This window comes from Cardiocondyla obscurior, linkage group LG19 (assembly GCF_019399895.1).
Source record: "Cardiocondyla obscurior isolate alpha-2009 linkage group LG19, Cobs3.1, whole genome shotgun sequence".
In the NCBI taxonomy this organism is placed as follows: Eukaryota; Metazoa; Arthropoda; class Insecta; order Hymenoptera; family Formicidae; genus Cardiocondyla; species Cardiocondyla obscurior.
Window position 1 is genome coordinate 774960 of NC_091882.1, and position 64430 is coordinate 839389.

A 64430-nucleotide genomic window follows, 5' to 3' on the forward strand; every position below is an offset into this window, starting at 1 on the left:
CATTACTCATGTAGAAGACGGACAGAAACGAAATTAATAAACCGCTATATGACGTGTTTCACGACACGAATACGAATCGCAATATGTGCTCTCGTATCATTTTTTGACGAATTTTTATTATTTTATAATACGTATAATATTCCGTACTAATAACTTCTTATATATTTTTTTTAATAACAACTTTTTTAATAAAAAATTTTTTTTTTTAATTATTAACTAATTAATTCAAAGCCTCGCGGATAAAAAAAATGTCGAGAAAATATTTTTGAAATCATTATCGTAGACGTCGCGCGCGTTTTGAAACCGCCGAACTCGACATAGTGATGATTTTTTGATGAATCTCGTCGTTAGATGCTTTCGTGGTAATTAGTAGCACCTTTCACCTTATTCCGTCTCCTCGGTTCGCGCTCCGCACCTTGCGTTGCCCGAGCGCGATAATTAAGTTCGGTCCTCTTAGCACGCGCTCGCTTCTAGCCTAAAGGTATCCATGTCCCGGCGTGGCTCCGGTCTTCCCAACTTCGAAATCCATCGCGCGCGATTAATTTCCGCGGTCCTCTGGGCGAATTTCAGGCCCCGCGATCGCCTTCGCCGCCTCGTCCGTCCGTACTCTTAATTAATAACCGAGGCAGCTGCCTTGACACGCTGACGTCATTACCGATCTCTTTTTTTCTCTCTTTTTTTTTTTTTTCTTTTTCGCTCTCTCGCTCTCTTTCTCTTACGGCGCGGGGTTTTTTTTCTGCTCCCTCGCCCCGACCTTCCCTGAGATATCGTCGATATACATCATCAGCACCACCAACTTGGAAACTCTTAATGAAGCCGTGCACCGGCCGTGGCCATGCCGAGTCCGCGTTCGGGGTCCGAGACGCGGAGATCGGGATGATCGTTGTCGTTGAGACGAATGCAGCTCGCACCGTGAAATTCGCAAAACAAATGCCGCTCGTTGATGCCTCTGCTGGGCTGCTATCGGCCGCGGTAACCACGTTTCTCTTTAGGGTAAAGGAACTCGCTGGAGCGTGGCTCTCTCGAATGCGAGTCTGTGGATGTGCAGTAATGGCGATAATGATGATGGTGATAGAGGCTTTATGGGTCTTCAGAAAAACTGACGGCGAAGTGCACGTGAAAACGTATGGAGCGTGGTTAAGCGGACTTGATGTTGGATGCCCGGCTTGTTGCCAAGTTAAAGCGATTGCCCGGTATCTGGCGAGGCTGCAATCGCAAGCTGTCATTGCAAAATGTCATTAATGATTAAAGGAAATATTTGCGTATATTCTGACGTTAACGCCTGGCCGCGCATTTCCAATAAAGAATCGCGACTTGTACGGTAAAGCGACGGAGCCGCGGGACTTGTGATAATGACACGTATAACGCGTTAATTTAAAAATCGAGAAGATAAACGTTGTGGCGTAATCAGAGGCCAAATATCTCATCAGAGCGCACCGCAAGAGGCGTCCGCAGACCGGCGTCAGGGATATCCACCTCTCGAGTGGTGCGTTTTGTCGGTATCGCCGGGCCGCTATACGTGTAAGCTTAGGCACGCCGGGGCTCGATAACGGATGGCCGGTCGTTACGGTAAATGTCTCACTCGGGGCTCCGAACGACCGACGGAGACCACTGGGATAATGATATTATTACGGCCATCTTGATTCTCCTGGGCCACACTATCATCATACGTCACCCGTTGCGCGCGCGGTCGCGCTGAATCCACGCCGTATTACGGGCATATATTTCCTGGCGTGTCCTGGCGCGGGCAGTTGCTTTTTGCCGCGCGGTTACAAAGTATGATGATCCCGGCGCGGACGTGCCTGTTGATGAAATCGTCAGGACGCCCGGCACCTGATCGCGGCCGCGGCCCGACTTTAATATCGACGAGGGGCCCGGTGCCAGAACCAAATGCTCGATTTCTTCGCGCGAGATGAAGCAATTTGCGCGCGGCGCGGTCGCCGCAACGGTCCCCGCACCGCCGTTTGTGCCGCCGCCGCGGTCGGCCGTGTCCGATCGTTTGGGACGAGCGTAATTGATTAGCTACTTAATTCGGAGATGAATTCCTACGGTCGTCGTGCGGGCGCTACGTTCCGTTTGATTACCAGGGAAACCGAGGGTTCGCTGGTCTAATGATCCGTGAACGGCAATCTTCGTCGGTTGCGTGCATTCGCGGAAAGCTCGCAAATTTTAAGAGAAACCGCGAGAAGATGACACCGAGGCGAAAGCCGGAGGCTGCGGCCGCGGTATCCTAAAGGATCACGAGCGATAATTTACTTGCGCGAGAAAACCGACGCGACGAGTGTGAACGTACGTGGACACGGGAGCGATATAATTTCTGATCGCCGACGGATACGGGACGTACGTGTCTAAGGAAATGACCGCGTAAGAGGCTATTTTAATCTCATCGCGTATGTAGACGCGCTCTCGTTCACGCGATCGGGCAATTTAACACTCCGAAAAAACGCGAGGGAGCTTCCCGAGAGAAACGACCAGAGAAAGAGAGAGGCGAGAGATAGGATCCCCTATCCTCGTGTAGTTTCAAATCCACGGATCAGAAGGCACGTGCCTTCCGCGCGCGTAATTATCCGCACGAAGTGCATGCGTCAAGGACTCTCCTATAACGCTCTTCACGTTCGCATGCGAATGTGGGTCAGCCTGTTTATCAATCATTCCTTAATATAGCATCGCATCCCCCTCCTTTTGTCCGCCTCCTCTATGCATAGAAACTCCACGCGAAGATGCATTGACGACTGTATAAGCGTCTATTGTCGGTATTATTACATTTCTATATGGATACCTCGGCAACGCTAATAATACTTCGCATCGCCTACCTGTCTTGCGCTGCTGTTGTAAAAGACGTTACGTGCAGAGAGGCATAATTATTGAACAATGCGTAATTTAGCGGTATAAATATTTCACGTTCCCTCAAATAAGAATCTTTAGTAATACGATTAAAAAAAAAAAAAAAAAAAGAAAAGAAAAATCTATTTTATTCTATTATCGTTAATTAGAATTTTTGAGAAACGGGATTAATTATGAGGATAATAAATCAGTCGGTCGTGATTGAATCAAGCGAGATTTAAGATGTTTTCAGTCGGATTTAACGAACAGTTATAAATAGCGGCGGCAGGCAAGGCCGATCTCTGGATCTTAGCCTCTGGGCTAACAATATCTTCGGAATATATTTAACCAATTGGCGCACTCTGATGACGGATGCGATTGATTCACCGCGCGGTAATTGATATCAGCGTTCGCGGGTTAGTAATGACGCGTGACGTAAGTCCCTTTCATCGCGTTGCACGTTTAACGGGGATGCAGTCGGCGGACGCTTTTAGCGCGTCAGGACAAAAGCCGAAGAGGCGACGAATTAACAAGCGGAGGTTGCCGCGGCTCGGCCGCGTTGTCCATCGTAGAATCGGAATTCAAGAAGAGCGCAACGCGCCGGACAGAGACGGAACGAAAGACGGAAAGCGGACGGAGAGAGCCCCTCGAAGGAGAGAGAGAGGAGGCAGACGTAGCCGGCCGTCAGCCTCAGCATCCTGTCTGATGAATTACTCTTCGCCGATCAGTAGTTCTCATTCGTTCGCTCTTTCGACACCGCGAAAGTTTTTTTTTTTATTCCACGACACGGTCAGCATTTTGTCCCCGTTGAGAATCTCTGCCCGCCGTTGATGAGGATTACCGGAGCTCTCCGATATTGTACTTCTCGTAGCGATTTCTCTCCCAGATTGTAGGTACTATATCCCGTACACATTCTGCGTGTTGTTCCTTTTGCGAACAGCCGCTTAGACGTATCGATAATCAGCGTGGCGTGATACAAGAACTGATATCAATAAGAGGATTAAGCTTGAAAAATAAAGACGATATTATTATTTTATTTTCTCCGCCGCGTATTAACGAATTGAAACTACAATTATATATATATATATATAATTAATTTATTATTAGTAGCATTATCATTCTTTTTCTTTAAGCGATAATGTAAGTTTTAATTATTTTAAATTTTTCTGTGAAATTATTTTAATCGATATCAGACACCGTACAGCGCACGCGACAACATAATTAAAGGCTAATCGGTCGGGCGGCCTCGCGCGACTTTGATGTTATGACTCCCACATTCCTCCGTAGAACGAACAGACAACACACAAGTACTTGTAGCTCCGTACCCCCCGTGGCCGAGATAAGATAATAAAGATTCTGCATCTGTTTTTTTTTTTTTAATAGGGAGGATTATTTAACTGGCTCGACAAACGGGCGCGATTCAATAATTGCGAGATTGCGTCGCTTTCGTGCCGCTTTGTCGGCCTGTCCGTCGCAGACATTTCGATAGATCATAATAGATCGGGACACGTTCAGAGAGCCACTGCGATCTCCCGATCAGGATCACCGGAGATGTCAGTCATCCTTTTGTTCCCCGATACCGCGTCTTTCCTATATCCTGTTTCAGGGCTCGCCGTGCAAACTCCCCGGGCACGCCGCCATCATCGTCGTCGACGAATGACGGCGTATAATGGGTCGGTGCAGCGTCGACCGACTCGGGTAGTGCGCGCATCGGGGGAGGAACTTGCCGATTAACTCATCTACCGCGGGCATTGTTGCCCTCAATGAGAGGACACCGGTCGCGTTTATTGTGGGTATCGCGTTATTATACTAACCTAGTCGCCTTTGTGCGACGATATAAGTTTTCCGGCGGCCGGCTCCCACGTTGGCCGATTTCCGAGACCGAATTCGTCAGCGCCCGTCTCGCAGAAGCCGCAGTAATTTCACTGCCGCAGAATCACTTGAATTAATGGAGTTAATTGTGTAAATAATTCGCGCGCTAAAATACTCATTAATCATACATCGGTCTCGCAATTCACGGGCGAGCTTGGATTAATAACATATCGGACTTCTTGGTACACTGCATCGCGTTCGCTCGAAATTATTTTATCGCTATAATCGTTGCCGTGGCTGCCGCCCCGACAACAGGTGATTGCGAAGGAACACGCGGGAATTTAATAAATATTACGTTACGTTAGAGAAAATTCGTATACCTTTCATTGTACATTAGAAAGTAATCTATGCCTTCTCTCTTGTATAAATTGCAGGTAGCCGGCGCGATAATCTGCGACGTATAGGCATCGAGGTGTCATCAGAGAGATTTTAATCGTGTGCTATTAATGTCGCGTTAAGAACGAGGGAGACGAGAGGGATCAGCGCGGAACTGGCAGAAGACGACACCTCCCGAGGAACACGGACGTTTCATCGTGCGTGGTGAGTACCTTACCAAAATTATTTTACCTTAAATTAAAATAAATAACTGAATTCAGCCGTGACGATTACGGTGCGACGCTTTGCCGAGTAAAAAGTTTAACGCTTCGGCCGAAGGTATATCTTGACGAAAATACGACAACGATTTTGTCATCTTCGAAATTATCTCGGAAAATCCGATACGTATCTTTAATATCACGAAGGGCCGGTCTTTACGCGCGTCTTCCTTCCGAATCTCGGAGAGCGATGATTCTACTTGAAGAATCTTGGCGCATTCGATCCCGCGAGCGTGCAAACATCCTCCTCTATCCCGACGGTGCACGGGAACGAGATGGAAGTCGGAGTGTATATACTCCGGTGCCGGATAAGTATCAAGTATACAGGTCGGGGCAGATATAGTCGGCCAGTATCGACCGGGTAGCCAAGTTCAACAGCCAATCCTGGGCTGCGCATTAAAACCACGCCCTTTATTTCGCGGTTGCATTAGCCACATCTCGCGCGGGCTGTATTTAAGTCAAGATGAAATACTTAGTTTCTTCCACCTTCGCTCGCGCCCGGGAGGAGAAGAATCGCGAGACGATGCCGTCGCCCCGCGGGCGCCGTGGAGTTGAAAAGCGCCGAGTGGCGGCTTTCACATTATTTGCCCTCGGTGTCATTGAATTAACGCGCCTCTCGCATTATTTCCGCGACGCGATTGCGAAAAAAGCAATCGGCATTCCGAGCCGTTGTCGTACCCGTAGATTTGATCATTTTTTATTGTATCGTTACTTTTGAAATTTATTATTAAAAAAAAAAATTTTTTACTTTATGACACTCGTCGAAGTATATTTCGAAGTTTCGTCGTTATTCAAAATTTGAAGAAGGACAGCGCGAAATTAGTAGGGTTGATTAATGTATAGACGAGCTGGTTATTCATGGGAATTCGATGAGAACGAACGCCGCAGCAGTAATACACAAACATTAAAGCGGCTCGCTGACGATTAATTGAATTCATTTGATCGTAACGAGGAGAAGTAATTATCCCTGACACGCCCGTATACTAGTATTACAAATTATTCGAGAAAGTATCGTTAAAAGCAGCCGCAATCGTAGCAGCAGTCTATTCTTTAATGCCGGTTTAACGAATCGCTCTTGTTAGAACTAATATTACGTAATGCAATATTCGTCAATTAATTAAGGGAGAGTGTGGAACATGTATTCGCATTGTCGTATTAATTTTTAACATGACGGAGATTTTTTTTTTATCTCGAAATGTATCGTGGTATCTCGCGCGACGTGAAATTGCCGAATTTACAACCATCAGCGAATCCGAATTTACATAAGTAAGGAATTCGGTTTGCCGTCAGTAGGCGGGTAGGAAAGGATAGCTTCAGTCTCAGGACTCCGTAAAGGATATCGGGTAGTGGGTGGAAGGTGTGCGTCGGTGTAACGGGTCGAAACGAAGGAACAGAAAGCTCTCGTTAATGAGCTTCCTCACCCTCAAAGCTTTGAAAGCCGGTTACACTCGTCTCACTCGCCCCGGCGGAGCGAGAGAGCCGTTCAATTCAAAGCTTCCAGGAAATTATACGTCTGTTACCGTTCTATCGCGAGGAAAGGCTCAAACCCGGGGCCTAATAGCGGCAATATCGTATTTTAATCTCGGCTCAAGGAAGTGCATTTGTCATTCCCTCGTCGCACAAAGGCTACTCGTTTCAGAAACTGCAATCACCCGGTGAAATTATTCGTTGAATTCAGCTACACGCCGCGTGGCCGCCTCTCGTGTAGATTAAAATTTGTCGGATCAAAAATAAGCATAATTCCTCCGGTACGATATCTGGAAACCCGCTTCAACGTCTTGACGTCAAGATTATTCTTACTCTCATACGTTTAATATACCTAAACGACACGCGGCAGTTTTCGCAAGAATTAGCAATTTTTTTTTGCGTTTTTTTTACGAAACATTCTGTTTTATGATACAAATTTTAAACCGTTAAATTTTATTAATGCAAAAATTATATACATATATTTAAAAAATAATTTTTTTTTTTTTATAATATAATGGCTACAAATTACTATTTTATTATCGCTCAAGATTTATTCTTTCGTGATTTCGATTCTCATCGCTTCCTAGCGTGAACGCTCTCGCATAAATACCTAAGCCCGTCGCTGATATGCAAAGGGCTCGTTGTAACTGGCTTTCGCGACACGAGCTCCTTCAAAGTTCCCCGACACTTCGACGACTTCTTACCCCGTCGTTCGTATCATGACGTGCGGAGTGCTTCGGCTTTCCATCGTCCCGTTGGAAACGCGAACATTACGAGAGCCATCTGACCGAGGCGGCACTCCGCGCAAAGTATTTTCCATCGGCGTGACGGAGTTTGGACTTTGTCGCAATGCCGTCACGGCAATTTCTCCGGGGATGGTTACTTACAGTGTTGGCTTAAACAACATACTTAACCGGGCTACTTAGTACTCACGGGGGCGCAGACGTACCCCTTGCAATAATAACATTTCGCCCCCTTTAATCCACGGCCTGCTGTTAGTCCTTGGCTAAGTATCTGTCCTCTTCGTTCCCGGCGTTCCCGTTCCATCGGGCGCGACCCCTTCTTCCCCTCGTTCCCCTGTGACCCCCGGGCGAAATCAAAACACGGAAAAGCCGATACAGTTTTGCGTAATACCCTCGTCAGGAACTTCCTCGCGGTATTTTCTATCCGCGTCGTTAAGAGCAGCCTTCGCGATGGGGTGCAGGCGCGAGAGGAGCTGTTTTGTATACAAATTGCACTAACAATGAACGATAAGCTTAAGCGATTTTTATTCACTTCTATTTGCATCGGCAAGAAAGCCTCTTTAAGAAATAAATTATGTGACGTCGACGGAATGAAAGTAATAAGATACATCTCGCGATTATTGAAAGATAACATTTTTTGAGATTAATTAAATTATATTATTTATCGTTATTTTTTTATGTGCGTTTTTAATATATTTGTGACGATTGTTCACTTTGCTTCGCGAATATTATGATAAACCGCTGCCTCCCATTTTGATCGTTGATCAAATCGCAGGACGATTAGCTAAATTGCACCGCGAAGTGCAGTTTCATTGCAGCCCGGCGTGAATGTCGGGATCGTCGTAGATTCTGACATTTCGCCGGATCCCGTCGAACGTCATGATGGACGCATGGGTATGGATGGGGGGATAAGATAATGCCCGGTAAGCGAGGTGTGGGCCCTTATATAAGTTCTATGGAGTTGGTAGATATCCCGCCGGGCACAACATAAACCCCATAGTGCTAAGCGGCTTAGTACCTCGTAAGGGCACTGACGCCTGACATATCCATATACCCTGCTCCGAATTCTCGTGATTCAGGGAAGGTTTCCTCCGTGGCTGCTTTTGTCCTTGAGTCTCCGAGAACCTCTGCAAATCCCGTTCAGAATGTTTCGCGCTGATAAAACCTTGGGAACAATCGTTCTAATTCCAAAATCTCGATTAATCTATACTTTTAAACTTTTTACCCGTGAAATTTTTTTATCTACAATTAGTCTCGGTGTGTTAATGAGAGAACAGACGGGAAGAATTTGGAAATAAGTCTGATTTTATTTTTCGTATTATGGAAGATGAAATTAATTACATTTGAATTAAAATTTATTAATTTTATCGCTGGGATGTTTAATTAATTTGATTACAGAATTCTCAGCGTTATTATTATTTATAAAATATGTAATTATTGTATTGATTTACAAGCAAAAAAAATTACGGCTCTTAGCTTCCCTAATATTTTGTTTTTCCCATGAAGTTAGTACCGTCCCGTGCAGAGGTAGGCAAGGGTGGCGCGTGACACACCCCCATTGAAGTCCCATGTATGGGATATACTTAAATTAAACGGACGCCAGTGTCGCATTATGGCGCAGAATAGCAACTTATATCTAACCTCTCATTAACCCCGTGTGAACCTGGATCGGGACCCCACGTGAAAACCGAGACGTCGATTTTCAAACTGAAAATCTGCAAAGGGGTGTTTCATTATGGGTTACGGCGAGACGCGAGTGACATTTTAAGCGGGCTCATATTCGCGGACGTTGGGAACGCTCGCATTTTTCGTCATTGACATTACAAAATTACGTTCTTCACGTTAATTAAACGTGCAAAGTAATTCCGTGATGCAATATTTAAAATCAATAATTTGTAAAGATACCTATATTGAAAATTTTTTTTATCGAGAAGATCGATTGGTTACGAAATCACACGATATCAGATAAAAAATACTAGCCTGTCGCTAACTACTATTGAGCCGAACCGCTCGTAAAAAATGCTGAAAACAGATCCCCTTAATCAAATAAAGCCCTTACCGGATGACGATCGATGTTACAAATATTTGTTGATTTTTCGGCACTGGTCCAGGCGGGAGTATACAAATCAGAGCGCGATTCATCGGCGCGCGGACGCGCGCTACTCCGCGTCATCGTCGTGCCATTATTCCGCGACGCGATGATTCACACAATGCTTATCTTTTTTTTTTTTTTTTTTTTTTTTTTCGTGCCCGTTTCACGCTTTTCCTTCTCCGGGTCCTTAAGCAGCTAAGAGCCCGTGATCCGCGATCGCCGTGGCCGGAAGAAGAGATCGAGAGCAGGGGTCTCGAAAACTTCTTTACCGCAACAATGGCGCACGCCGATTTTAAAAAGATCGAACGAAGATTTACCGTCACTTTCACACCTCCCCGCAGGCCGACCTAAGACCCACGACAAATACCTGATGGGCGTAATCTTGGTCGGGGCCCTCCCGCTACGGTGGGACCCTTACGTCGGGCCCCATTATGATATTCGCGGTATTGTCGAGGTGTCGAATCTGTCTACAAATAACCACTAGAGAAATGGTTACTCAGTCGCTACTCTCTTTCGCTCCCTTGGTTCTGCTCCTCGTCTCGCTCCCTTCGTCGTAGAAACACGTTGCAGCTTCTCGCTCGCTCTCGTCTTCTCACCCCTCGCCATCATTCTCATTCCGCGTCTCTACCATTCAGAGTGGACTACATTATTTCGTTGTAAGGCCTCGACCACGCCGCATTATCCTAAACATCTAAATCCGGACAGCTGGAGCTCATTCAGCGTCTCTCAACTTAACTCTCGTTTTAACTCGACGGACGACGCGTATAAATATTTCTAAATTTCTATATCAGGTCATATTCTTTTTCGACGGCACGTTGAGATCGAGGATTATCATTGACACCGCTGTGGGTTTAAAATAAAAAGATATAGATAATCCACAATCCGGTTACACAACTATTTAATAGTATTAATATTGAATAAACGTGCTAAATCGATAACTTTTTTTATTTCGCGCAGTTTGAATTGTTTTTTAGCTGATTAAAAATTTGCTTTATTTTTCTGAATTTGATACGTCATATAAAACATTTTTCTAATAATAATTAAAAAAAAAAAAAGAAACAAAAATTAAAAATAATCAAATAATAGAAAATATTTTATAACTTCATGTACTTGCGTTAAATTATTTTTATCTCGCGAGCTTCATCTTAATACTGATTATGAGAACCACTTCTTAATGAATGCGCCAGAGGTGTCAGAGCAGCAACTGTCAAAACACGACCGGCAAGACGACCGTGCCATCGAGTGCACGACGGAGATAAACGACTGTAGGGCGGGAGCAGAGGAAGACAGAGGAGACCTTTTCACGCCATATTGGATATACCTTCAAAACAGTGCATGCCACCGAGGCCTATCGATAATCGCGACACCCATCCCTTTATTCCGTCGTACGAAATTCCCGTAGGCGCGTGTACCCGCGTTGCGGACAAAACAGACAGTTGTTCCGGAGTGGCGTATTTCAGTTCCTCTCCCCCTGCCGTGCCCTCTTCGTCGAGTTATTGTCAACGTAATCCTCTGGTCAAGTAAACCAACGTTTTTCTGCGAACGAGCGAGAATCTCCGCGACTTTATTAAACGTCTATTATTCCAATTTTTTTTCTTTTTTTTTTTCTTTTTTCTTTTTTTTTCCTGCAAACATACAAATAGCGAGGTCGATCAGTACCTCATTATAATGCAGATTTTTTAATCGATTTAAAAGTTTTCAAATCGCAGGTAAATTGCTCTTCAAATTACACAATCTTGGCTGATTCGTGTTGACATCTTAAAATCTTTCCGTGTAATCTTCGCAAAGAGCGGGGAAAGGGGAGTTGGCGTTATTAAGGAAACAACGTTGTCGCGGTTTCCATGATTTCTTTTAAAAGTCACTGGCTGAAAGCCGCCGCGATGAGCCTGAGAGCCACGTAAAAGTCCGCGTGTCGCACCATTCCCCGCGTCCCGACGACTCCATCTTCGTGTCTGGAAATCTACCCAGCTGCCGAGAACCGACGAAGGGGAGATACGGGGTGGGAAGAAAGCGAGAGAGAGAGAGAGGAAGTAGTCGCATGTGAAGGCATCGGGCAGGGTGGAGTCGACGTTGAGAGAGAACTTAGGCGTGCGCCCTGGGCATGTCGGCTTTTCGGGAGAGTCTTGGTCGATGTTCCCTGGTTCCTGGTTAACCCGCGGGATCGGTTACAAGGCAGCCCGGCCAGCCGATTGGTTCATTTTGTCAGCGACACCCGCCCACGCTGCGTTATCGCGCAACTACTCTATCCGTCTGCCTCTCTCATCGGCGGCTCGCATCCCGTTCGGTCCACGCTTCTCTCGCCCGCGTCTCCTCATCTACCTGTGCCGTCGCTTTTATCTGCCCATTCCGTCTTTCTGTCTTTCACCATCGATAATCCGTTCTTTCCCCGTCGCGTTCTAACACGCGTTTCGTGCCCGGTTCGAGCCTACCGGCTCGCTTTTGACCTTCGACGAATAGAAAAAAGAAAAATAAAAAAAATAAAATAAAATAAAATAAAAGCTCGTCTGGACACGATTCTAAGATTGTTAACGGCCAATGACTCCGCAACTTTTCGACGATCTGGCGTGGAAGCCGTGCGACGTGCGAACCTGTGGGAAGGACGGAGCGATTTCAACAGCGCGTTCCTTCGCGCGCGGCATCGTTTTAATCGCGAAGCGACACGCGAACGTAATGAGAAATTGCTAATGAGAGGTTTTATAAATAAAATAATAATTACCACTTCGGGCAACGCGCGGTTTTTTTTTTTTTTTTTTCTTCAGCGTCGCGTAACGGCGCGAGAGAGTGGATGCCGCTTGCGATAGCGGCTTCGTTATCATAGAATCGTGTGTCCGACATTGTCGAATCGCGCGGCATAAATGTTAAGCCATTTTAATGCGCCGATGCGTTTAACACGTTCCCTGGATTACGTGCGAAATTTGCCACTCCGTTTAACAGTCAGGACCGGATAGGATGTATAATGGATGCGAGGATGCGAACAAAATACTCATGATGGTCCGTTGTAATGTCATAATAATCTGTTAATATATTTTCGCGCGAACGTATGTACAGGCGCAAATAATAATAATAATCATAATAATATTAATAATAATGCTTCATTTCTTCTTCATATATTTATATATGTATAATTTCGCATCGATAGTCTTTACGTAAGTCTTTATCTATAATATATGTATATATTTATATGTATACTGTATGTATAGCGTACGTACTGTAATATGTTCATATTTATAAGACGGATTATACAAGAATTTCGCTAATCGAGTCTATCTACAAAGAGGAGGGCAAAAGCGTGAGGTTCCTATCGTCTCGCGCTTAATAGGATCGATTGGCCATACCCGGCCACGAAATTCTCTCCTACACGCTTTTCATTCTCAGGAGTGACGCGGGGCTTTCCCGAAGAGCCAGGCGATTAATGAAATATACAATGTCGCTAGTTTCTACTTAACCTAATTGGGAGGAAATTGGCGTGGGAGATGTAATTGGCTCGTACGGTTATCGCACTCTTTCTTCCCCGTGAAATAAGTCGCGTTTCTCTTACGTTCAGACCCGAGCGGTGTTCCAAGTTCCATCTTTCAGCGAGTATGAAGCTCCCTTGCTCTTCACGTACGAAAGACTACACTGGTACAGTACAATTAAACACGTGTACAGTCATACTAATAACATGAATAATCGGACGTATAAGCAATTATGCTAACTGTAACTGAATGTAACCGTGGTCGCAAAATAATATTACAAATTCAGAAAATAAGAAAAGATTTAAAAAAAAGACTAAGAAATATTTTAGTTTTTTTTTTTCTTTTTTTTTTATATCAAATAATTAAAGAAAAAATGAATGAAATAAAAATCGTGATTTGGTTAAAATAATTTGAAAATAAAATGCTATGGAAATAGACTTCGCTTTGGTGACCTCAGGAGTACGATTTAACGTGATTGTGCGTTTGATTTAAATAGTAAAAGAGAGATACAAAACGAAGTAGAATTGCTCTTGGGTGCTAGAGAATATTTTGTTGCAACTACATTTTCCGATTTCTCAAAAGCTGATATCTTAACGCAATGATCTTCATCTGTGGCTAAGTATTGAAAATTTGTGTTTTTTTTCTTTTTTTTTTCTTTTTTTTTTCTCTTGCGCATCGATTATCGAGTCTCACAATAAAACAACTGTTGTAGCGAGTCCAACGTCGAGTTCTCTCGCATTCTTATTTTGTCGGGTCGTAAGCTGGTTTCTATTTCGATACGATAAAATACAGGATTTTCAGATAAATATTTAAAAGAGAAACACAGAGAGAATAAAGAATCTTTTTTTTTTTTAAGTTCTTTTATAATTATAAAAAAATTTATATTTTTGTTATCGAGCTTTTAAGCATACAATTACTTTTTCAAATAATTGATTAAATTAATTTTTGCATTTAAAAGTAGCTGAAAATTAAATGTAATTAAAAATAGTTACTTTTATGAAAATTCTGTATAATTCGCTGCATGATTAATCAATCTCAGAGACTATTCATGATAGAGAGTATCAACTAGAAAGCGACGCTATTTACAAACTATAGGACTCACTGCATCTGGTTCTTGAATTTTGATGAACGGACGAGTCGGGAACGTCCAACGAAAGTTATATACATGTCCTGACCGTTCGCTTTTTTTTTATATTTAATATTTAATATTTTTTAATTCGAGATTGCACTTATTTAGCGGATTTGCACTCACTTTTTAAGCGTTTATTCCCGCGTTTTATAAGAGCGTCTTATCACACATCACTAAATAAATTCTTTCCAAGATGATTCAGTGTAGTGACTTCTCGTGTCTCCAAATCGAATTTTCAATAATGCATTTATATACCGATATTGTTAATTCATCTTCACATATTGTTTCTAAGTTTTTCAAATCTGTTCGATGGTGATGTTACTGCCGTGAAAATAAGCTGTCTTGCATCTGTGAATAATCTTCGTCAATCTTAATATATTTTATAGTCGATTTAATAAAATTCACTCGGAATCAGATCTGCGATACCGCGCACATTTGTAATCTTTTAGACACAACTGATTTTTCCCTCGTCGGACTTGCCGATCCGTGAGAATCAAATTCCGGTTCACTCCATCAAAATCCTCCGTCTTTCACAACACCTCGAAGCGTTCGTTCGCGATGCCATCGTATCTGCAGCCCTTTTTTAGACGGTCCTCTGCGCCGACAGTTTCTTCTAGCACGTCGTCCTTGTCGTATCACGCGGGCGAGAAGGGCCTGTGAATTTGCGGTCTTGGATTCGCTGGCGGTGGAGTCGCGACCCTTATCAGCCCTTGACCTTGGGACTGACTCTGAGGTGTCGGTGGCCGAGGGGGCGGACTGCCTCGGGATGAAGGGGTGTGCGGGCTAGGCACAGCGACCCTTAGCGGACCGGTGACCGATAGGTTGGCCGCCATCAACGGCGGACTGTGAGCCTCCGATAAACTGTCCGAAAGGCGAGATAGCCCACCGTCGGATAATCGCGACGTTTCAGATATCCTAGATATTCCTTCGGATAGCTGATGCTGGGGATGCGGGTGATGTAGCAGGCCGTCGTGCGGATGTAGTCTCGGTGCTGGTAAGCCCAGCGAGTCCGGCAGTCTGTAATAGAGTAAAGAGAGAACTGCATTTTCTCTGGAGAAAATACAGTTTAGCGGAACCGCGATCTATTATGCGACATCTTATAATGATTTATAATAAAATATCAATTTGCATGTAATTTATAAATTCTCGGGCTAAATTATTAAAAATCGAAGAAAGAGCAAGGTGAGAAATTTTTCAAGAGAAATTTAAGGAAAGACAAAGTTAACTGTTGAAACTTACCTCGTCGCTGGGTCGCCCCTTGGCCCTACAGCTTGGAAAGGGCTCGATTCCGCGAACCTGAAAATCCCTCCACCCGGCATATTCGGATGGTTAGGTTGTGGACTGTGCGGTCCGAATCGGAAGCTCGTCGGTGGAAATTTGAAAGCCGTCGTGTGGCCGAATCGAAAGTGTGGCTGCGTAGGATCGAAGCGGAAATTCAAAGAGGGCGGCGGTAAAGGTCCGAGAGATCCAAGGGGCACCGGGGACGGCTGGTGGTTCGGCGGCGGCGAGGAACTTGGCGATGGTGGTGATGTCCCTCCGAGGGAAATATCTGATTCCTCGCTGCTGCTGCCGCCGGGCCCTGGGCTCAAAGTACGCCGAGCGTTTCCGTTTCCTTGGCCTGACTGTTGCTGCATTCTGCTGCAAATAACGCATAATTCGCGGTTACCAAACGATATTTGTCGACGCATTAAAAACAAAATCGAAGATCGAAAAACAGTTGTCCGAATTTCACATGTCAGAATCTTCTTCTTTATATTAAATAAAAAAATCGGGGTGACGCCTGAATTAACTGTTCATCAATTTTATTATAGCCGTTTATTTAAGAAACTGGCCATAATGTAAAGCGAGGTTCTTTTAATTCTTTGGTCAGTTCAAAATATTAAAATTAAATCGTACGAGAATAATAGGTAGGTAGCCGGGGCGCGGGGAGATGGGGGGTGGAGCGAGCGCGAGCCTACGTGCCGCGCGCTAGGTATATTCCCCCACTACTCCCACTCTCGCTTTGTCCTTCTCCAGCGGTCGCGCGAGCACACACGTATTACGCACGGCACAGCAAGCACATGTCTCCGTACCGAAAGAGATTCGCACTTCCGTTTAACGAGAACTATATTCTCCTCCCCATTCTCTGTGTGAGGAGAACACTTGTGACTACGTTTTCTTTCCTTAAAGTAAGCTACCTTACTTATACTCAACTCTCTGAGATGATCTTTCTATTGTACGTACTCGTGTAATTTTTATTAATTATTCGGGTTTTTTGTTTGCAGGTAAGCAGTGCGAGGACGAGGTTCAAACGATCTGAGAGGAAGCTGGTTAACTCTGACGGGAGGTCTAATAATCTGAGAGGAGGAGGAGGCCTCGGAAAGGCATCGTGTAACAACGGAGCAGCCTCAGAGGTAAGAATTACTTTTTTGGAACACAGAACTAATAGCCTGCCGACTAAATATTTGTAGCATGTCTGCAATTAAATTATACATGTTTTTTTCTTGTTACAGATCGTCGCAGCTGCATCCACCGTCGTCAAAAAAATAGTCGTCACCGCCGATATTATATTATACGAACCGTAGCCGGTTCGTCGGTCGTGCCGGGAGTTCGTTCAGTATTCGGTCGTAATTTTTTGACACGGTTTTATTCCATACGCGAGTGCCGAACAGAAACGCGCGAAAGTGATAAGTAATTTTCGCGAGTAAAATCACGGTCGGGGTGTTCGCGAGTTACTTGTGCGCGGAAGGATGACTCGACACACAAACTGAGAGGAGGAGCAGGCCCGGGACGGGCATCCTGCATCGGCGGAGCAACTTATAGGTAAATATAAATTTATTCTTTTTAGAAAATTTTAATAAAAAATAAAGCCCTATCTTTACATTAATTTAAATACTTAATTTAAATTAAGTTAAATATTAACATGTCATTAATGTATTTTATTTTCTGTTACAGTCACCGGCAGAATTCGTCAACTCCGCTGAATCATGCAGATTGGGTAAGTCGCATGACTTTTTATTCGTAGTTTTCTTAGGTTTCTTGAACCGGCAATACATCGTCGATCATTGATTACTTAATTGTAATCATTATATAAAAATGATTATATTTAATTAATGGCCCCAATTGTAATGACGCGCCCAATCTTTCGAAAAATAGCGCGCGCGTAGCGTTTTTTAGTTCTAGTTTAAATAAAAATTACGAATTACGAACGGAAGTAATCATTAAACGCGAGAAGTCTAGGTCGGTTAACTTTCCGGCGGGAAAAAAGGCGCGTGTGGTCGCGATGGGAATTTTAATTCGTTCCTGCTTTAGGTGGCATAGGTTGCGGACGCGATGCACATATGCGGCACTGAAAACACTTTGTTTCCAGTCATCGCCGCGCGGAGAGCGCGGTTGTAATTAATGAGCGCGCTCATCCTTCCCAGGTGAAGGCGGTCGAGGATTCACGGGAGAGTAACGACGATCTCTCGACGACGGGCTCTCGGCATAAAGGGGATCCACCTCATTACTCGGCAGATCACGTATAGATACGGGAAAATACGGTGAACTTCACACGCGCGCGAAATGACGAATGATCGTGCGCGTCGGGGTAGTCTAGGTATTCGCTGCACCGTCGGGAAAGGTATTATCCGATCTTACACCTAAAAAATCCGGGCGACGTGTTTTCCGAGTGGCAATTAAATATCGTAGCGAGATCAAGCGCGATCATAATCTTGGGAATCCGCTTTTGTCAAATTGCTGATCGTTGGTTCGATCGCGGGAACGCCGAGGTCGCGCCGGAAGTGGCGGAAAACGGAGATCGGCTCGATAAATGTCACCGAGAGAGCCCGTTATTTCGGAAACGAGCGATCGTGTTTATCGCCTATTGACTCGCGATTGTAAGCTGGGGGAGAGGAAAAGGTGGAGGCGGAGAGGGTGGAAAACCACCTCCGCTTGGAAATACAAAGATGAAGAGCGTGCGCGAGAATCGTTCGCCATTCTGCTAAAGACAATGAGGCGTCGCGGTCGTCTTAAAAGCCTCTCGGCCGCAGATCGATCCTGTAGCAGGGCTGCCGAGATCCTCTCGTATTTTCTTTGCTAATCGAGTCTCGAGTCGGACCCGTACTGTTACCACGGTAACGCCTCCTCGAGAGGCGGAAACGTCGGATTGTTCGTCTCTTTCTCTCTTTCTTTCCCTGTCTCTCTGTCGCTCGCGATCCGAGAAAAAACTCGATTGCAAAGAACAGTAACCTCGAGACGAATCACTTGTCCCCGAGATGCAGATCGATCTTACTCGCAATATCTGCAATTTTTAATTCCACCGCGAAAGATAATAAGGTTATCGGCGCTATTCCTGTTATTTCACGAAGCCAAGTGTTTTAGTAAAATATTTGATTAAAACCGCTGCTTGTGTGTCTTTTAAAATAAATTCCACAATTACTACCATTTGGCATAGAAGAAGCAGTAATAAAAAAAAAAAGAAATTAATTAATCTATTTTTTATGAGACTTATCACACTTTAAGTACGCTTTTGCCCGCGGTTATTTAATTAATGCCACGAAAATACGTCTTGCATTTCACGTGAATATTCATGCAACGCTCCTTTTTCATTGTGCCTAATGGTGTACTCGGATAGATTAATGTGACACGTCGACGCAGAGGCGAATCCTTCCGACGATGGTGTTGAAATAATCTCCGATCATACGTAGCGGGTACCGCGGCTGGAGAGCTAAAAAGTACGCGATGTGTTAATCAGATGAAATAGCGTCATGTTCTTGCCAGCGCAATCGGGACTCGATCGTGGTTGAATTATACTCGTGAATAATGAAATAACCGACCGTGAATACACGCGCCGTTCGATTTTGATTTTGCACGAGAGCACGGTCATGGTACAAAAGACAAGAGCGGCTATTAACACGTGATTCAAGATCCGCTATCGCAAGCGGGAATCGAGTTCCGTTTTATTACTTGTGCTCTCAATTCTCTGCTCACTTATCTCCCGTTTGTTATCCGATATATCTATTCCGCTCATATATTCAACGAGTTTCCTCGAATGTCCGTCAGTTTATAATTTTCATTAGTATTAATTTTTTTTATTTCCCAAACGCTTGAGATTATTTGTTCGCTGGCCGCCTCGTCTGCGCGTATCAGCGCGAGTGCAATTTCCACACTTTTGCAAGTTTCCCTCTTTTTTCCCCGTCTTCCATTCTTTCACCCACGTCGTTCGCCGCTCTCTTCGCCCTCATACGCGAGACATCCGACGCATTTTAATTATGCCTCTGGACCGCTGGCCTTTATCTTCGCCCTTTCACGAGATACCCGTACGAGGCGGCGCAACTTATTATGCGCCGGGGCCTTCCGTTCCGTCACGTCCCACACGGCATTCTCCGGTGATCGTCCCCATTGAGATCATCTTAATGTCGTAGCATTAAAACGCGAGGACTCGGATGTCAATTTTTCGGCGCGCATAAAAGAGGCATTAAAGCTCTGCGGTTTAAATTTCGTGCACCGCCGCGGGAGCTACGCTGTATTAATTGCGTTTCGATAGAAATTTAACGAGTTCTTTACTTCAGTCTTCTCTTACATCACGTTGGAATAATTATCGTAAAATTAATACATTTTTCAGACAACTAATCCATATATTTTGATAGGAAAAAACTATGTAAATTAAATTACTGAGCTTCAAATAATTTGATACTCCAAATGAAGCACGATACTCCCGCGAACGATAAATTTCCGTTACAGCTCGGAGATATTTTTCCGTTATAACACGAAATACCATTCTTGACATTTAGCTGGTATTTGAATCCCGCTCTTTAATTATAATAGCCGAAGCGATTAAATATTTTATTCAATCGTCGCTTAATCCGATCACCCGTGCGCCTTCAATCCATTAAATCAGCATGCCCGTAATTTTTGTTCCACGAAGGTATTATTTATGAATTTACACGTCTTCGTAATATCTTTTAAATATTTCTATCGACGCTAATAAGGGATTAAGCGCGGATCCATCGGGGAGCCAGTTGTAGAATAATTTACGATCGAATTATGCCAGTCTCCTCTCTTCGCGGTGACCAACATTAAATTTTCCACCCATCAATGCCCGGAAAAAGATTAATGAAGCGTCGTTATAATTACCATCTCTACTGGCAAACAGACTTTTTGTGTCCCGTCTTACCGTCGATAATCTCGTTTAACGAAATCATATGAGACCTAAGACAAGTCTAACGAGAATAACGGAAATGCTTATTTATATCCGCAGACTTGGAGCTAAAGATAAATGTTTCATGCGTTTTTCTCATGCACTTTTTTTTTTTTAACTTCTCAAAAGAAAGGATCCTCATAACGGTTAAACTCGCAGGCAAATTTTCGCTTATACACTTGTCGAAATAAAGCGCGAACTCAATTCGCTTCTCGGTTCTTCCGCGTACGCACTAAAAACGATTTCGTATGCGCTTCGTTATGCGTTCGCGCGTTGCACGCGTGCAACGAGCAGAGCGCGAATTCGCGTGGCGAATCGCAGCGCCGAAAGAGCCGCGCGCTGGGCAAAGGCCAACAGGTGACGTTGTACTTTCGGCGCGAGACGCAGCGGTGATTAAAAAAGAAATTCATCAGCGCGCCGGGGGAAAGTATCAGGTGCAGCGACGAAAGGGGGGACGATGCACCGCCGCCGTTAAAGTATTTATGCCGCATGACGAGTCACTTTTCGAATCCCGCCGTATATTATAAAGTATTATGCACGGGGACGATGACCAGGGCTCAAACCGTGACGGAAGCTACTGTAATTACGCGCAAGATGGTCGCGCGTAGCCGGTGTTGGTAGTATCCATTGATCTCCAATCGGGGACCACGCGGTGAAAGGTACGTGGTTTTTGTTCCGCGCCTCGGGGAGACAAGCGACCGACTTGGTTCGAATTATTCGAAATTACGCTGAGAAATCGCGTATAATGCAAATTTAACCCTGGCATTGTTTGAATTATTTTTAGATGAATTGAGAACTACCATAAAAAAACACTAACATTTTTAGAGATTTTATTCCGACTAGACATTAAAAAAGAAAAAAAAAAAAAAACTAATCAGCTGAATTCTCCGCGAACGAACGACTTTGTGTAATTTTATTTCTCTTTCCATTTTTTTTTATACGGCGTAAAAAAAAGCGATCGATTTCAAGTCCGATATCGCGAGCGGTTCTACCTTGAGAGTTACGCGAGTTTGACGAGGGATATCATTTTAACAAAATCTACCCCGATGTCAGGGGACACCGTGGATTTTGATGCGTGGTACGAGACCACTTCCCTCCCCCTTCTCTTCTTTCTCCGCCCGTTCGGACCCCTTGTTCGGACCAACCCCGTGCCGATGCTAAATACCCGGTGCGTACAATAGGGTACATATCGTTCGAGAATCTGAGCCATGCGAAGTCCTCCACAAAAGGTAACTGGATACCGGTAAGAGGAAGAGACGGCATGTGAACAGAGGCCCCGCGATTTTAAGGGAAGTTGCTGCATACCTCCCCGTTGTTGCTCTTTCTCTCTCTCTTCTTCGTTGTACCCCGCGTCGCCGTTTCACCCTCGTTTCTCAACTTCTTTTTTTCAACGCTAGCTCATTTTTAATAGCCGCTAATAGAGACGTTAAAACGATACGGGCCCTCTTGCTCGACTCGGAACCCGATGCTCAATTCTTTTCTCGCTCTCGCCCGTTTCGCTTCCCCCTTGCTTGTGTGTCTCGGGATCGCGTTCTGCCGCGTTTCATTTAGAATTACGAAGCGAGTGAACAGCGTAGCGTGGATACAGCTAGGTAGAGGAAAAATTTTAATTTTTTTGCGCCCTCGCAAATCGCACGATCGGGAAAAGAAATCAATTATCGTCAGGCGGGATTTAATGCTACGCGGCAAACAAGAGCGTCATTATCGTGCGCCGGCGGTGGGAAGGCGGAGCGGTCGCGTCCGCAGGTTTGTTCGCAACTTTATCCCGACCTCTCTCACCTTGGAGGTTACATTAGGCGGATAACATACTCGAGACAAAGGAAGGGCCTGCTCGCGCATTACGCCGGAGACGTTCGAGTGGCAGCGCGATGAGCGAGGCGGCACCGCGGACAGGTAGCCCATGATTTGCAACATTTTTATCCGGGCCAACATCGGGAGACGGTCTCACCGCGGCATGGCGGCCGAGCGTGGAAGAGGAAGAGGAGGTGCATGCGGTTTGCATTTTCTAGCCAGGTTGACAGGTCGGATCCCTTCTGTGTCGCCCTGTGTCTCTCGGGCGCTCTCAGCGACCGGACAAATGTTTGCCCGCGAACAAAGAGTATCCACTGACGTGGCGACCTCACTTGTTCCGCCGTCGCGTAGCCAGCCCCCGGCACAGGGGCCACGGTATATATTTGTCAAGATTTTTAAGTGCGCAATGCACCGACCGAAAACCGATACCCGCGGGTCTTCTCCCGGCCCGCAACCGCGGTTGTATTCCCTTGTCGGGCGAATTTCCCGTTTATTTGGAGACGGGAAACCGCGCTTTCTTCGTTTATGCTCGTTCTTCGAAACGCAAGATTCCAATCTCGCTAGATTGTTACATTGCTCGGTCGTTTGCCGCTTTAATTTATTTTATTTTTTTATTTTTTATTTTTTACGATCATCGCTTGTATTTAATTAACCATGTGACACATTTGCATTCCAAATTACACATCTCGCTATTTACGTTACCTTGACTTACTTACATCGATCTTAATTATCCAGAACAAGTCAGGCAATATAATTTACGATACGCTATGGTTTGATGTATAATTAATTATCGCAACGTAATTCCTGGCAGTTATAACTTACGTCATCGATTTGCACGTATATTGAATTGAATTAGCTTTCAATTACGTACCTTTTACGCAAATGTGCGCGCGTGAATGGCGATGATAGCATAATTTATCACATTAGTTTTATAAATAATTAACTATCCATATATTTATAGTGGCGTTGATCGATTTTGGAGTCCCGGCGTAAGTGTTTGAGATTTAATTTTGATCGTGGCTAAATAGGAAGCTATAGAATTATTCGATTAAAAAATAAAAAAAAATATATAAAAAACCCGCAAGTTTATTCGCGAGTTTTATTTCGGAATTTTCCACATAATGCAAATTTAAATTGTATCGAGACTTTAGTCCGTCGTTATATGAAGTCTCACGATGGTAGCCGTGTCGCATTAGCGAAATAGACGTCGTTCGTCTTTTTCTCACTCGAGGAACGCGCTCGTTGACTAGAGAGACGACGACAAACATTTTCCTACAGAAGCGTAGACATGTCGAGTGTTTGCCAAAGCATTCGTACGAGGTACCCGGTTCTCCGTCCATTCTTCGTGGGAAAAATCTCCGAAAATTAAATTCTTACCCGGGTATTCACCACGAGAGCCGCGCACTAATCCCTTTGTCTCAAATCCCGGTGCGTGTGCATCTATTTTCGGCGGACGGGGACACCAGTCCCGGGTTCTTTTTTGGAAAAAATTCATAATGGGAGATACATATTCGTGTCGAGACGACGGTAAATGAGAGGGAAATTCGGAGACGTGAGCATCCGCCGAAACGCCGCATCCGAACGGCCGCAAATTGACAAGTTAATGACTCGAAAAATATCTGATCGACTATCTCGAGCGCGGTTAAACCTGAATGGGCGGTGTTTTGCGGACTTTACACGATTGCAGATCTTGTTCTTGTTCGCTTCCGTGAGTCTTACATAATGCGACGGTGCATCGAGCAATTATTCTCTTAAATATTTCACAGTTGATTAAAGAGAACGTAGTCGAAGACATTTAATGGAGCAAAAGAAAAAGAACATTGACAGAGATTTCTACGAAACGAGATACTTGTTTCTGTCAAAAAATGTATCGTTGCTCATTGAACTTAATAATGATCGAAATATAATTTTTGTTGGACCTTTAAAGGGACCTTTCTCATTTTAAAGTAACACGCTCTTAACGATATGTGAGAAAACATACGGTCCACGTTTCACGAGCGATATTGTGCGCTCTCGGTGTTGGGGCAATACGTTACATTTCGCCTGAGTTTGCCATTCGAATTAGAGTGCGTCGCGCGTGAGTATTCTCGGGGACACGACGCGCAGGAATTTGGCGTTTCATTTAATTTAATGACCCGTTCCGGCGGAGACGGAGGTCGGTACGTACATCAGAAATCGCTCGGTAAATAATTAATATGTAATCAGACTCCGTTTGTATGCGAGAGCGGGTAGGGACGCGAATGCCTCCTCGTCTCATGAGGTAGGCAGCAGGGGCGCCACGTCGAGGCAACGCTAGAACGAAGGGTGTTTGCCGGCAAACACCGTGAAGGGCCTCTTAACGTATCCTAAACGTGTGCGTAGAGTACTTTTTGTCAGGCGAGGTGACGCGGTGGATGGAGCCAGAAAGAGAAAGAGAGGGCGGGTGGTGGAGAAAGTAAGAATTCACGATGCTCATCTACTTGCTTTTCACGGCAGATTGACGCGGAAATGGAAGGTTCTTGAAGAAGTGTCGGGAGAAACAATGAGGACGAATACATTTCCCGTCTGAAATATTCTTTTCGCCGGGTACTCTTGTCCTCTCCTCTCGACTCCGAGAAGCATTTACCGCGCGACGACTGTTAAAATTTGTTAAATGGAATATCCGTTCGCGACACGCGGCGGGTTATTCGATCCGGTCGTTTCCCGGGATTTCGCGTTGGTCTAGTAGTTTCCGAGCGGTTACACCCCGGGGTGGGTTCTCGAAGGAGCTACTTTGTAGGTGGTCGTCGGCGGAACGAATTCTAACTGTTCGCGAAACTCGGGGAAACAGGGCGAGATCGAAAGAGCCGCTACACACAATCGATGCCTCTCAATTATCGCATGACGAGAGGAGAGGAGAGGAACCTCAATGGCATCCGATTGAGGCACGCGCCGTCGCTTAGAGACTCTCCGAGGTTCGAGGGCCCTTGAATCGATTCGAGTCCCGTGGCACACTTCGGAGCAAATTAAGTTTCGCTTCTGAAATATGCCCTCTCTTTCTCTTCTCTTTCTTTCTGCAGCTTTTCTGCGCCGCCCGCCGTGCATTTCGTCTCCGTCAGCGATCTCGTTCAACGGCGGCGTTGCGAATTACCACGGGACGTTTATTTCGTTCGGTGGAACGAAGACGCGAACGAAAATTCTACGGCTCGAATGAATAGCCCGTTCTCCAGAGCGATAAAAAGCGGACCAGGGGCTCGGATAAAAAGCGGCTCGCGATATGTCAAAGGTGGCGGTTTAGGATTGCATTTCTTTAGAATTAGCCATTTAAAATGAAGAGAGGAAATATGCTAGCACCTTCTCATTTGTGGTCAAGTATGTTTACCGTAGAAACGTATGTATATAAATATCTCAGGACTCCTTTGCTCTTTTTCTCTCCCGTGTTTATTCTGAAAATACACCGATTTTGTGAATTTTTTTGGATCCGAAAAAAATTACGAAGTAACTCGCGGGAAATAATGTCGGAAAGAAAAAATGCCCGAATATCGGTCACCGTTCGTCATTTCGTCACCTCGGCAATAACGCGAATATGAAAGATTGATGAAAAGAGCCCCTCCATCGTGTCCCGGCTGAAAGTTGTTGGCCCAGTTAACAAAGTGCACGCTGCAACTCTCATGAATGTATAACGTTGAACGGAGAGGAAGAGAGAGAGAGAGAAAAGGAGAGTATAGAGAGACTGCTTCAAAATCCGCGGATGCAAAAAGAGGAAGCAACCTCCGGTAACCTCTCGCTTGCGTCGCGCCGTGCACGCTCAATTAACCATATTCAGAGAAAAAATTTGCCATCCAAATTCTGCGCGACAGCCCGTGAAGCCCGCGGCTCGTGTTCGCCACAACTTTTCGGTCCAGAATCGAAGGAGAGGGGAACATTGTCGCGAGGGGAAAGAAGGGAGAGGAAAGTGCGGGAGGCCCCTATTGAGTGTTATGGTTGTGTATCGTTTTTCAAAGAATTTCTATTCCGTTTTTTTTATTTTTTTATTTTTTTTTATTTTTTTTCCAACGTTTCTCTTCCTTCTATCGGTGACTTCCTCCTTTCTTCCCCTCCACCGTCTATCTCTTCCGCTGCCTTTTTGTCTCCTTCGGCACGAAGAACATCGTACACGCCGCGGTCGGGGTATAAGATTTCACGTGTATACGCAGGACGGATCAGATTGGCCTGGCCTTAAGCCGTCGCAAATTACCCCGTAAGCCTTTTAGTCGCCGTGTGTGTTTGGCTGGCTGCGCCCTAGACTCCGTCCTCCCTTCTCCTTTGCCCGGCATCCGTCCCTTCTGTTGTCCGCCCTCGCCTCCCCTTTCCCTCACACGTTATTATTTTGTTGCTCCGTAATATTCTCGAGACCCCCGTGGGGTTTGCCGAGCCACTCTAAAGGGTATCTAACCGGAGCTCGTGCCTTGGGGTACGTTGTAAAAGTAATTCTAAACGAAGAATTGTCGTAGCTTAAGCTAGGATCTTCCAAGTTTGAATACGCGACATCGCGGGATATTTTAAGTTTAGGTATACCCTGCTCGTTTAGCTAAACGATTCTTTGCAGTCCGGAAGCGTAATCGTATACGAAAAGAATTTTTTTTAATCCAACCATCGAGGAAATAATTTTTCTCAAATTTTTTTCTAGACGAGTGAAGGTCGGATCAAATAAATGTTACAATTTAGTGATAATTTAATTACAGTAGGATATTGCAATGTATTCTTAATTATCAGATAGGCTCGTGTTTGACGATATTCGTGTTTAAGAGCATCGACATCTCTTTGTGCATCTCTTGGATACATCTTCTTTAGCGAGCCGCCAAGGTTCAAAAGACCAAGATGCCAAGCCCCGGGGCCACGGGAATAAAAATTTAAATTTAACGCAATTCTGGGTGATTACCACGGCCCGTTCTCTGATACACCCCTTATATACCCGCCCCTTGATTGGCTTACATTGTCGATGCTTAACTGTTTCATGCACCAGTGACCGACTAGGGGGATATCATTGCGCGCGATAGGGGTAACGCTTTCATGGCCCGAGGCGCGGGTATCGTCATTGTCGAAATTCAAATGTAAAAATTGTAACGCGAATGTCAATAACACGACACGCCATTGCGTATTTCGTGGACGAACTGCGAGCGAAATCGTTTTTCAAATTTTATCTGCGCGAACGAACGCTTTTGCCGGATGGCCGGCCCGACAAAAAGTTTCTCTGTATGAAATCCGTTTAATTTAAAAATTCATTACATCAATTTTTATTGCGGCATTATCTATGTTGCGTAAAAACTCTGAAACAAGGGACTAATAATATGTACATTTTTTAATTTGAAAGAGAAAAAAAAGAATATATCCGAGTTTTCTTTTTGTCCATTAAGCAGAACAAATGTGCAATTAATTTTAATTAAAGTTTTATTTTTCACGGAAAAAAAGGTTAATAACAAAAATTTCCCTTTTTATTTTTTTTTGTTTTACTGTGATCTTTCTGAGATATAATCCACTTTTATAGACTTGTAGGCTACGATCGTTTAGCGAGAAAAGGGATCGAATATATAATTCCCCGCGCATTATCTGAGAAGTAAATGTCAGGATCGCCCGATCATCTAACTATAATACACGGCTTGTGTATGTGGACAGTACACATATGTGCATTATGTGCAGGACTACGGAGATACTATCTCATTCAAGGATCAGGATCGGGAGGACCGCGGTGTTGCATTACATCACCGGTTACGGTTATCCCTTGATATACCGGGTGTTCTCTTAACGAGACCACAAACGAGCGTCGTGTTACGGGTTCGAGAGTCGGTCTTTAGCGCTCGGCTTGGAACAAAAGAAATCCCTCGTGTAAGAAACGAGCCCGGCCTAGCTGTCTCGCGTCACCGGGCAATTTCGTACCTGCTATCTAGTCTATTCGTTTCCCAACAATCGTCACGTAAAATCGTCGTATGCGCCAAAACGTATAAACTTCAACGTCCCGAAACCAATAGGCCATAATTATGCAATATCTGCCGCTCGGCGCGATTTAATCGCGAGTATCCGCAAATTAATTACGCTCGCACAAAACATTGTGTCGTAAGACTCACGTCTAATTAAGCAATTAAGCGGCAATTCGCGACGTTTTTGCCGCGCGTTCGGGGATCACCTCGCTTCCTCGTTATATACTCTGCCAGTTTTCGATACGAAGACCTGTCAAGTCCCCCTACATTCATCCGGTTCTCTCGTCGCTTCTTCTTCACCCCGGTATTCCTCGATCGGACATGAGAGGGCACGACCAGGAGAATGAGGGAAGAATATGTCAGAAATCTCGTCACGGTGTACCCCGCGCTAATTGTCGCTATAATCTACGTGGCGAGACCGAAATTCCAGGTTGTTAGAGGCTAACGATTGCCGGCGACGAGGGAGAGAGCGGCGGAAGGGGAGAAGCTGAGAGGACGAGAGGTGGGACGTTAATTATCGCGGCTAATAACGCGACTACGCGTCGTATAGCGAGTCGATCCTCGACTTCCCGACTTATCGTTTCTCTCGCTCTTTCTGTCCCTCGGCCTTTCATCCCTCAATCGCGATACCTGCCTTTGAAATATAACGTAATAGATTTTATGAGAATTATATTTACGTAGACAGAGAAGTTATGATAAAAAATAGGAAGGAATAAATAAACAGAGTAATAATGTATTTTATGGATTTGCATAAAAATTTGATAATCTGCCGCGGATGCTTTCGGGATGGAAATCTTGAATTACGGAGGCTTAAACGTTGTCTCAACACGAAATTAGATTCATCAGAACGAGAGGCACAGAATCGAGCCGTAGAAATCGAGCGGCTTCGTCGGGCAAAAATTCGTTTAGCTAATTTTTGCCCGGCGACGCGACGCGCACCCCACGGCGCCGGTTGTTGATTCATTTTATTAATTTTTTTATTCTTCGCGATAATCCGATCGGAGCGAGCGGCAAGACGCATTTTCAGACGGTGACAAGTTAAAGATATTACCCAAAACTTTTTGTCGCTTCTGTAAGTTTTCTTATTTATCGAAGATTATATTTATTCTTCTCTTTTTTACGTCGTCGTATTTAATTAATTAATTCAAATTTATATCAAAATTAAAAAAGAAATAATAAAAATGTAAGATACTTTTATTCATATACAAAATGAATTAAAAAGAGATGCGAGACATACAAGAGCCTGGAACTCGAAAAGTTCTGAATAAAACGGAGGTAGAGAACGCTTTTCTCGCGATAACGACGGGACGAGTCGATGACCGGGCCGTTGGGAATAAACGCAGCCGGGAAGAAAAATTAAACGCATTCGGAATCCCGTAGGGTGGGCGGGAGAAAAGGGGGAGAGGCGAATCAATTTCTGACGTGCCGCCCGTGCGCGTGTAAACCAATTTCAGGCAATTTCGCGTCAAGAATAGCCTCTTCAACAATGAATTGACCCACGCGAGGACCTTTCCAATTTTAACCGATCTCGAGAACGCTTCTTCGAGAGCGCTCTGGCCTCCGCCTTCGGCCCGGAAACACCTCTTATATCCCTCCGTTAAACGATCATGGAACCACGTCTTGAATTAGATTCGCCTGAATTTCCCTGACCGACAAGACGAGTGGCTTCGTTTACGACTATTTTCCCGTAGATTCTTCCTCGGGTTCTGCCGTATGCAATGACACTTTCTGAATAATTATATATATACATTGTATATCAAGCGCTCGAAAATATAAAATTCGCGAGATCAGATAAAAAATTATTAAAGCATTTTAATATTAATTTCTGTGTAGTTTAAGAAGACAGTATTCATTGGACAATTTCTAATCTCTAATGTTGTATAGATTACTATTATACTCGCGTATCGTTCTCCGAGGAAATTAGAAGAGATTTGTCGATTGAGTCTCTCGGGAATTAACAACGCCTCGGCGATTCTGCGGCGCGAACATTCACGCGGTTGCTCGTATGCGTGTGTCCGAAGCGAAATTAACGAATCCCCGGTCCCCGGAGGCAGTGGAATATCCCGCGTCCGCGGGAGCGGTTGCTTCGGCTCCGTAATGCTGGATATATATTCCGCCTGATATTGCCCCGGCCCCTTTTCAATGTTCCGAGTTCTTGAAGTGTCAAATTTAATAAGTTGCATTTCTCCCCGTCGCCGAAGATGTGTTTCGAGAGGAGGAGCTCAAACTTCCTCAGTCGTAGCATTTAAAATTCAAGTGAAGGATAATTCGCCGCTTCTTCGACATGTCAGAATATAATCTTAGACACTTTTATCAGATACAAATTATTATTTAATTAATAAAAAAAATATTATAAATTTATTAAAATATTTGCGCGCGAAAAAAGAAATGTGGGGAATTATTTTATATAAATTTACGAGGAAGGAGCCGTATTCTCGTTGAATTTTTCGAATCGATATCCGGCGCGTTAATTTTATCAACGCACAGCATAAAATTCGCTTAGGCGCCGTCTAGAAACTCATTACGCATCCCACCCCGGGGAGGTGTCGGGCTTGCGTTCCAAGGAAACGCTGTTAAGGGTCGTATAACTTGCTCATCATTGACTACTCTGCTTTTTTTTCCAATTTTTTTTTTTTTTGTACGTGTTTATAATTTCCGCAGTGGTCTCGTATCGCGTTATAACGGCGCAACGGTGTCATAACGGATCGTCTCGAGCTGCGTACGAAACAGCGCGCAGCTCGTCTATCGATTCCTGACGTGCAGCGGTGTCTAGGAAAGAGCAGGGTGAAAGGCGGCGGCAAGAAGCTGCGATATTGCGTTTAAAGCGAACGTGGCGCAAACGACGGGCAACTAATTACAGCTTTGATAATGACCAAGCCCTTGTTAAGGCAACGAGCCGACACTGTTACACGCGCGATATCGTTAGCTTCAACAAGATCCGCACGGAGTAGCAACGACGTTAGGGCGCTGTCGTGAAGTTTCCGCGCCGCTCGTAGGATGAAGCATGCACAATGCTCATTACAAGGCAGCTAGTTAAACGGCGTGTAATTAAGAATAATTATTCCGCCCAGTCCAAATAATAAATAATACCATTCTGCAATAATGTCCGGCGGCATTAAGCGCGGATTATTCCGCAATCGTTCCATACCGTTATAGCGTTAGACGCATAAACGTGTAATCTATATGCGTTCGCTGTCCTCCTAGGCAGGTAATAGTATTTTGCTTGTCTCGTTGTTTTCGAATTTTTTTTTTTATGACATTAAAAAAGAACAGTACACAGAGACTCCTCATATCTCGGAAATCATTTTAATTATGGTGAACAAAAAATATGAGACCGAGAGGGTCAAGTGACCTATTCGCGGCCGGCGAATAGGTGAAGGTTTCGAAATTAATCTTCGCATCCCATCGCGATCCTCGGGATACCTGCGAAATGCGGTAGCGGGATTACATGCAGATTTCACGTGCGGCGACGACACGGCCGGGTCGTTGCGGCTTTTTGCACGCGTTTTCGATAGGCGGACGTGCGAATACACGGACGGTGGAGAACGGGCACCGCTCGCACTTACGCACGTGATATTCTGCGTGCGCGCGTGTGCGTGTGCATGCGCGTGAAAGAAGATCGAAAACCATAAGAGAGACAAGGCCGCTTAAGAAAAGGCAGTGAGATACGCACATTGTATAGGACTTCGGTAGATAGGTAATTAACCCGTTATCTCCGGCATCCGGTCGCGATTAATTTCACGTCTCGCCATGCGGCGCAATATTCTTCACGCGTGTCGCGCGTCCGCAACGACATCGAGCGACATTAATCGACCGACGGCTTTTCAGCTGTGCAAATTAGTGTGCCCTGTATCGATTTTTCGAACACGACCGCATGCTGTTTTTTTTTTTTTTTTTCTTTCTTTTTTTTTTCTCGTGTCGAAATAACGAAGGCGGTGCGACGGTTCAACGCGATGCTGGATTTTCTTGCCGCTAGAGCCCAATTATTTTCGCTCCGGTATCACGGATTATTATTGGCTCGTAGATGAATCGACTGAACATTTCCTCTAAGTATTATCTCGATTCTTAAAGACCGGTTGACGTTTTATAACTTTGTAATACAGCCGGTAGCACAACCGGTTTTCTTGCTTAGAAAGCGATATCTTTTTTCGATATCGCCTGTGTACTATCGCGTATCGATTTGTCAGACGATAAACACCAGCGGCGTTGTAAACGGCGAAATAATTATCGAGAAGCAGCGATCGTTAATGCTCTTAATACTCGCCTTGACGGTAAAAAGAAAGGACTCTATCAGACAGCATCGGCTTTCGCGATTCGACGACATCTTGACGGAAATCGTGCAAGTGCACGCGTGGGATCGATGCTCCGGATATACGATTCGAAAATGAGATTCTGTTTCAAGGTGACGTGCGCCGACTTCGCGGAACTGATCGTGGTCGTGTAAAACGAACGGGCGATATTCCTCGCCGATACTTTCCCGGTCTTTTGTTCGCTGAATCCTAATGATGATTACGACAACGATGCGGCGACGTAATATGCGCTCCGATCATTAAACTCGGTTATTTAACGTCTCAATGCATCCAGGCAATAATCTCGGCGCTAATTAGCGAGGCGGTTACGACACCCGGACGGTTACACGAATTTTTGTGCGGCCGCGTGAAAGAGGATTCGCGACGGCGATTAATTTCAAGGGTAGCCGCGCAATCGCGGGATGATGACATCATTTTTCTGTGCATTTCTATACGCAACCGAGCGCTGTTCACCCGTCGCCATTTGCGTCGATCGTTGCGTAATCCCAGCTGGATCGAGCACGCGCGCGTCTGCGGTTCTTTGTACGGCAAAGCGTTTTGATATCGGCGATATTTGTTACTTTTTCATTTTCGCTCGTAATTAAAACACCGGATGAGCGCGGGCGCACATTCAATTATATGTTTTGGTAAATGTAGAAGAATTAACTCTTTACTTCGTCTATCTAATACGATTTTTAAATGTTACGTTTAAAAAAAAAAAAAAATATTTTAATGAAATGTATTTTAATTTATAATTTTTTCTTCGTACGTGAGGAATTTAGTTGCGAATTCGTAGTTACGAAACGCGCTGTTGCGCGTTATCTTTTTTCGTTCTTCTTTCTTCCGCCGATACGATAAAGTTAATTTTTTTTTTTTTTTTTTTCAACGGAGTGCGAGTTTGAAAACCAGCTCATAGAATCGTGATCGTGCGCAATCAGGGTTCTGATTAATAGAATTGCTTATTTGCGCATAGAACTACTTTTTACTTCGAAACTGCCGTAACGCCGGAGTACGCGCGAGTAAGAAAAAAGCTGCAACCGGGGATTCTAATCGCAGCTGTCAATGTCTCATAAAGTTCCAACGGAGGTTTCAGAAACGAGTGTCGCGAAATAAAAAAAGAGGCAGTACTTTCGACGGTATATTCGCTCCGCGTTATTTAACGTCGTCGAGCGTCTCGCCGTATCGAGAGATCCGTCAAATTACTGGAGGCCGGCGACGGCCAGGTGGCCGGGGCATTTCTATTTAGACGCGCGGCGATAGGAAAACGTCGATTCGACAAAACTATAGGAACCGGTTTCGAACGATCCTGTTGATCGATTAATGGGGGACTTTTTCTTCGACGGCGCGACGGCCGGCATCGCTCGTGTTGCCGCTGGTAGTCTTAAAGCCGTCACGTCACCGGACACCTCCGCTATTCTTCTGCACGGATGGTTGAGCGCGGCGAATCGCGATTAGGCGCGCGGGAGCCGCGCGCCACGCGCAACGCGAAATCCGGTAATCGAGAATTTTTGCGGCGGCCCAGCTCCGGACAAGTGGCGAACGACAAATGCCCCGGGACCGTTACACATTTTCACGGCGACTTTTACGCCAGGGCCCGCTTCGTTTCGATACAGGTGCGAGAACGGTCATATTGACGCGAGACGCGCGCACGCTAACGTAACGACGCGGAAAGGCGGAAACTGCCACGGTCCGAGAGCGGCTCGAGCGAGCGAGCGAGCGAGCGAGGCTACGCCGTGATACGCGGAGGTAAAACCGTAAAAAGTATACCGCGTAACAAGGTGAGCGACGGTAATGCGCTGTTCATGCTATCTTCTAATTTGCCGCGCGTAAGAAACCCTCGGCAACGAAACGATAGCGTACGACGGAGCAGACAATGTTTTATCTCGTTACGGCACAATATTTAATTCTATATGAGCTTAATTAATGTCACCGTTTGATAAGCGCATGAACCGTTCATTAGCGTGCGGTTATTACAGTCATAACAAAGTAATTAGAGACGCGAGGGAATTGTGAATTTTGCGAATAACTTTTATCTATCAGTTGCGAAAGATGCTCGAGTCTTCTTTTTTTTTCACCTCACGTGTATCGCGATTAATATCGCGCGAGAGCGCGGTGCTTCGTGGTCGATTAAAAAATGCTCAGCGAGGCAAAAAGGACCGTCGGGGAAAACGGATTCGAATACCGGGGAAATATCAAATCTCATTAGAATCGTTTTCCAGTTGACCGTAAAATTTAGTTTCGCATGTTGTTCGGCCCGACCCTCCAATTACGGTAGCTCGCGAGTGGACAAAGGCAAAGTACAAATGCGCGCGGTGCATTTTTCGGTGACGTAGCGCTCTACGAGCCACCGTATTTTTACGCCGCGGTCAAGGGGAAGGGCTTGTATCGCGGCCTCGGATCTTCACCGGTAAAAAGCCCGCTTTTCTTCGTAAATTAAAGACCCGCGGCTATTTTCGGTGGCGGATGTGACGTTGCAACCTTCGGAAGTGGCTCTTTTTGTCGAAGCCGCAGTTCGGACCTGCGGCCGGCCACTTAACGACCGGTACACACCGCCCCTCGTTCGTATATTCCGAGGGATGACACGGAGTAAGAATGTGTGATGTATGTCACTCAAAAATACCATGAATATTAAAGTTCGAGTTGGTCGTCGCTTTGAATGCCGCTTCGCGCCGTCGCCTCTCGAATAACGTACAACGTACACGAATGAGCGGCATTATTTTATTAATAATGCGCCCGTGGCTGTATTTTGCATTTAAATTTCGCGAAAGGAGGAAACGATGTTAGAAGCGAATAGAGCGTTGCGCGTGGCACGATTATTCCACGTCCACTGGAAGGGTCGATGTAAAAAGCCGCCCGAGTAATAACCTTCTCTTTGCGCGATAATGATCCACCGATAATTCGGGACACGTGTAAGAAGAAGCGACCCGTTGGAAAGATTATAACGATGGTGTAGCGAAACGCGGATCCCGAAGAAGCGTGTGTTGCGCCCGTTCTCTCCTTGCCGCCCGTTCGTTCTTCGTGCGCACCTTGAAAGAGAACGAATGAGACGGCGGTTTCTTCGCGGTCTCGAGCTTTAACAGGCGTGCAGCCTCGTTCGCAAAAGCGACGGCAACGTTAACGGGGACTGCGGGATTCTCGTTAAATGCCGAATATATGTGAGGAGTCGCGACGTACAGGGGACAACGTTAACCCGCGCGCGAAACCTGCGAATATTATATAAATTTGCGAATGGATTACACAAATATATAAATAATGAATTTTTCAACGCGCGAAGCGCCACTTGACTTTTTTTTCCAATTCTTTTTATTTAAATGCGAATTTAATATTTGAGTCGCATAAGTCTCGCTTCTCGCAACAGAATACGTTCGTGAAACGCGCTGCGTGCACACAAAGAAAGTACTGTTACTTCTCCAAATACTTTCCCGCCATCGATTTCAGCTTGATTCTCTGAGAGCTTTTATCGCCCGGCGAATTTCACGACGACGAACAGCGCGTCGTTGCCTGATGATCTCCCGCGATGAGAAGTAGGAATCTCCGGGTCGCGACCAACTGTCGTTTGTCGGTGGTTACGTCGCATAGCTTTCCGCTTTGACGCCGCGTATCATTTGCGATTCCGCGCGGAATTCCGCATATATTGTATATATATATATACATTACCCGCGGTTCGCGTAATTCGAAATAAGTATCGGGACACGCGTAATACGCGGAATGGCGAGGAAATGTCGTGTAATTTATCACGTTGTCGATGGCGACAACTCTATTCGGTGGGACATATGGCGCGAGCATTGTAACGCATACTTAGAGAAACTGGAGAGTTGCGGGGCCATGTCAAAGTGCAAAAATGACGCGAGTAATTACGCGACGCATGCTAATGCTATCGATTGATCTCGGCTTTCGTCCCGCGTTCCCGTTACGACATTGTTCCCCAGCATCCGGTAACGGATACCGCGCCGCGGCAGCATTATGCCCCCTCTCCCACAATCGGTCAATTCGTTCTTCCTTTGGAAAGTCCTTCCGACAGAGAACACATTGTTCCCGGATATGCCATTACGGGCAATCGCAATCTCACGCTGCCATCGAGCCCGGCCACTACCTCCGGTATTCGATACAGTACTTTATTAAATTTGATTACGGTCATCATCGCCGTCTTATAGCCGGGCCATTAGCGGCCGGGGCATGTCGCCTAATACGCCACTCGGCGTAGCGCGAAGATTTATATACGCCCGGCGCGACGTATATAATAATTAGGATTCGCGAGGACGACGGAGCGAGAAGAAGATAGAGAGAAACGAGCAATTGACTGTTCTCTTACACGTTTTACTGCGCGCGATAGGAGGAAAGGTTGGCAACGTGGGTCGACTCTTGCAGCCACGCGGTTAATTATGCCTTACTAACCAGCCGGAGGTGAGGCCCCATCTGGGTCCTGGGGCAGAGGCCCCAAAGGCAACCACGGGCACGATGGCACGACGATAATCGCAAATTGGATTATAATTTGCGGGAGATAAGTCACGCTCGTCACCTCGACTGCGAAATGGCCGAGGGTGTCGTGTAGGAAGGGGGTGAGGGGGGGAGAGCAAGGAGGGCTCGTAAAAAGAAACCGCCGGTCGTCTCGAGAATCGCAGCGGTTCTCTCGCTGCCCCCGTCCCCCTTCTTGTCCCCTCGCGCTCGCCACCCTCTTCGTCAATTATTTAGTAATTGAATGCGAAGAAGCCGAGAGTCATCGTTTAAATTATCATTCCTGGCGAGCCACCGGCGGGCTTATTGTTTATCGCCATAGTGGGGACATTGGAATGAGGAAAGAAGGGGCCCCGGAGATCATCCCGCTTTCCCCCCTCGTACCTCCCCTGTCTCGTTTGTCAACTGTCCGTCGCGACGCGTTCCAATTGTTTTCTTTCTCCTCTCGCTCTTTTTTTCTCTTTTTTTTTTTCCACGAGGGTAGGCGCTTTGCGGAAGACCGAGTTCCCCGCGATACTCCCGCCGGAAATTCTGATTAAATAGCGCGGTGGAGTTGCGGTTTCGTCAGCGTCATCGCCGATGTCGCGCACACTTCGCGCAGAGCTTTTCGAGAGCGGTGAGAACGCGCGCGTCAAAATATTCGCACGGAGACGACCACGATTACGCGATTACGCGCTGCCGAACGAGGCGCAAATTTATTTCGCCCCCGTCGATTCGTGTATTAATATATCGATCGGATGTATCGGGGACCTGGTCTCACCTTGACGGCAGAGGAACCACGTCGTCACCGCGAATCGAAGAGCGCAACTCGCCGCGCGCGGCCGATTCTTATCCGGCTAATAAATAGCCCGGGACGTGACTACAATGTTTCGTGACAAGTTAATCACGTGGCGAAGGAACGATCCCGCGAGAACGGGGGGCGGGGGCGACCGCGGGGGTGCGATGGATGAATCCACAGAAACCGCACATATTTATGTAAATGCGCGCGAACCGTCTTTTCTGCGTGTCCCTCCCCGGGAGCTCTTTGTTTTACAATAAACCACGCTCGCCGTACACCGTTCGCCGCCGACCATTTTTGTTTGCGATGACTCGGCGACTAGACGCGCCGGCAACCGCGTCGATCATCGGCCCCTGATTGGCATACGATTAACATTAATCACGTGGGCCGTGCCCCGATTCGATACGGAATAACTTTCAGCCAGCAATGCCGCTGATATAATTTAAGGTGCACGGGATTACAAATATCTCCGGTAATTAGCGCTCGCACGAACCATCTATATCCTACTTGTAGATATAAAGAATTGATCTAGGGCGATCTTACAACCTCCCGAAATATTTGTTACTAAAATACACGTTACTGTATAAATAATTGAATACAAATTTATGGCCGCATATTAATCATATTGATCACAGAACGCGATACTTGTAAGTTTTTTAATGGAAAAAAAAAAAAAAAAAAAAAAAAAATGTGATTAGAAGACAATTGTCTGGATAGGATCTTGTCTCCGGGCGCTCGCATTCCGCTCAGCTTCGTCTCTGTTTTTATACTTGTCTGCCGTGTGTTTATCAATTAGCGTCGCCCATAAGACCGCTTTTTATTAGGTGGAGTCGCGAGCGGTGTGACGAGGTCGCTCCAGCGCTTAGAGCTTAAAACTATCCTCTTACTCGATCACGCGCCCCACCCACGGCGCCGGCCCCACGTAGATCCCAGGTTATATTTGTATTTCTTGATGCTTTAGCCGCGGTGCGGGGCTGGATTAGCGCAAATGGTAATCCCGTAGGCAAAGCGCGGCATTACACGCGGTAGCGACCGTGTGTTTTTACAACGGGGACACGTTAACGCCCCGCGTCACTTGTTTCGTGTTTGCTCGCTCGTTTGATCTTTAAGCGCGCTTCATTTGACGCTTATTTGCCTTGCGAGAGCGGCGCGTGTGCCCCATCTCGCGCGTCTACGTCCGCGAGTCGCAACGTGCGCTGGTCTCTGAGATTTCTCAGCTCGTCTCGCGAGAGAAAAGGGAGCGAAGGCGGAAAAGTCGGAGGGACCGATTCCGACTATTAGCGACGACTTTTGCCCCTTGTGCCGCGCAAGTCGAGCGGAGCTTCGGCGCATTTTTAATATTTTCTTCTCTTCCCGTGGCGCGAAACAGACGTTAAACGAGTCTAATTTCGAGAGAGATTTGCGCAAGCTCGTAAAATAGATTGCGACTCATGGAGGAGATTTGCACGACCCGATATTTTCCGCGCAGCCATATGGCCCTTTAATTTGATCAAGTGTCGAGATGCTCGACACCGCGTCGTCATTTTCGTCGGGTCGCTCGAAACGCGCCATTTAATTTTTACCGAGACACCTGGTCGCGAAGGAAATTGGTGCCATTGTCATCTCAAGATTCGCCCGTGTACGCGTTTGTTGCATCTGTGCGGACGGGCGCGCGCGCGCGCGAGTGACGATTAATTCTTCCGTAACTCGCTGCCGTCAGGACGCGCGGATGTGAAAAATTTCGGACGGCCGGTAATGAGGCGCGTTCACAAAAGGGCCGCGTTCACGTCGGACGGCCACTGTCATTTGTTCTTGGATCCACGGTCATTTATCTGAACGCGGGCCCTGGCCTCGGCTTTTGTTGCACACCGTCAAAACAGCATCGCGCAGCATTAACGACTCCCGTCCCTCGCACGCCACCCTCTGCATGGGCAGGGTGGTGCCTCGCCATCGCCGCCTCGACCTCTAATGATACGTTCCTTGACAAATTTGGAGCCGATAGACGGCCACATTGCGTGATTCCCGCAATGGTCGATCGTTCGCTTATCGAAACTGTCTCGCGAACGTCGATCATATCGCTCCCCCAGGGATTATCGTAACGGGGGCACTGGTAAATTCGTTCGTTCGGTTTCGTTTACTTAGCTGATTATCTGCCGACTTTATCCCGAAAGGAACATGACGAAAGCGAGTGACGCGTAATCTCTGTAGTCATCACATGGATTCACGTTCCGATACGTTCTGTTAAAAACGATCGGGGGGGCGACGGTTGGAGGAAAATTGCGCGATATTGGAGAAACGCTCGCGTTTAAAGGCCGCCGATAGATTAACGTGTGGCTTCGTGTAATCTATTAAGCGTTATGTGCGTATTGATTGCACATTAACGGTGCGTTATCGATAACATTGTTACGTCTCATTAAAAATTTACATAGTTATATGCGCGCGAGGGTGTGTTACGTACACGTGTCTGCCATCGGTTATCTAAAATTAGCGGTTGGTGCAAACAGGAATATATTAATACCGTGTTCACTTATTAACGTGGTATTACGCGAAATTATATCGTCGTAACTCATTCCGCGTAGTGATTTGTGTAGCGTCTAATGCATGATAATTATCGACTGTAGCGTGGCAAAAAGCAAATGCACGCTTCTGCAGCTAATAATCTATGAGAGTCGTTAAGAATTCAGATTATGTATCGGGACTTCTGATCACCGTTTACAGGTATCTATGACAGTCGGTATATTAATCAAACTATTTTTAAATAGGAGAGAGCAGGATATATATCGGTGCTCATGACTTGCTGTTACACTTCTCGACGTTTTGAACGGGTTATACAGACTAATTATTATCTACGTAACTAGATTTTAAACCAGTTTGCTATTAGTGACGATCATCCGCCGCGGTAGCCTTGAATGCGTATATTTCTAAGTATTTATAAGGTACAGAAAAAAATCGTCAATTACAAAATCTAGTAGTTGTAGCGCTGAATATTTCATTTCATCGCAAGGTATCTCAATCGAGCGTTCTATATTCAATATCATTGTAATTAGACTCCAGTTAAGTAAACGTTAATTAGAACAACGTAGTAATTTATTTTATTAAAATAATCACGAGTTTACAAATGTGAGAAATAGGTAATTTTCCTGACAAAAAATTAATATATAAATTATTTCTTTTTTTTTTTTTTTTTAACAACGATAGACTGTTTTATAATTAATTAAATTGAAAATCGTTGAATGTGCCCCGCGACATTCAAATATGACCGATGACGCTCGGTTGACAGTCACAGTGGCACCACCCACCGAGATTGCCGCGGGTATTATTAGCGTCTCGAGACAATTGACCGCCGCGAGTCATGACAGGGCGAGAAACCCAGTGAATTTATCGTAATTTTATGTATGGCACAATCAGCGCGGGCTCGGTGGCGGATAAAAAGAAAGGCGAAGCGACGATGATTTACTGCCCTTTAAAAACGCTACCATAGAGGCCGATACTGGACCACAAAGCGGCGGAGGTTACGCATTTTCGACGCAGCGCGCATTGAAAGCGATACCTCGGGACGCATTCTTAAAACAGACATCAGAGGCGCGGCGGAGAGGCTCCTCACGCGGAACCGGTTTCGTATTTAGTCCGGCGAGATGCGTTTTTGATGACTCATATTAATTTGTTACTTATAACGGTGCGATTGCATCGCCCGGCGAACGTCGCGTCGAATGTTCGTAATCGCGAGACGGCGGGTTTTCTCAATTTCCGCGCGTCGGTCGGGCGATAATTGCCGTTCCAGTTTGCGCGTTGATAAAGTTAATAAGCGGCGACACCGCGCGGCGGCACGCCGGCGTGATTAACCGTTGTTATCCGCGCGAGATGTGTGTACTTTGGAGCAAATGGAAACTCGACGGGCGTTATTAAGACATTGATCGTCGGAACGATTATAGCTACCTAACTTTCACACATACTCTCGACAGCCGGCGGCGAGTGAGCGAGCGCGACGCTACGGCCGCGATGAACGAATTAGGTGCCTTAAAGAGCGCTGATTGCCTCACCGCGAGATCGATGCGAGATTTTCTAAGACCATTACTGCAGCGCGCGGTGTACATCACGGCGCGGCATCGGGGGCTTTGTTTTTGTGGGGGCAAGCAAGATGAATGACGAGAGGATTAATCGTCCCGACCGAGGCGGGGACGGCAGAAACCGCCGCGATTCTAAAACTGTGAACGTTGCTGCCTCGCGAGCATGTAACCGGTAATCGGTTGCGCACGTAGTTAAGTAATTTATGCGTCATGCAATCACGGATCTGCTACGGATTGAGCACGGCGGCGGTGAGGAAAAAAAAAGAAAGAAAGAAAAAAAAAAAGAAAAACGAGAAGCTTGATCTACGAGATTTACTGCCTCTCGGTGCCCGGTGCTGAAGAGATGAAAGCTCTTTCTCCCTCTCCTCTTTTTCTCTCGGCGGACACAGAGGCGTTTACTCCGCTCTGCTAGCGCTGAAAACTGTTTTCTCATTACGCGTCGAACAAAAGAACACGTTCACATTCCGATTACGTCAGTATTCGAAATAAAGCGATAACTCGGCGCGGTATGTCTCCGAGTGATTTCTTTGGAAATAAAATTATGGGAAAGAGTCGAACGGCCGGGCGAAGTTAACGACGAGTTAGAGGTACGCGGCGACAGATAATGCGAGACCTAGCATGCATATACCCGTCCCTGAACGGGGATCAGCTGGCTTTACCTAACGATCGGAAACGATCTCGCGGCTCTTATGACTCGGCGGCTCGACGGCTGGCTGGTCTGCGCGGTGCAAAGACCCGGCATACTTTGTAACCTCATATACCGTGGCTAATTGACACGCGAGGCGTAGGGTATCGCGTCGTGCAGGCGACGATAATCTGGGAAACACCGTCGCCGTATTATACTTTATAATAGTGCCGGTGGTCGACGGACGAAAATAAAAAAAAGTAAAAAAAAAAAAACCCTCCCCCCCGAATGAGGAATCGACGTCGACATTCAATTTTCTTGCTGGATTGATGGCGCGGCCGACGTGGTGGAGGTGAAAGACGGCGGCACCTCGGAGGGAGAGACGCCGTCGACCGGCGGAAAAAGTCGTCCTGGCGGGTCGTAGCCGCCTCCTCTCGGAACTCTTTTATGCCACGCGAGCTGAACGATCGGCTCTTAATGAAGACGTATTACGTTGTTGTCGAGGACGTATCATTTAATGCACAAGTTGCTAATTCGCCATTTTGCAACCCGCTCGTTTCGCTGCCAACGTTTCTTATTCCAATAAATACGCGCGCGAATTGATTTCGCCACCCGCACGTGATCACGTTCAATGCTAATCGTGCCAAAGTTTGCGAGGAAACGTCGCGTTCGCGCCGCATCAAATCGTCGATTATTATTTAATTAATATATTTTTGACGCGGGCGCCCGTCTCGGAAATTTCTTCGGGTGTCGCTCGTCACGTTCGCGACAGCGCGGCTTCTCGTGGAAAAGTCTTAAATCGCATCCAGACCTCGGAAAGCAAGTGGGTTACGTCACGCGACGAGCGTCGAGAATTTCAGAGCTGATACGTTGTTTTTAGCGTTCCTGCGGGAAGAGAGAGAAAGAGCGAGAGCCATTCCCAAGGCGGGACGAATGAGATATGTGGTAGGCGGGAAAAAACAAAGCGTTCTCTTGGAGGACCACCGTGGAATCGAGTGTTACTTGTCTTCGTAGCCGCATCGAGCGTCCCCCGCGGGCGCACTTGGTGCGCGCCGGCCGAGGGTGAAACGGTCAAATCGATACAGTGTTTTGTTTTAAGTGACGCTAAAAGGGTCTGACGAGACAAAACATCGGGGACACCCCCGTTGCTCGACGGTAAAATTTCCTCGCCATCTTGCCATTTGCTCGCTATCTCCATTGGGTGTTTGCCGCCCCGACAAATTGCGTTCGACTCTCGTATCTTGCGTCGACGGAAATGTAACTCTCGCGCGCGACTATAATTTATCTTAGATTTACGAAATCAATCAAGCCCACGTGGACCGTGGCTACGCGCGCAGCTTGTAACAGGCGATATAAAAGACCAATTGGAATCAACAGCATTTACGTAACGGTCGCAATTTTCACGAAGGAACGGGGGAAAAAAAAGCGTCGCGAGCACGCTCGAACGTCGTACAATATTTTCCAAACGAGCGGCCGTCATTTGGAAAACACAAAGTACCAACAGCGGTCTCTCTGTTAATAAATATGCGCGGTTTTGCGAAGCGCTCACCGCGGAGACCCATCGCGTCGCGTTTCCTCCCCGGGCAGCCGGGCGGACGCATTACATCGTTGATAAGTTTTTTCAATTCGCGAACGTTAAAAAACAAACGCGTTGCCTTCGGTGCCGGTTGGCCGCGCGCGCGGTCGATCAAAGCGCCGGCATTGTGACGAGAAACACGAATTCCTGGTCTGGAAACGAGTGTTTTAACAACGCCAACTCCCCCTCAGGTCCCCTGCGCCCCGCTCGCGCCCCTCTGCCCGTGTCGCTCACCCCCCTCGGTGCCCGGGCACGGCTCTCAAAATCTATTTTCATCGGCGGACAGATGTAACTTCGCTCTCTCGTGGCAGCGACGCGTGCATCGATCGTCAGATGTCTCTCGCCCACCTCCCCTGCATACGCTCTCTCTTCAATCTGCAGTCAATTGTTTCCAGCTAAACTGTTTGCCTTTCAGTCGGCACCCTTTTGCCGCGCGGCGCCGTCTATTTGCCCCGTTAAATGCGGCGCGCTTTCGCGACGCACCGAATTTTCGACGCGAGGACGTCGAGACGTCGAGACACGGCGCGGGAGGGTCGCGAGGAGCCGCGCCCCCCCTTTGATTTCCACGGATCTGCAGATTTAATAATTGACATCGCCATTAGATATATCGGATCGTAGAAATTCGCCTTCCGGCGTGGTGTCTCGCGATCGGTACCGAGTCCAGCAAATTATCTTACGCGGGAGAGCGGTATGGACCGTCCGATATTTAAGAGACCTTTTCGGCTTCGGCCGTCGCCAGGGCGATTAGGTTGTCGCGCGGGATTCGATTACGACCGGATCCCATTTCGGCGGCTGTAGTTTATTTTTACGCCATCGAGCACCCGCCTCTCCCTTTGCTCTTCTTCCTTCTCTCCCCCTCTCCCCCGGTCGCAATCACGAGCACGGTGAAATTAAGACGCCACCGCGTGTTATAGGTTTTCAATTCGAAAACAATTAATCACCACCGTCTCCCGCGCCCGCGCCTTATCCGGTAACGGCTTAATTATAAAACAATCATACGCGGCCGGTACGCGTAAAAGGCGATCGTGCGCCCGCCGTGGAATATGTGCTAAATCATCTGCAGGTCGTTTGTTAGCAGGTATCGGGCCCTTTTTCCTGATATAACTACCCGCCGTGAGTGCACAAAATGAGAGACGATACCTTCGACGATACACCGGGTAATCTGCTCTCGTTCTTTCTTCCGTTCGACTTCAACGAGCCTGCGGAGTCACCGGTATTCTAAGTGAATAAACCGCGAGAATTTCATTAATCTTCGATTGAAATTTCAGACCCTTTGACGCTAAACGCACGACGGAATCGTAAAGAATCGTGCCAGGGATGATTTTAAATGTCGCCTGTTTCTAAAATGATAATAAATGTTTAAGGAACCTGTCAGAATCTCAGAACGTCGGTATATCTAGACACAAAATTAATCCGCCGACTATCGCCGCCGGTTTAAAATGTTCCGAGAGCGATTTATTTTCTACGTCCGCGCACAATGACTCTTTCGGCCGGCCGAAAAAGTGGCGATTCCGTGTACGAGAGCGAACGAGAAGACGGGACGTATCGAAAAATATCGGCCGATCGAGCGATCCGGTGGTGCGCTCTTCTTAAAGGTGGCCCAATGATCAGGACGATCGATATCTCCTGTCAATCTCCTTTTTTCGTTTCTTTTATCCCGAAAACCTCCCCGCCCCCGTTCGTCGCGCCCGCCTCGTCGTGGCTTCATTCATGCTCGAGGAATTCCTTCTGTTTACGAGTCCCCGAAGATCGCGGGCCTCCCTGGCCGCTAACCGTCTCGTGGTCAGATTGTCAGTCGCTTAATTAACCGTGAAACGAGCGCTGGGTAGCTGGACACCATAGACGGGACCGCAGGATGGTAGGACATTCGATACACCCTCCGAACTCTCGCGCAAGAGCAGCCTCGCTGGAAGAACGTCGAGAGGGGAAGCGGACGAGAAAGAGAGAGGCGAAGTGAGACGGGGACTGAAGCGGGGTCGTTGGTTCTCTACGAGGTAGTCCTTGGAAAACATCGTAGGTAGATACGTACCTCGCTCTAACTAGGTAACCGGACACCTCGATCGCGGGCCGATGGAATTCTATATCGCACAGGTGGTAGTGGCCGCGCACGAAAGTGCCTCCAGTGACAAAACGAATGTTCTCTTATCTCGCCAATGGAACAAATCGCGCGGGAACGACATACTTCTGCTCGTGCACCGGAACATTGTTCGATTAATTATTTCTCGAGCCATATCACCCTTTTCTCTCTCCTCCCGGCGAAACGTTCGATTTATACGCGCGCCAATTCAAGATCTCTATCTCGCTTATTGCCCGCTAATACGTATCGATACTTTATCCGGTTAAAATGTTATACGTTTGGTGTAAAAGTGAACGAAGCGGTCGACCGATATCGGTCACGTTTAACCAGTGCAATTATTTCTTCGGGCCGGAGAGATATCCTTTAAAATTATGGCCGGTAATTCGCGAGCGAAACCGCATAATAAACGAATGACAATAACATAAACGATTCGAAATCCATCCTGCGCGAAAATAGCGGCAGCATCAACGCCGCTAATTGAACCGTAATTTCGCTCGATGCGCATCAACAATTCACGCATTTATTTCGCACGTTTTGCATTACGTGCGTTTGTCGTAACGACGTCGATCGTTTCCCGCGTTGCGTTTATTAGATTATTAAGGATCGAGCAGGTGGCGCGTAAAGGAGACGAATCGCGGCGCGGATCAGGCTTTCGCGTAGATCAATCTCCGACGTTGAAGTCTACAGGTGATAAATCTCGCGGAGGTCGATACGCGCGCGCGCGCGCGTATCTCGATATCGTTAATTATCCGTCAGGGCCGCGTTGTTACGAGACGCGTGTAATGAGCGGTGTCAGGTGATCGAGGCTTCGTTTGAGAGCGTATCGGTTGGCGCCGAGGTCACGTCGGCGTGAACCATCTTCGCGCGTCGACACCTTCTTGAGAACGCGCATCGCACGCATTGTAATCACCGTCCGTGATGCATCACGCTACATTAGACGCCCGTCGACGGGATCGCGGTTCTTTTTCTCGTGGTTCGCGAGCGCGTACGGAACGTAAACCCCCAGATCGACAGCCGACAGTGAAATATGCGCGACGGGGCTGAGATGAAATTTTCACGACTCGATTTCGCGAAACGCATTCTGATGCGCGTTATCGAATTTTTTTTTTCTTTTTTTATTTTTTTTTTTTAATTTTAATTTTAATTTTTCGCGCGATAGACTCGTCGATTGAAACTCGATCGGGCGTGCGTTATTTCCACGAATATTTAATTGAGTCGGTGTTCAATGCGAATGCGATTTTAATTGATTCAGATTAAATCTGGCGGTAGCACGCACGCTCAGCCCGGCGTCGCCGGCGAGAGGAGGCCCGCAGATGCGGCGCGACGTTTAGCGCCTGCGAATCGGGAAGACACGCAACCGTGAATTAACTCGGCACCGCGAAAGGGAAAGGGCGCTCACGATGGCATCTCATCGCTATATTTCATTGCCGGGTCCGGGAACAAAGCGTTGCGAGAGGGATATCGGTTACCTCATGAGCCCCTATGAAAAGAGTACTCCACGAGTACTCTTTTCAACGCCTTCAACAATCCCTCCTTCTCGGCGGAAACTCTCCCTTCTCTTCTCTTCTATTCTTTTCTCTCTCTTACTCTTTCTCGCGTACCTTCCGACCCCGTCACCTCCTCGTTCCTCCCCGGTTTCCTCCCGAGTTCCTCGCCCGGGCAAGTCCGCCTCGGCGCGATCCTTCTTTTCAGCGCGCATAATACGCTCCTTTAGCCCCCTAATGAGCGGCAATTACTGTGTCTCTACGACTAACGATCAGTGACGATCGATGATCCCTCTCTCGCGCGGAGGGCCCCCGCGTGCACGCCCTCCGTGAACCGGCGACCATTTGTTCGGGAACGAAACAAAGCCGGGGCCGGTAACGCGCGATAACGCTCGGCCGGTGGAAGGATCGATGAAGTTGCAGCACCTCTCTCCTTCCTCCTCTCGCTTCTGCCCCCTCGACTGCCCCCTTTGCGCGTGTTCCGTGCGTGGAAAGTCGGTCCCGCGTTCGCCGGAGAGGTGCTCGAAGCCAGCGGAATATTAATGAAATGACGATTGATGCCGACTAACCTCCATGTGTCCGCAATTACTTGCTAAATAGGAGGGTGATTATTAGTAGGCGAGCCTTAAAACGTCCGATACTTAACGGCCGGACTTATTGGTACTCGTGGTATATGGACGAGAGCGCGCGTTGCCTTCGGCCGAGTAAATTGTACGAGTGCGCTATCAAGTTTTTTTTTTTTTTTCTTTTTGTAAATACGCCGCGATCTATAAAAAAAACGATCTTTTGTATCGCATAATGCATCTGTCCGCGTGACATGGATTATTTCTGCTCGATGTCGTTGTTCTATCCAATCTCCTTATTAAAAAAATAAATAATGCGCGCGTGCAGTTCGTGTTGTAATTCACGATCGTTAGGCTGAGGAATTGCGATGCGCGGAGAACATATTGCTGCACCCGACCGTAATTATGGCGTGCTCATTTCGCCAACCGAAGCATGAATGAGCACTCGCGATGAATGATCTCGCATTTACACGTTCAAGGCTGATCGAATTGTTATACCCGACGAGACAGTGGCCGGTTCCCGGTGCATCCGAATGCAAATAACAACGTTTCGTCCAAATTTGAAACTCACTTTCGTTCGAGCATCGCCCGATCGACCGCGCGAACGATGATAAATCTCGATCGCGGAATTACAGCTCTCGCGTAGCGGAGCCCTCCTCCGCCCCCATCCCCCGTCGATCGATCCTCCCATCGGTTCTCGCTCGTCACCCGAGCGTTCAGATTAACAATCGTGATGAAATGACAAAAATCCCGCGATGAAAACAAATTTTCGTTGGAAATCGCCGGGGCAAATCCGGCAATTCTATTCGCGTGCAACGTTATTTTCGTGCTTCCGTCGAATGATCGTATTCCTCAAATATAGATCCGTCTCACGTGAGCGGGCATGATGAGAACGCCGCGTGTCACGCCGCGCTGCCAATCTCGCCAGAGGCGCACAAAAGATCGGTCGGGGTGCCTTGACTGCCGCGGACCGTAATGCGAAAGTTTGGGGATCGGGTACACCAAAGCGAAGGTGTGTTTGTGCTCGGGGAGACGCGCCGGACGCACGTCACCGGACGATTCCACGTACGAATCGATATCACCGTACGAATTAGCAGCTTGTGGTCCAATATCTCGCCCTAATATTTCACCCTTAACACCCCCGTCGGGCCGTGCACACGCGTTTCCGTGACAAGTAGGTGTTCCCCCTTTTCCCTCCGCGCGCTACGTCCAGGGGAACCCCCACGGCGATGGCGTGAAAACAGGCATCCGCACGCTGCCGGTCCACTCACGAGACTCGTGAAACAAAAAGCGGAAACAAGTGACAGCTGGCCCGCGCACGTCAATTACCTATTTGTAACCTCTCGCCCCTCGCTATTTCGCCGCCCTGGGAGTCGCGTCTCGCGAACGCGTCTAATTATTTGTCGATGGACCCCCCGACGACGCTGGCTCCTTTGAGAACCCGTCAGACGTCGGGAAACGAACGCTGCAGCTAGGCGGATCGTCGTTGGCGAAATAATGGATTTAGTCGGTGCATTTGGGATTGATAACGGTTCAAATTGACCGACTCCGACGCGCGCGAGCGGCATTTTAAATCGGCGCGTGCCAGCGAACGCGCTACGAACGTAAGCGTGACGTCTATTATGCATATCCCGTCCTTCGAATTAATCAGCGTCGAGTTTTAGATCTCGGGTGCCCCCCTCCGCTTCGTGCCCGCGAAAACCCGAGTGCACGCTGTGCGGCAATTTTGTCCGAGCACTTAATTACTCCTCGACGCTCTCCGCGTCCTTATTAAATCCGCGTTTTCTCCCCACCGTTTCTCTCCTTCGCCGGCACCGCGCGCGCTTTTCTGCGATCGCGTTCGCGAGATCGCGAAATGCCCCGGTCGCCAGCCGCCATCAATCACGTTACCTCGTAACAACCCCTTGACAAAAAGCTGCCACGCGAATTGCGCGGCCACCCCGAGGGGCGATACGTAGCGGTAATACCAGAGTTCTTTTTCATCGCTTCCTGAATATCGCCCAGAATGTCGAAATACGGAATCATTAGTAACCGCACGATCCCGGGCCGCGATTCCGTCCGTCGTCTCGCTCCTCGTCCCCGTTCCCCCCCTCGAGTCGGCTCCGTGCTCCGGCAATCTATCACGAAGGGCTCGTGCGAGCAGGTGTCATGGCAGTCGGGCCGCTAATGATCCTGGACATCCAACGTGGAATTAATCATTGCCTTTGTCTCTACTGCTTTTTGCCCGCTACGCGAGCTCGCTCGCCGCGTCTTTTCGGCGGTTCTTCCTCGGCGAATTGCGTGCTCCGCCGCTCTCTGGTCATTATCGTCGTTAATTCGTCAGTCAGTGCTGCCGGGCCACGACGCGTCTCGATGACGAAACGCCGTCTCGGGAGAACCGTCATCGATTCGATCGCTGACGGCACTCACGGGAAGAGAGAGCCGCCCGCCTGGATTATTAATTGATTACACGAAAATCATTTTTTAATGGCCGCCCGCCCCCGTAACGCGGCTCGCACTCCGACGCGTGTTAATTCTTTAATACGTTCCGTATCCGCTGCGCGTCGAATCGCGATAATATTAAATTTATGCGTAACGTGACTTCGAAACTGACAGCGACCTAATAGACAGCGCTGGTGGCCTTAATGCTCCTCATCCGAGATCCAGAGGTTAAGTTGATTTAATAAGTGTCTCGAATGGCGGAGGCAGCGCGTTATTTATAGGTGTGTTCTTGCAGCAGCGGCCGCGGTAAACGTAAACCGAACGCCCGGCCGCGGGTTCCGTCTCCATCAGCGCGAAAATGTGTCTTGCGCGCGGTGGCAATTTTCTCACGGCGGCGCTTCCCGAAACGGCAGTTCCGCCTGATTTACCGTCGCGCATCTGTCGTCCATCTGCGGGCGGACGTTCTCGGGGACCCGCGCGGCCGCGGCCGCGGCCACGGCGACATTTTTCGCGGTGGAAGATTGCGCAACGCGATGACATCCGCGTCTCCGTCCATATTCCTTTCTCGTTTAAGGTCATCAAGATAACGGCGGTACCGCACTGAGTGACACTTGACCGTGACTCGAAGAAGAAGGTACCGGAAGGCATGTAGTAATGATTCGAAAGGACTTGCATCTCTCGCGTACCGGGGAGAGACTTCACGCGACCATAAATCCTGCCGCCGTCTTTTCTGGACGCTGATTTAAGTTTTATGCAAAAATCCTCGCGCTTCCTCCAGGTGCCTACGAGAAATTATTTCCCGAGGCGACACGTTGTTTAACCAAACATAAATCCCCGCGATAGAACGAATGGATAAATCTTTACGGTAATATTTCCTGTCGCTCTCGCGAGAGAGAGCGGCGCATACTTAATTTTCCGAGCTCCCTGAAAGAGAGATGCGCGTAGACGTAAATAATATTTTATTTAAAAAGCGAATATCTTTCTCTTTTCGTGCGAGCGATGGGATAAGCCGAATAACGATGTGATTCGCGGCGTCGCATCGCTAAAGAGACGAATCTCGTTAAACAAAAGAACGCGCGTGTACGTGGAAGCGTATTCCTTCCACGAGTTCTCAGTCCCTCGAATAAAAAAAAAAGGGGGGGAACGGAGCCGTCGAAGTCTCGTTGCTCACAAAGGAAGGAAGTAACCCCGGCGTCGCGAATCTTGGAAGAGAAGAACAGGTCCAGAGGGCTGGCGGGCGAAAGGGAGGAGGAGTGATAGCGGTGTAGCGACGGGGTGAGGTGGCGGCGCAGACGGGATTCTGCGTGGAAACGCAAACAGCGCGGGTCTCTAATACACTGGGGACTTTATCAAAATCTGATAACTTCAGAGGCGAAGGCAACGCCGAAAGAGAAGAGCCGGGGAACACGCTCGAGCTAAGCCACCCCCGAAAAGCCGGCGACGCGGAGGGTTGCCGGGGTGGTTATATTCCTTTCCACTTCCCTTTGCGCACCCGGCCTGGCCGTAGACGCCCCTTAGGAAGCCTCGAGTTTCGCGCTCCGGGTTCCCTCGGACGTAACGCGAACCGGTACGTTTGTATTCGTGTGAGAATTTACCGCGCGCTTGCATATCCCCGATTTTGAACAAGTGTTTACGAGTTCGTCGCGCGCAAATATCCACATTTGCATAATTAATATCGACGCGGTATCGCGAACGTATTGAAATCGATAACGAGATTTGCAACGCGAGCCCGGTAAGGAACGGCGAATTGAGTCACACGCCTCGAAGACGCTGACATTGAACGCGTCCTTACTTAAAACGACAATTATTTCTCAATCAACGTCAGGTTCGGTAATTGATTGTGCCCGGATGTTCCGCTGCCTCCTCCGACCCTTACCTTCCTTCGCCCGTCCGTGTTTTACCGCAAAACGCGACGGAACGCGCTCACCCCGCCGGATGGTGCGGCACCAGCGGGAACGTCCCCGTTCCATTCTCTCTCGTCCTCGTAATATATAGCTCTTACGTACACCCACACACGTAATCGCGCCGGCCTGGCATCCACACAGACGCCCGAGTAGCTACGTGCGAGCGCGGAGATTGCTCCGGGGCTTTCGGGGTTGAGCATATTGAATAACTCGCTCGCTGGACCGCGAAAATATACCGCGAGGCTGGTAGTATGCGGATCGACGTTTCTGAAAGGACCTTCTAGGATCCTCGGGGCGGGCACCGTATCCTGTCTACGTGTCTACCTAACCCACCCCAGGTCCGGGCGACGGCGACGGCGACGATGACGACGACGAATATGCGACATAGTAGATTCGCCCGTCTTTACCCTCATGTGTCAGAACTGAAAATGCACCATAGAGAGAATTTCGTTACGACGGGAGCTGCTACGTTCTTCGCGGGTACCGACACGTGACGAAAATGAAACATTTGGGCCGCGCATCTTGTGAGGACCGTCTTTGCGTCTTGCTCTCTCACCTCGAAGCGCGGCACAAACGACGACTTGGATAGTAATAATCCCGGAAGCGCGTCTAAATTGCCGATTACACTGAAGCAAATCGGCCCGCCGAAACGGTCGGAAATATTTTATTTCGCGTCGGTTTTTGCTTTTGCCAATCGAAATATAAAAACGGCATGTAAATCGCGTGAAATTTTCAGTACGGAATGTACTTATTTACCATGCAGGATTTTACAGTCTGATCGTTGGCGGATTTTATCAATCGGGAATTAAGCTCTTTACAATGCGTGCAGGTTCCCTTCCTCGTCGATGTTGTTCAGAATTCATAATTCGCGAATAAAAAGGGAATTGCCTAAAAGAGTGGAAAGTGGCGGCTGATAGATGGAAAAATGATTAAAAAAACCGCTATTTTTTTTTCCCCCGTGGATTACATTATTCAGCGTTTCGGAACTAACAACGATTGTAACAAACTGCGTTATCCAGTGATGCAAAATATCTCTTATGAATTTTTTAATGGTATGTTTTTTTCCGCGTCGCGGCTAATGAACGCTGCCTGTACTCGGTGACCGAGTTATTAAATATTGGAAGCACGTTAACAAAAAGCACAAAAAGCCATTTCGATATAAATATGAATTGAACGTGGTGGGGAAAAAAAAAAAAAAAAAAAGAAAAAAACTGCGGGAAAAGGTCCTCTGTATAATGCAGGATATAATTGAATAAAACGCGTGAATTTGTCTCAAAATTATTCAGAATAAAAATTATTACACAGTTTGGTTTTATGCGCGATATTAATTCCGCATAATAGAAATATTACAAATGAACGATTGCGCTACCTGTATTTGCGTAATTACTTATTAACGATATTTCTCCATGATACGGCTAGTAATTAGTAATTTCGAACGCGGCATTATCAGTGACAGATAATGGCGAAGCTAAGAAATAACGCGATGCTTGACGGCTTTCGCGATGCCCTACTGCAGATAATCCTTACTTGTCAAATATTGTAAAACAATGCGTGCATATTGTACGCGGATTCCGTATCGCGTTCGACACAGGCCAGCGTTTCCGAGAGGAGACGCGGGATTCCCGGGGAGCTTTCTATCTCCCTATGTCTATCTGGATGTACGACGACCGAGGATTCTCCTCCGTCCCGAGATTCGACGGATTACGTGCAGGAAAATGTGGCTCGAGGCCAGACACGGAATGTCATTACGTCGGGTAACGATAGGTACGTCGCAGCCATTGTTGGATAGCCTCAGTTGAAGTAGAGACCGTGAAATCGCGAGACTGACATAAAGGATAATTTTTTTTTTTTTTTTTAAGCCGTATTGTTTAAATTGTATCCGAACGTTGTTTTCTTGATTAGTCGAATCAAATTAACATTTCAATGACTTCCTCGAGAAAACGGCTATTTACATTTCCCTGCAGTCGCTTGATATACTCGTGAAAATTGTTCTCGGGGGAATTATTTTGCAAATTCGCGTAGAACAAAACGTTCCGATCGCGGCGTACGCGTGTACAGCGTGAAAGATATACCTCTAGCATTTCTAGCGACGCCGATTCATCATCACGCACAAAGAAATTCTGGCACAGTTTTCATTCGATCCTATCGCGCTGCATAATTCGCGGGAATTATGCAATATTATGTTCCGCTTAATAAATCTTGTGTTACGCATATTTTCTCGCGACGGCGACGGTAACACTGCCGAACACGAGAATGCGATCTTCTCTTTTATCGTCAATGACGCAATGCGTGCGGCTTCTATACTTGCGCGGTGATTATGCAGCGGACTTGCACATATAAAACATTTTCTTGCATTTTTTATGAACGCGCGACGGCTGCGCGACAATTTAGAGACAATGCTGCACACGTCAAACGTGCAATCTTTACCCGCTGCGCGAGCTCATCAAGATCAATTAAAGCAGAGTATGGTGCAGCCATCGTCGACCGTTAACGATATATCAATTACAGCGTTAGACGTAGGTAATGACTATTAATGACTTCATTCAGAGCGCAATAATTACACGATATATGTCCGCGCGCATGGGGACAGATTTAGGTCGGCGCTATTTTCCACGGGAGAATGGCAGTTTTATCGCGCCCGGGTTATCGAAACATTCATCCTGATTTACGATTGAAATAACGCACCAGCGCGAAATGAATTAGCACTTTAATCCGCGCGAATGTTGCGTGTCATTTGCCGGATTGTGCTCCGTTATCGATACGAGGGAACTCTGTGCGTACTTAGCGCGTCAAGTACAATTCCTAGCTGCTTTTCGGTGATCGAAGGATTATAAAATGATAACGTGGTCTCGCAAACAGAATCAAACGCCTTTATGTTTTATTATATTTATTTAATTCAATTATTTTTCGTTACAAGCACGTTGAAGATTCTAAATTAATTTATCCGCCGGATATCTAAAAGCTTCTTGCACATCTGCATTGGTTTTTAGCTCGGCGCAGCGGGGCACAGGTGTTTTGCACCTCCGACTTGAAAGCCATCTAATTAACTTCGGCGTCATTTAGATGGTACATCAGATAAACACCTTTTTCTCGAGGTAAAATTCAAAGCGCGATACGTCTTTGGTAACGTCGCGCATGCAAGGTCGCGTGTTTCGGATGCGGAAAGTTGCCTAGGATTCCCCGGGAAGCAACGGTGAAAATGTTCGGGTAGGTCTGCCGAGAACTCATAAATTACATTGGGCGCAACATCCGGTTCGCGCGTTGAGACCACTCGAGGCTTCCTAACGAGAGGGAAGGAAGAGCAGTTTCGTGGCATCTAGAACCCACCTCGAGTTTCCTTTTTATAAGCAAATAATGGCGGCGTCGGGCGATAAATAGCCAAACAATGCGGTCGGCAGACCGTTACCTGCCCGCGACGGTACCGCTCGTGTCGAATCGTATTGAAATGACAGGTGGTAATTCCCAACGAAGACTCTACTTCCGTTTTTCCATCGCCTAAACTTTGTCGATGATCCCCTAATAACGACCGACCGTGATTCGTGAAGGAATTCATCCCTTTTATAATCCTTGTATTATTCGAATGCATCATTCTTCTTTTTCTTTTTTTTTTTTTTTTTTTTTTTTTTTTTTTTTTTTGTGTTGTTGACGACGTTTCGTTACACGGTCGTTTGCATGTTAGACGTCCTCATTAAATCATTTCTCTTCTTAGAACTGAAATTGATCGCGGAATTGAAGAGGCAAAATAGAAAATAAACCGGAGTACAGCTAGATTTCTAACGGGTCAGCAACCAGATTCCTGGTCAGTTTTTAAATAATAATCTACAACACGCTTGCCTTCGGGCTTATTTTAGAAATGTAATTGGAAGATTATGATACTCGATAACAGATAAAAAAATATATATATGTGCATGATATTTGTTTCATGCGCAAAGACGAAAAGAACAGGAATCTGAGAGCGATTTAAATCCTATTTTAAAGCTATCCTGAACTTCGACATTCGAGTATATCATTGCGCGCGGGAATAGAGAAGGGGGAGGACGAGAGAGAGACCGAGGAGCGATGTCAAAACACAATTTGAAAGACGTAATTCGAAAATCGTCGTTCGCCCGACGGCAGCGACCCTCCGTCGGACGTCAAAATGAAATTATGCGACCCTCCACAACGGGGACCTTGGGGCAGGCACAAAGGCTCGTTTGCCGAGGACACAGTACAACAATCTGTCTAAAGGGACCTAAACCACTAATCGTTTCGCGATTAACTTCCATTAAACGCTACTTAATGAAGAAAACTTTCCTTCTATGTTCGTGACCAACCGCAGACGATCTCGAAGACGTTCTTACGTGTGGACCGAACTCGCTGTTTTTACTTTACGAAATATTCTATTAACTTGACGAAACGCGAATCGTTTTGGCAAGAAGAACGATAATTGCTCAATTTTAACGCGATCAATTATTGCTATTATAATTTTTGCGAAGAAAAAAAAATAGAAAACATTTTTTTTTATTTCTGAAAGATGTTATAAAGTTCTTTTCTTTTCTTTTCTTTTTTTTTTGTTTTTTTTTTCTTTCAGAAAGATTTACCGCAACCGGTGATTTTTGTCATTTCATAATTTATACGTTTGTTTTTAACATTAAATAGTCGTGTCACTGTAATGATTATTTTGCACCTTCGGTATCGCGGACTCAATAATTTGCTCTGTTATTAATGAGCGGGTGTTCTCGTAAGGGTACGAGAGTGTGCGTGAGTATTCGCGAGGACTGTTTGTTAGTTTAGCGTGTATTTAACGGTATTGAAGGAGATTTGAACGTACGGTAATACTAGGCATATTAAGCTGGCATTAACGTACACGAAATATTTCAATGCTCCGAAAAGTAAATATATTCTACTATTAGCTCATTAAAGATTGGATAAATACGTATGACGTTTCACATTTAATTATAAAGCGCACTTCGTTAGAACCGCGCGCGTATCGAACCGTTTATTTTACGAAAGGGGAGTATTGCGATTTGAGGGAGTTTAATCCGACGTGTTGTTTGACAGATTCGCAACTACATCGTCGATTTTTGTCGTCGAGACGACCGGTCAGTCTTGCCGGCGATTCGTCGTATTTCCGACCGTGGACGAGGAAAAATAAAATTAAATTTACGACACACCTGTTTTTTGCCGCAGCAGCGCGATCCCTTTGCCTTCTATTCTTGAACCAATTTCCAACTTGCGTCGGCGTGAGTCCCGTCGCGGCGGCCAGCTCTCTTTTCTTGCCCGGATTCGGATAGGGATCCTGAAGGTACCATTCCCGGAGCAGCGATCTAGTCCTCTCCTTGAAACAGTGCGTCTTCTGCTCGCCATCCCAGATTGTTCTCGGCAACGGAAATTTCTTCCTCACGCGGTACTTGTCCACGGGACCGAGCGGCCGGCCGCGAAGTTTCTCGGCTTCCTGATAATGCGCTTCCAGCCACATCGCCTGCAGTTTACCGTGAGAATCTTTAGTGAACTTGTGCCTTTCCAGGATAGCGTAAAGCTCCCGGTAATGTCCCGAGTGAAACGCCACGATGGCACGCGCTCTGAGGACAGCCTCGCTTTGATTTAATTCCTGAATGTTGGGATGAGCGACCGGAAGGCTCCATAGGAACCTCGCCAGCCTCTCGATGTCGCCGCTCTCTTCTAAGGTCTCGCAAACCGTTGCCACCTGGCTGACGGAAAACGATAAGGTTGGCAGGGCAAGATATGGACAAGGTACAAGCGGACCGTTCGCGTTTGGCGGTGTGGTCCCAGCGGCGGACATCTTCCCGAAACGGTGATATTCTCGCGATACACCAATTTTGACTCTGCTAGTTTTCTTGGAGTATCGACGTCACCGGGTATCGTCGCGGTTCAGGAAGCGCGCGGCTCCGATTTATGCTTGCTCTTGGACCTTCTCATGATTCGTCGGAGTAACGCGCGGTGCATTTGCTCATTACGAACGAACGTGACGGTCACTCGGCGATTACCCACTTCACTATTCGACACCACAGACAAAATTCTCAAGTTTGAGAGTGCGAACTTAAAAAATGTTACGACGTTTAGAGAGAGGCGCGTCGAGTTTTTTTTTTTTTTTTTAAAGCGAGAAAATTGCCGAAAAAAAAGAAAAAAATAGCCGTCTCTGTTTTCCGCAGGTACTAAATTCTGAAAGCCTCACATAGCAATTCTCTACTTTTCTTCTTTTCTGGTTCTTTTCCGCGCGCGTTACGACACGTCACTGATTAATGTCGAAACAATCCCCGAAAGTCGGCACGTGGCGACGTCTGAATTGGAGCAGGATCGCGTTGTGAAGAGCTCCGATGCCCATTGAAGATCGCTGTCAGGTGGGTACGCGCGACCGTTCTCCAGGTCGCTCAGGTAACACCCACTAGGCCAGGCGCGCTGACGCTCTTCCACGTCGTGGGGATATCACGCAAGGCCGCTGTTGCCTGGATCGTATCGGATAGCAAACTGGTTTCGTTTACAAGCCGGCATCTCGGCACCGGCCCTACCCAGCATGATACGTTTGTACTCGCCCGTTGCAACCGGGCTGTCTCGCTGGCGCTCTAGACCTACCTCGACCTCTCTGTCTCGCTACTTCCTCCACCGTCCAATCTTCGCGTAGGGGTACGGGGAACGGAAAGAGATGGCGATAGACGGCATCGGGGGTCCAATGCACAGACCACGCCTACGAGGTACACCGGGATTGGCCGGATCCCATCCACGTAACCATGGTTACCTTTCTTCGTCCTTCCGTTAGGCAGCATAGGGAGCTACAGTTGTGTCGGTTAATTATCCCTTCCTCGTGCAGTCGGGCCGGTTATGCAAACCCCACCGCGAATGTTCTTCCTCCACCATCGACATTCGCGGCACCTCTCGTGCCTCCCCTCTCGGACTGCCGGGAAGGAAGCGAGACGAGGAGAGAGAGAACGATCAATGCATCCTGCAGAATGTAGAACGGAGAGGTTGGTAACTGCTCGCGTAGAGGGGAGGTACGACATGATCCCGTGAGTTGCTGCTGTTCGCTGTTCCTGCCGCCGTGACGCCACTGTTGCTGTTGCTTCTGTTGCTGTGATCTCGCGACGATGTTTTCGACGTTGGACTTGGTACCCGACTGATAGCTGGATAAGATTGATAAGCTGCCAGCCATCCGCTCTCAGACCAGGACGTTTACGTTATTTCACTTACTTTTGGCTCATTCTTCTGCAGCGGGCGAATTTCTCAACGCTCCGCTCGCTGATTCTCTTCCCGGTTATCGTTTCCTCATTAGATTTATTATCAGACATTTTTTTATCCATCGCTGTTACGCCGGGCGCAATTCATTTCATCGAGAGTATTTAAACTAGCAAATTTAATTACGCTATAAAATACTCGCCACGTAATTACACCTACTTTAGAGATTAGAGCTTTAAGTGATGAATGAAAATATTCGGCCTCCGTAAAACGCGGTCATTGCTGAAGTATAACGTTCAACTTCCGTAAGGAGAAGCCTTATATTTATAATCGAGCTCTCGTATCTTAGACAGAGCGGCGACAGAAGTTAGCGTTGAAGAATCGAGGGCGCGCGACGGCGCCGAAGGCGTCTCCGTTTTATCGAACGCGCAGCCACCGCAGAAGCTTTAGTCCCGCGGTAGATATTCTGATTTTACTTTACCTCGGCCGTGTCAATGTAGCGAATTTCGCTTGATATTTTCAATCTATTATTACATATAAACGCACGTGCGCAAAGTACGTTCAATTGTCGCGAGAAAAATAATCTCAAGTAATCTAAGAGTTCGCCCGAAAATTTTTTCGCAAAAATTTGAGACCGCAGGAGCTGAGAGTACAATAACTTCCTGATTTTTTTTTTTTTTTTTTTTACGTTTCCGTTGCAGCTGATCGAACGTAAAATATTAAGCAAGTTGTAACACTTTAATGACACATTTCGACGCGAATAATCACTTCGGGGCTTAACATATCTATGAGCGACGAGCGCTACCGTTAATCTCGATCGATTTGCAGTAATGAAAAAGTAAATATGGTTTCGCCGTGGCGGATGACTCCTTCCGATTGCTCTCGTTTACGTTACCTCGGTCGTGCCGTTACACGACCAGCGGCTGGTAGCGGCCGCGATTGGCCAGGGTTAAATCGGATTACGGGGCGAAGCGGGATTACCTCGAGTTTTTCGAAAGACACCATCCTGCCAGCGACTATGGCAGTCCACGGGATGCTCTCGTATTTTCTCCCGACGCGATCCGTCATCCATCCGTCTACGTGACATTCGACATATGTTGTTTCTATACCTGGCGGTGTTGTTTAACCCGAAATTAGTGTTTTGATAGTTACAGTAACATTCCATCATATCTACCGTGAAATTTCATTAAGCCCGCAAATAATACCGCGTCTGTGCCTGCAGTTATTACGGTTGTACAATTTATCATTCGTTGTATATATATTTCTTGCTTCATTTTTATATTTCGTGGCGCAAAAAAAAAAGTATTACTTTTATTATAAATTAATATTATGAATTACGTTAACGAAAAATACTTTTTTTTTTTTAAATTTATTTCGGCACACATTTACTGTTAACACATGTGGTTGAAAATATTACGCGTGTCAGCCACCCAGGTTTTTTTTTTTTTTTTTTTTTTAAGCACGCAACACTTATTCCATATTTAGAGAGTGTAGTTTATTTGCACGCTCATAACTACATATTGGTGGATCTGTATCGCGAGTCATCAGTACGGTGTCGTGTTTCAGTAGAGATTTATCAACAATATTCGAAGTGTCGAAAATTGCAGCGCAGCGAAGAATCAAGCGTGACATTTCGAGCAAGCCCGAATCGAAACGAATGCTGAATTTAATTCGCCGACGATCGCTGCATCGTTCGACGTTTACGGTTTAAAAAGTATCTTCTTGCTTGCGATTGCCGTGAAAATTGGCTTCTCCGATAAATAAAAATTAAATGATACAACTGAAATAAATACGTAACAATTTCGAGAGACGGCAAACCGTTGAAGAACCGCCGCCGGGATACGCGAAATCCTGCTTTCGCAAAAATATTATAAATAGACACAATGGACATAGGAAATGACACGTTGGCAGATTCTCGCAGCGAGAAGTGATTGTACGGTAAAATGGGACATTGTGGGTAGCTATTATCCGTCAACTGACGGTTTCATTCTATCTGCATATTGTTGCACAGACAATTGACGTCTGTAATTTTTCCCATTTATCTCTCGCAACCTCCCGCATTTTTATCTCGGACGAAAATGCTGGACGAAGGCACGGCGTTTTACAGTGTTTCTAAAGATCCACACGTATGGCATAATTAATTTCGTATTAGTATTAGTCGCGAATACTTGCCGGAGGTAGGATCTCCATAAGAGAATTTATGTGCAATTGCCAGATGTCAAGGCCCTCGAAGCGACGCATAATGCATAAATGCGATCGTGAAAGTGGCCGGGCTGCGACGACGGTAGCGGGAGCAACGACAGCGGCGGCGATGGACAACTCCGGGTGCTTTAATGGTGTCACATTGCCGGGTCTTTAACGATCTCGCGGCGCGATTAATAAACGCGCAATGGACGGACACCGAAGGCCGTGGCGTACACATGCCTACGGGATGCGGACTCGTCGATAATGGATTACGGCCTGGCGCGGGATATAATAGAATATCGGGCGCGGAATAGCTCACAGATAAATGTCGCGATAACGACAGGTAGGCCGCGGGTATTACACCGCTCCATCATCCATCCCACCCTCGATTACGCGGATCGATCTATCGCGTGCCGGGGTCGTTTGTTTGCCGGCCCGCGGAGGTCTTCTCCCTAGAACAAATGATCCCGTCGCGTGGCAGCCATTTTACTTTCTCGCCGCGTTCTTTCGTTCGCCTCTGCCTTCCTCCGGTCGCACCTTCGTTTTTCCTCCTCGCCGTGGCGTACCGCCGATTTTCGCATGGCGCGTGGGGCTCTAAGCGGAAACATTTGTCGACCTTACAGGATGCAAGAAAAAGACAGAAGGGGGGGGGAGGAGGAAGAGGGAGAGTAAAGGGAGAGACGTGGGTGGGTATTGTGGCGAGACCGGGCGAGGTAGGGCCTTCCATTGAATTCCTCATCTGGCGGCGGCTATTACTTTCCGCGATGAGAACTGTCAAGAGGGAATCGTTACACGCCGGTAGATTAATCGCCGCCGGGAAACCGAGGAGAAACGGTCGCGAACCCTTGTTCCTACGCCCGTAGCAGCGCGCTTGTATGCGTGAGCGTTTTACATGGCTTCGCGCTATCGTCGCCGCCGCGTGTTATCGCCGCTCGTCATCCAGCCGATTACGTCGCGTCGAATGTACGGCGGAATGTAGCCGCGCATTCTCGATCCCGCCGATGGATTAGAAACGCGATTCGCCGCCTGAAAGCGATGAATGTCTTTAAATAACGCAATCCGCGCCGCGGACTTTACGTAGCGTGCGCGAGCGGCGCGGTAATTGCGCGTCGAATTATCCCGCCGTTAAAAAGAAGCATATAATTGCCCCTCACGCGCGCACTTCGCGGATAAGAGGGATGAAAGAAGTCGCGTAAATGCCTTGTAAATCGTGAATTTCAAGCCCGACGCGGAAAGCACGGAGTTACCCGTCGAAATCTTTTAAAATAATAATAGCGTAAGCACAATGAATGCACGCGGAGTGATTTTATCGCCAAACCCAACTAGCACTTGCGTATTACAACTGCTATTTGAATACTTTCCTTTTCCATTATACCATTTCGCGTCTCGTTGAAGCTTGAAATTCATTGCCATTTTTGTACTTCTACATATTCACGTAATTAATTATTATTAATTATTATTATTAATTTTTTTTTTCGAAAAAGGTTTGTTTGAATTTTTTGTATTCTGATTTTATTCTCACCGCTTGCCGACGTTAATTCCCGAAATTTAAGATTTTTACGTAACGTTCTGTCGAATAAAGTATTCCGCTGCCTCGCACGCTACTTTAAGCGGCGAGGACACTTGCCGAGAAATTTATTCCACCCGGTTATGCGTATCGCGGATTTAAGTATATCATTCCCGCCACTCGACGCGCGATCGTCGACATGCGTCAATTCCTTTGTGACGTCCCGATCTCGTCGAGCAACGTGTGCATACGCGCCGGGGCGATTATCAATTGATACCTCCGATATTGCGATAGCGAGCGAATGCACGGGCGGGCCGCGGCGGAATTATTTATCGGTCTCCGCGGGTAAACGGCTTACGGGTCGTAAAAATCGGCGAGCCCCGGCCACCGAGAGTGGCGCAAATCGGCGGTGCAAGCAGGTCGATTTTATCGAACGTAAGCTCGCCATTGTGTAATGCGTGCGCCGCGTGCAAACCTCACCTTCGTGTCATCCGAGAGCTCTGCAGCGCTGGTCCCGAGGCCCGTTGCAACGGGAACGTCGCCAGCCGGAGAAGGGGGAAGGAACGAGATGTATCGTTGTGGGATAATCCTCCTCTGCTCGGTGCGAACTATGGGTTGCCCGCGCCTAATATGGCGGCTTTATTATTTAACGTGCGTCTAATGGGGAGTTTCTTGTCCCGCAGCCTCGTTGCGACATATCGCGCATTGTACGGGCTCGCGGTGGTCGCAGTTGGGTTCGCAGTCGAGCGAGCCGGCTCTTTATGCTTCGTCGTGTTAATTTCTTGTTCCCTTTTTCTTTTTGCTTTATTCGAGTCGACAGGTTCTTTCTCTCTCTCTCTCTCCCTTTTTCATTTGCGACACGTAACCGTACGCGCTCTCACCCCGAGATACATTTCCGCGTGTCGCTCTGTCATTAATGCAACAGAAATTTCTATTACGCATTCGTAATTGTAATACCATGTCACGCGCGCTTGCAATCGGATTAAAGAGGTGTAAGCGCGACCAGAAGCTTCTTAGTTAATTCTCCGGATTTGCCACGTACAATCTCGCTTTTCGTTTTATATCCTTTAATAAAATCTTATCGTTCAGGCGCACCGCGCTAAAGACAGACTCGCTTGTCTTGTTAGAGATTAAGAAGTTACGTTTAACACGATGAGTTTGCGCCTCGTTGCCTCCTCGAGAGGCACCCGGACATTACATCGCGGCACGCTTGTCTTATTTTTTTCCGACGGTCATCCGCGCAAGTTGCATCTTATCGCCAACGATCTGCCAACGGGCTCGGCTCTCCTGAGGCACAGGCTGGCTGGCGTG

At 46.9% G+C, this 64430-nt stretch overlaps 1 protein-coding gene across 2 annotated transcripts; it reads right to left on the reverse strand.

Moving 5' to 3' along the window:
• Nucleotides 1-12586: 12586 nt before the first annotated feature.
• Optix (optix) lies at nt 12587-60746 on the reverse strand. Of its 2 annotated transcripts, none has more exons than XM_070669287.1 (3): nt 57412-60746; nt 15414-15812; nt 12587-15224 (listed from the first exon to the last, which is right to left on the reverse strand). In XM_070669287.1, exons 1-3 carry the CDS (start codon nt 58038-58040, stop codon nt 14810-14812), a joined length of 1443 nt encoding a protein of 480 aa, XP_070525388.1. In that variant the 5' UTR covers nt 58041-60746; the 3' UTR covers nt 12587-14809. The 2 variants fall into 2 exon arrangements, with proteins under 2 accessions (XP_070525388.1, XP_070525387.1); XM_070669286.1 differs by having other exon boundaries at nt 12587-15191; nt 57412-60745.
• Nucleotides 60747-64430: the final 3684 nt, after the last annotated feature.

Coding starts and splice junctions, on each gene's coding strand:
- Optix (XM_070669287.1), bottom strand. CDS start 58,040: ATGTCCGCCGCTGGGACCACACCGCCAAACGCGAACGGTCCGCTTGTA. Junction 15,813..57,411: donor GCTGCTGCGGCAAAAAACAG/GTGTGTCGTAAA, acceptor CGTTATTTGCAG/CAGAATGCAGCAACAGTCAG. Junction 15,225..15,413: donor AGGGGCGACCCAGCGACGAG/GTAAGTTTCAAC, acceptor TATTTTCTCCAG/AGAAAATGCAGTTCTCTCTT.